Consider the following 72089-nt stretch of genomic DNA (forward strand, 5'->3'; position numbering starts at 1 on the left):
TATGCTACTGTTCAATATGCAGAGGTTTATACATTTGCTGGTCACAAGTACATTTACAAGAAAACAAGAAAAAATATGTGTTGAAGAACGGTGCACTCATCTGAAAAAATGATGTATATATTTTGTACTGTGCAAAAGATAGACACTTTGATTGTAAGTTCAATGACTCCGGATAGATTAAAATAATTCCTTTTTTGATCATTCAAAACCTTAAAATCAGTTTTCCAGCAAAATATTGTTAAAAAGTGTAGGTTTGGTGTGACAGTTTCTTCCCTTTTGTTATTTAATAAATCACAAATCCATGGATCAGAAAATAACATACAAAGGGACATTTAAAAGCCAGAAAAAATGTAGATGAATTTTAACCGCTATTTGAGCTCTCTTACTGTTTTTGGGAAGTACCTCCATACAGATGCTTTGCAGACATTGTATGGACTAAGATGGCAATGTGCATGCTGGCAAAACTTCACTTTAATACTAACTCTTGTGAACCACCGTTTTAATTAATTATATTTTTAATTTTCAGCTCTTTCAAACCTTTATCTTTATATTAAACAAGTCATGAGAGTCATTAACGCACTTGGGGAGCTTTACTGTTGCCCAGAAATACCCCTCTGTGCTTGAATCATGAACGGTGGGGATTTAATCACTGGTGAATTACGAACCAGAAAGTCTGCAGTCATAGACATATGCTGGAGTTCCGATTCTTGATTGGTCAGTGGACATAGCAGAAGTGGATTGGTCTGACAATGGTGGAGGCATACTGTGTATACTTATGTTGAGATTATCAAGCACCACCTACCGTATTGTGTAGTGTGCGGTGAAGTTACTCCTGAAATAACTCCACTCACCCCCTATATCCCACTGTCACTTTGCATGCCTCGTTAAGTCACTTTTTTGAGTAACAGCAGGAAGGAAGGGCGGGGAGAAGTCCTGGCCAAACTCCTACCCCCTGTGATATCAGCAAGATGACCTGAAATGTAAAGAGTGCAACTTAGCAAGACATGGAGACTGCCCACTGGCAGTCTTTAGGAGGATATATTTTACAGATGTAAGATTGTAATAAACAATATGTTTTTAATGATGAGTATAAATGGTTTTTTTTCCAGTATAGATATATCTGGATATTACCCCTTGCTTAAATATTTTTAACATACCATATAATAATGTATTCATTTCTAAAACATTAATATGGGAAATATATGCTTATTTATAATTAAATTATTCAAATATTATAAATATTATGTCAATTCTTATTTTGGCAGAAGAGGGAAGGCGGCACAGAAAACAACGGACTATGGTGGGGGAAAAAAGAATGGCCCTGGTCTGTTTTTGCTTAGCACTCTCCTTGTCATGATTATATAATGTTCTTTAGTTCCACCATCAGTGGGTACCTTTTTCCACCCATCATGTAACGTATTCCACTGGAGTAGGATACCTGGTGGGATTCACAATTATGTATGGGCTTGGACAGTTCATTTGTTTTTTTTATCACCATGATCCTCTGTGACTTGCAGCCTTAATGAGCCAGTTTTTTTGCATTCCAAAATTAAGCATTTGGAAGCCCTTAACAATTCTGTGTTCACCCCTGAGACTAGGCATGGGAACACTTTATAATATTACATTTGTACTTTTTAATTACTTATTGGTATTTTTGTAGCAATGAAGAGAAGGGATATGTCATATTGTAGATTGTACTATATTAACAAAAGCTTCACTAAAACTTTATTAGACCAAAACGACAATGGATCAAAGACATGAAAGTACATTTTTTGTCTGTTACTACATACGCATGTTCACATCATTTATTTATTAGATCTTTATTTTTTATTACAATTAAAAACATTGATACAATTCACATTATATAGAGGTGTTTTTAATCCAAACATAATAGCAAATGAAATTTTCTCTATAAAAATGTTGAAAAAACTTTTCTTGCGCTTATGGATTGGTTGGGTGTAAGTGTATCTGAGTACAAGTATGCCTGACATAAACCTGGTACGCATGCGAATGATGCAGAGCCAGGAGCATTTTGAGATGCCTCAGTATCATCCATGAGCATGACCTTGTATGTATATATCCATGCATAATGGTCTAAACTGCGGGTTTGAATAAGGGGAGAAGTTGCCTATAGCAACCAATCAGATTCTAGTTGTCAATTATTTATTTTGTTTGAAAATTTGTTTATTGAGTTTTTGTAGGGATACAAAAATAAAAGGGAAGGAAAGAAGGGGTGTACAGAGTCCAATTGGGACCAATGGCAATCTGATAATAAATATTTTTGTATGTAAACATTGTGTATGCATTATTCACAAATATACATATGTATAAATCATAAACAATATAGCAAAGGGGAAGAATGAGATCATTTGAGTGAGGGTCCTAAGAGGTGAGGAGAAGAAGTAGGTAATCGAAGGAAATGAGAGAGGAGAGAGGAGGACAGGGGGTTGTTAGTAGAGAATAGTAGGGGGATGGAAGCAGGAAAGTATATGAATGAGTTAGAAGTCTGGCTTATTCTATAGGTCTGTTGTGAAACAGGAGGTCCAGGCCTTCCAGATGGAGGAGAACTGGAGGAGCGGTTATGAACAATACTGATGATATGTTCCATTTTATGTGTATGCTAGTGTCATGTGCAAGGTAATTTTAAGGCATAAATCTGCAAATATGTGTTTGTAAATTAATTCCTAGAAATAGTGTTACATGGCTCTAAGAGAAGCTGTTTAGATCAATGGGTTTTGTTTATGTTAAACTACCCAGAGGGGGCTGGTAGATAATGGTAGCACCTTGTACCATTTATGGCAGGTCGCAAATGTGAAAGCCTTTGAAAATCTCTCTTTCAAGACAATGAAATCTAACACATGTTTGGGAGGCCTCAGACATGCTGACTGCAGAGACAGTGTTGTATGTTAATGACAGATTCAAGCTGAATAGGGTAACAGGAAAAGATCACATTATTTTCTCCAATATTATACTTACCAGTGGCATGTGTGGTATGCAGATGAAGGGAAACTTATGACATGTGGTGTGGAGGTAAAATCATGTTTGTAAGTCATACTGGTGAAAAGTTAGGACAGGGCAACAAAACCTGATTTAACAGTGTTTCTCCAGCAGAGTCATAAAACCCTAATTTGCATTCTTGAGACCTGTTGGTTCTGACCTCACAGGAAGGGAGACTGTGGGCCCTGCAGCTTGGTTTTAAAACTGTAGTGTAAATGTAAGTTTTGGTTCACTCTTGGGGAGTCAATTTGAGATTGAAGAGGGTCCCATTTTTTCTGCTTCTCCCTGCACCAGAAACTAGATTAAAAGTGGGGTATCAATTCTGTGTTTTATCCTTTTTATTTTATAAGAAACAATTGCGTTATATTTGTATTGCTTTTTATTATCTGTTTTATCTTAAGCATTGTGGATGTATTTTCCATATTAATTACACTTAATAAGTTCAAGTCTCTGTGTTCTTACGAATTCACGCGACAGTTTGGTCAAGACGCTACATAATTGAAATGGGTAAAACATTGTGGTTGATGTGAACTCTGATTAAAGTAAATTGTGATAGATTAATGCTAGGGAGAAGCAAAGGCTTCCTAAATAAGAGTGTCAGCTCTTGTCAGAAAAAACCTTGGTGGTGGCATTGTTAGTACCGCAAAGCTAGTGTGTGGCATAGATAGGGAAGGATTTAATCATTTTAGATAGACCAAGTGGTTGTTATTTTGGTTAACCCTGTGTCACACACGCATCACGCATGCTCAGGTGAGTGCTGTTCATGACAGCTAGATTTTCTGAATGAGTCCTTGAATAGTGTTTGGGTTGGCTTCTTCCAATTAAAGGCGATAAGGCATCCTGCTAGTAGGAGAATGTGTCCAATCAACTTTTGTGTGTGTTTTGGAGTATCAGGGAATGTGCATGGGAGAAGGTAATAGGAAATATTATCAGGGATTCGGACATGAGTCATTTTTTCAATCATATGATGTACCTCTTTCTAAAAATGTACTATTTTGGGGCTAAGTTCACCATATGTGGGCCAGGGTGCCCTTTTCTCCACATCTTCTCCAGCATGAGGTAGAAGCATTATGATAGATGGTCTTGTGGGTACCAGGTACCATCTAAATAGGAGTTTGTACGAGTTGTATTTTAGTTGTATACAAATGCAGCTTTTAGCAACAGTTTCATGGATTCGAGTAAAATCCTCCGGTCCAAGAACCTCCCCCTTGTCTTCTTCCCATTTAAGCATATGTCTCTCTTTGGTATTTTGATTATGCTTAATAAAGAAAGAATAGAATGTTGAAATTAAGCCTCTGGATGGGGGTCTATCAAGACAAAAGGATTCGAGCACGGAAGGGGGATGAGGGATTTTGCTTTTTATTTTGACATGATAAAAGTAGAAAATCTGTAGATTTTGTTAAAAAGCTGATATTGGTATCCCAAAGCAATCCCGAATAGCAGAGAACTCTGGGGAAAAAGGTGAAAGGGACGTTGTAAAAAAATTTATGTTGTGAGATGTACATCCCTTAAACTTATTGGGGTCTAGTCATGTAGCAAATTCTGGGTTATTCCACAGAGGGATTCCACAGAGTGATTATGCGAGATAGGTCGGGAAGATGGAGTAGGTATATAGTGTCGATCCAGAACAAAGGTTAGGGGGAGTGCATGTGGAGTAGATGACCCTCAATGTCTATCCATAACTTGCTATGTGAGTAGAGTTATCATTTATTTAGTACAATCTACAAAATTACAGCTAGAATCTGATTGGTTGCTATAGGCAACATCTCTACTTTTTCGAATGCACAGTGTAATAAATATACCCCTTAAAGCCTGGTCTTGGAGATATGAAAAAGTGGGAAAGAGATTGATCACTGCTTGATTATTATTGGGAGAACTAGATCATAATAGGCAGTATCTGCCTGAAAATGTAGTTTTAAGTGGCTGTCTGCTGCCTTAAAATTATAGTGGACTAAAGTGAATATATCATACTCGCATAAAACTACATTGATGCCTATAAAATCTTAGAATGTAGTAGCTGTAGTTTACTATGTATAATTTTTTTTAAACTTTTTAAAAGTTGGAATCACATAAAGTCACCACAGAGTTTTCATATATCTCATTTCCTTCAATATACTATAATAATACCTGCACAATCTATCTTCCTGTCAGAAATATTTTAAAATATATTGTGATGTCATATTGCATGTAATGTAGGCATTTTATATTCTAAGATCTCTATAATATAAAGGGGCAATATATCTGGATATACTATTGACACTCATATACCCAAAATTACTAAATTAGCTGTAAATGGTCTATTTTCCTCCATCCAAAGCTGCATTGTGGCCCTCTGAGCCTTCACCGCAGTCCCAGTTCATTCCTACTTTATTGTCAGATTTGCTTGTTATAGCTTGAAACATTTGTTTATTTTACATTAAAAGGCCTGTTCCGGAACCTCAGAAGCTGATAACAAAAATCATATCATGGACTTAAAAAGTCATATAAATATGAAATACATTTTCTGTAGGTAAATATTGTTTGTCCGCAGACACTTGTCATTCTTTAATAAGCAAAACAGAACAAAAATCAATGGGTAAAACGATGACTGTAAAGATTTGCAAGGTAATTGGCATTACCCAGAAACCTATTGTCAAGTATGCTTGTAGCTTAAAGACATAGATTAAAAATAAGACATTTCCATTTTCCCTGTATCTGGCATGTTAGTGGAACCCACTTAAAAGACCACTTAAATATTAGGATAATATTATACTGTGTAGAGTTCTTCTGATATGTGCAAACGGGTGGAGTACAATTTTCCAATACTTATAATAACAACAGATTGTATCCCGACTAAACAATTACGATTAAAACAATGCCGATAACATAGAAATGCAGATTTACCATCAAAAAGACACAGTACATTAGTGACTCGCCTCTTATATATTCCGAATTGCACTAAATGCTGGCAGTTGTAAATTACATCACTTAGCATGGCGAGTGTCGACAGTGTGATTTCCGGATTTGAAGTGGCAATGACAGGACCCGCCTCCTGTATAACATAGAGGGCTTTATCCTAATTGTAGTTGTAACCATAAACCTAACCCTTAAAGTGGATTATACTTTCATTGCCACTTTAAATCCTGAAATCATAGTGTCGTTATGGTAAGTGACGTAAATTACAACTGCTGGCATTTAGTGCAATCGGAATACAAAGGAAGCATGTCGGTAATATATTGTGTCTTTTTGATGGTAAGGGGCATATTTAATAAAGCACGATAGTGCTTTTAACGGGTAATTAAGGTCCCACAGTGCCCTCCGCAAATTTATTAAGGGGGCATCGCAGCAGATATCATGGATATCTGCTGCTTTGCATTCCTCTTCGTTTTTGGGAGCAGTCACCATTCAACAGAATGGTGACTGCTCCTGGCCGCAATCTAGCAAGTCCCGAAAAAAAAAAATTCCGGGAACTTGTCATGTTAATGTACGCCAGCTGCAGCTGGCGTACATTATCCGAATTGAGGAAATCTAATGCTGTCAGCTCTGCTCCGGAGAGCAGAGCTGGACAGCGCATGTGTGGAGGGATCACATGATCCCTCCCTGTCACTCACAGCTCTCTCTCTGCAACTATCGTTGCAGAGACAGAGAGGGGATTTGTGTGCGCATGTCCAGTTCTTGGAACTGGACATGCGCAATTGAAGAGTAAGGAGAAGACCCGAAGACAGCGCTTCCGAAGAGGCAGGTAAGTATGATTTTTTTTTTCACAGAAACAGCAGATTATCGGGACTGCTGTTTCTGTACTCCGGTTTTGATAAATTTGAGAAATGAATCAATACTTATCCGTCCGATAAGGATTGATAACCATTTCTCTATTTCAACGATAAATGATAAATGTGCACCTAAGTCTGCAATTCCATGTTATCGGCATTGTTTTAATTGGAATTGTTTTGTCGGAATACAATGTGTTGTGATTATAAGTATTGCTAACATGACTAGCACTGGTGCGAGCATGGGTGTTTGTGTTTATTAAAAGTGGCTACAGATTCCAAACTTTGAAGCAATATGTTTAGCTACACAGAAAATGTTTGGAAATGTAACACTGCATGATCTAAAATATCATTCAATTATTTTTCATCCCAATGATTTGTTGATTAGTCAAATTTTTATTCCAAACATTATTTTATTTCATATCTATTAATTTACTATTCCACACTGTACTGCAAACAGATTTACACATCTTAATTTAAAGGAACATATAGTTTTGTAATGGTTATAAACTTTACATAAACATAAGTGTCAGTCATTTCATGAATCTCCTGTTTATGAAGAGGGAAATAATTCTACTTTTAGAACATTCTCTTTTGAGTGTGGATTAATTGAAATAACATATTTTGGTATCTCTTCATCGCCCCATCTGTCACAATGTATAAGCCTTTGCCAATTACACAGAAATATCTGAGGTCTCCAGCTGGCTAATGGACTTTAAAAGCTCTCTCCAGCACCTCATTTGAGACACCTGAGGTCACTCAAGCTGTGTGTTTTTTTGACCACCTTCCCAGGGACTGACAAGATTACCTGGGTCCAAAATGCATGCATTTTTTTAAATTGCATTGCTCAGATATCTATCAAAATGTGGTTATATAACTATAACTATTGGGGTATTTTGCAGAAATAGTGTTTTTTTTTTTATTTAATGATCTAATCCTGTTATTCTGCTCGCTCTGCTGGGCACAGGTTCAGCTTGTATAGCTCACTCCCCTTCCTTTTCCTAGCTTCTAAGTGTTCTAGACTACTCTTATACCTCTTTGCCCTATGCTCCACTTCTAAGCTGAGATGGTTTTAATTGCACTTTGATTTGTTTTTGTACTGCCCTGTATGCCATTTCTGTTTTGTTCATCCTCTATATACGGCACTGTAGACCTTGTGTGGCAACATATAAATAAAAGATGTAAATCTTAGTATAGCATGCACTTAATACACAGCACAGAGTCAGTACTTAAAAAGGCAGCATCAATCAAATAGTTTTCTTGTTTTGTTTAATAATTCAGCACATATAGGATTCAGTTATGTTAGATCCCATAAATTTATCACTTGAGTCTTCTTTTCATAAGATTAGTTTCCTCCTCCTTTAAGAGTTTCCAGAGGTTAAGTAGAAACAAGAATGGAATGGAGCTCACAGGTGTAAGGGATCGTCAGTCTGTAGTGAAGAACAGGTCCGAGTGCAATAATGTCAGGAAGTTTTTAGTAACTAGGCATAGTGATCTTATTCACCAACTCACTTGTTGTGGTGCATTCCCAGTGTTAGGATAAAGGTCTCTGTTATGTCTTTCATACAGTGCAAGAAGAAAGAGTCTTTGTATTACTTAGCTTGATGCGTTTCATCACATATAGCGATTTCATCAGAAGAGGAAATTCCACATAATGGGCACGTTTATCCTTACATTGGGAATGCACTTTCAGCCTTACATTACCTCCTTCTCCTCTACATCCAAACCCACATGTAATCTAAATCTAATACTCTAAAACCCAGCAATTTCTAATTTTCACAGTATTTGTAGTTACTGAAGCATTGCATTAATGGACCTCTTTCATAATACTGCAATGCTTAACTCTCTTGCTACCCCTCGTGATTAACTATTGGGGCCTCTTGTCCTAAATGCCTTAATCCAGCTCTGCCTCTAAAGACACCCAACACCCTGCTGAAAGCACTTGGGCTCTTCCCACAATCCTTGGCAATGGCTATGGGTTAATAAAGTTAAAAAAAAAAAAAGCTTCAAACACTATTTTACTTTGTGAAAATATACGTCCCAGTCAGTCTGGGCTGCCATTAACAGCTGCCATGAACTACAAACATCAGCATACCCATGTCAGCCTGGGCATGCTAACATTTGGAGAACCACAAATGCCAACATGCCCTGACACCCAGGACCCACTGAGCCTTGTAGTCCCACAAAGTGAAATTTAAATAAAACACACTCCTCTTTAAAACCACATTAGTTTAATAAAAACAATAAACTAAAATGTAAATAAATCACATAATTTTCTTAATAATAATAATAAAACCTCAAATATACTTATCATCTGCTGTCTTCACCTATAATGGATCCAGTCTTTTAAGCTTTTAATACATAGTGCTTGCGTCCATAATTAAAACCAAATCATTCCAAGGTCCTGAAGGTGTCCACAAAAATAACATCCTAGGTCCTGAAGTTGTCCATAAAACCCCCCCAAAAAATATTCCACAGGTAGTCAAACAAAATCTTCTTTTCTTCTTTTTTGATCCCAAATAATCCTCAGAATACTGCTTAACAAAATAAAAAAAAGCATTAACAGAACACCAAGAACTACAATTCTCTAAGGAGGATCAGCCGTGCGGAATGAAATATTGATAGATGCGAGGTCTCTTTATAAGTTAAGGGAATTTCCCATGCTGTTAGGGGACAGACTAGCCCCACAGCTGGTGCAAGAGATATGGCAGAAATCTTAGTTACTCCTGCGGCTTTACAGCTGGAAACGGCTATGGTTCTTGAGTTTAGCTAGCCCTTACTGTAAATTGCCTACAGCAAAACGTCCCTTCTCCGCTCAAGTCACTCCCCGAACATGGACATTATAGTAAGTTTACAGTAAGACATTATAGTACAGGCCTGCATGGCCTGCATTTACAACCGTATCTGCCAGTTTTTGACATGTGCAGAGTGATTTTGTATTGATACACTCAAAATCAGCAGATACATGTCTTGATGGATCAGGCCCTAAAAGTATTTTTTCTTATAATAGCAGAATGTATGTGTTCCTGGTTACGTGTTCACTATCTTGTAGTAATGCATGCATTGTTCAGGATAGAACTTGCCTCTGTTTATTATTAAATTTGGATAATTGCCAGCCCATGGGCTATATCAACTGTATTTATGCTCATATTGGGATGTCTATTCTTGTATGAACTAGACATCTGTGCTGCACTTTATAAAGAAGGTTTACCTTTCATTTGAATCTACATCCAGAAATAATATTTTTTCTTATCAGTTTGGTGTTTCCCGTCTTGTTGGATAAAGCTCTGGAGAGACCAGGATACAGAATCCTATGGGAACTTCCTTTGCAGAAACTGTGTGGCCACAGAGATAAGCAATTATTACCTTTCATTTTCTGTATAGTGGAATAGTATTACAGTCATTTCTGGTCCTTCAGCACTAGTTCCAGCAAAGAACTCCTTTTGAAGGGTAAGAGTGATATGATGCAAATATATTTTTCATTTCTTATGTGACAAACTTTTGATGTTATGTCATTACATGATTAAGATAGCATTGATTATATTGCTTTTAATTGTATTTTGAGGGTGTTTTATCCTGCGTTGTCTCATTCTGGGTTGCTTAATATGAACATGGTGAGCATGCGAGATGTGAAAGGAATGATTGTATAAGACTTCTGTACAGGATGCCAAAGTTGCTAGAAAGGAACTTGAATGACACTTGGAGAGGTCTTGCGTCGTTATTTCAGTTATTGAATCGAGAACATATTTCTTGCGGTTTCTTGTCTTGTGCGACCAATCACCATCCATTATTGTGCTTTTAAAAAGCCATATTAAGCAGAAGTGTATCTGTTGTGATATTTTTGTGAGGCATTGCAATAAGATGTGGTTGTAGGGGTCTGTCTGAAATACAGGGAAATACTGACTCTATTCTTACACTGCAGGGTAAGCACCCCACTATCTGATAGCCAAGTGATTGTGTGGACAGACAGTTGGACAGGATTCACACCCTGATGGCATTAAGTATATCAGAGGGTGGAACCGGGTAAGGTATGGCAAGAAGAATGCATTAATTGAATGTGCTAAGGCTGTTTTGTTTACCTCCAAATGAATAGAGATCATGACATACCTTATTATTTTGTAATTTGATTCTGTCACTGTGCTACAAAGGTGCCAAGTGTGGTAAGAGATAAGAGTGAGAAATAGGATAAAGTAAATCCTTGATGGACATTCCTCTTGAAAACTCCATCAAGTATTATGTGTATCACAAACATGGTTTGATTGCTGTAAGATATTTAAAAAAACTGAAAGGGAGAACACAGGAAAAACTAGCCTTACTCCTTACCTTCAATAAAAAATGTTTTAGATGAACTAAGGAATGTTACAGGTAAAGATGTTAGAGAATGGATATCCTATTATTTATGAGTTTCAGAATCAGTAAACATGTCCACTAAAACTGTATGTCCTCCACCTTATGTGGCACAAACAATGGTCATTAAAACAGACCTAGAGGAAGAAGAGCCTAGGGATAATTGTTTATATCCTTTTTTTTTAACACAACTAGCTACAGCATCAGCTATTTCCCAAACACCACTACTGTCTATGGTGTCAAAAGTGTTTTAGTCATTAATGACTATGGGCCTGATTCATTAAGGAAAGTAAAGCAAAAGTAAGCAGTAAGCCAAAACCATGTTGCATTGGAGGCAGAGGTAAATTTAAAATTTGATGGCAGATTTATAGTTGGGGTAGGGCATGTCATAGATCAACTTTAACTTTTAGTGTTCAAATAAGCTATCAAGTATTTGTGTGCTACATGAAAAAACAGCCAGTATTTTCCTTATTTGCAAAATAGTAATCTCATTTGCACCCCTTGCATTGCAAAATGGTTTTGTCCAGAAAACTTGAGAAATAAATGTACTCAATTTTTTGCTTAACGAATGATTAATGAATCAGGCACTATATTATTAATAGGTGCCATCAACTGAAAAGTTTTACATTTTTTTCTGTGTGACTTGATATTCCACATATGTTTTGGGTGCATCCTGCAGTGACATGCGTGTACCCGATGCACGTGCACTTTAAAACGCACATTAGGTTGTAAACTTTTCGTTCTCTCTCTCTCCCCTGGCCCCTCTCTTCTCTCCCCCTGCTTCACTTGCTCCCTTTCGTGCCTGTTTTTGTTTCACCCTCCCTTAGGATGTAAGCTCTTATGAGCAGGGCCCCCCTCCCCTCCTGTCTCCATACCGGTTCTTCTGCTCTGTCTTTACTCCATATGTCTTCCTGGAGTTCCTGAAGCATTGGTACTTTGTGTTTATTGTTCTGTACTTTGTCACCCTGTTTTGTACTACTGTTTGTACTGTGTACGGCAACCTTATGGCGCCCAACAAATAAAGGATAATAATAATAATAATAATAGGTTCATTTTGCCTTTGTTAATGAATCAGGCCCTATATATTCTTTTGTGTGACACGATTGAATAGATTCAGAGATACGTACTGGAGGAAGCAGAGAATTTTTCACAAAGGCATTTATTACCAGACCACATCTCAGCTGTGATCATTGAGATTAATTCCATTCAAAGAAGATTAAATATTAATATATATCCAGAATAGTAGTTTTAGTAGAAAGTACAGAGCTATGTGCCTCTTATTGTTATGTTTCAACTTACAGGGCACCTTGTCCAAACCAATTAGCTGGCAGGGGTCCCTGCAAAATTGGCATTGCAAGGTGGCACCAACATCTTTTTTATTTTTTGCACTGAATATGTTTATCTGGGAATAACTTCTTTTTATTTCTTTACACAAACAAATTTAGTGTTGTATTTTGGACAGATATGAATTTTGTTTTGGTACCCCACTCAAGTATATAGCTTTTTAATTTATGGCACTTATTCAAGGAAAGAAAGGGAAACATTTTAAAAATGCTTTATTTATCATTATTTATATAGATATGTGCTAAAAGTTAAAATTCAAAAATTGTAGCTCCTATCTTATTCCGCAATCTAAAGAAATTATAAGGATACTGACTAGGTGGACTTTAGTAGATATTTGCTGCATAATTTGGGCTTTAAAAATAAGTAAATGCAAAGGCGATTGTGAGCCTGATGTCACCTTTTACTTTTTCATCTTGATTTGTTTTTGTATTCCTATTTGTAACTTTTTGGTATACCTTGTGTTAGCATGCGTTACCATAGACTAGAGACTCTGTGGTAAGAATTATATGGGTCCTATTTCTATTTTATGCAGGAATCACCAGTAATTATATAACCAATGTTTCCTGTCTGCCACTAGAAATCCCTTTTCCATCCCTTCTCCATGTGTATAATTAGGAATGATCGTTCCAGGAGGACATCATATCACTATTTACATGATAGACTGGTGTGACTGGATCAATTATAAATAACTTATTGTAATAATATATTTAAATTATTAGCACAGTGTGCCAATTTATATAGTTGCAAATGTACTGATTCTTGATACTGTGTATTGGAAATGTACTTATTTTATTATATTGTGTGGCACTGTATAGGAAATGCCTTCATTTCTGAGGTATTGATTTGTAACTTCTGAGACAGGATGTCATGATTGGATTTGTATAACTTTTCTAAAGAAAGTCCCTCATGTTAATTAGGCCTTTTCATCTCAGTAGCTAACACGTTTCTTTATCCTATATACACAGCAGGGGGGCTGCCTCTCTGTCTGTGTGACTTGTATCAGGCATCTGCCCGAATAATGCACACAGAAGGTTTCGAGATATAGTATATTAAATTTAGTTAACTTTGCATTGCATTTAAATCCATGTTTTAGGGAAACATATTGCATCCTGATACTAAAAATAATAGATTACCCTATTACCACCCTCTACACAGCTAACACAAGACAACAACCCTCTGACCAACATGTGTGACTGAGCATACGGCCCACTAAATATTTTGTAACCTTTGCATTCTACCTGTAGAAATATTCAATATGATGTAGCATGTACCCTTGTGTATCAAACCATTGTCCCATAGATTGTAAGCTTGCGTGCAGGGATTTCTTACCTCTATGTCACACGCCAGCTCCAGAGATTGGCACCTGCAGTGTTACCTCTCACTTGTAAGTGGTGAGCCTGGTTTTGTGGTCACATCCTTGGATGGCGACCGCCATCTTGCCTCGGGATCTGTGCATGTGCAAGTCGCTTCCCCTCTTTTCAGACCTCCTACTCTCTCCTCATTGGTCACAGCATGCTGGAGCGGTATTTAAGCCTCCTACTTCCTCGTATCAGACGCCTGTTCTTCGAGTTCATTCACTCGCTGTGAGGAACTGGCTCCCTTTGGTCTACCTTTGTATCCTGCTGCTCCAGTGTGGCCTCTGCTTCTCATGAGTACTCCTCTCCATGCCGGCTGCAGCTCTACATCTCAGCAGCATCCGCAGCTGCTACTGTTGTGCCTGAGGTTCCATCTCCTCTCCTGTAGTCATCCACACCTCCATTTCTCATACTGAACTACTGTTGTTCCAGTGACTCCCCTGCTGTGGCTTTGAGTTACCATCATCGGGTCAGCTACAGTTCTACATCTCCATTGCTCATACTGAACTACCGCTGTTCCATTGACTCTCCTGCGGTGGCTTTGAGTTACCATCATCGGGTCAGCTACACTTCTACATCTCCATTGTTCATACTGAACTACTGCTGTTCCAGTGACTCTCCTGCCATTGCTCTGAGTTACCATCATCTAGTCAGCTATAGTTCTACATCTCCATTGCTCATATTAAACTACCGCTGTGCCAGCGACTCTCCTGCCATTGCTCTGAGTTACCATCAACGGATCAGCTATAGTTCTACATCTCTGTTGCTCATATTGAACTATCGCTGTTTCAGTGACTCTCCTGCCCTTGCTCTGACTGCTATCATCAAGTCAGATATAGATCAGCATCTCCGTTGCTCATATTGATCTACTGCTGCTTCAGTAACTCCTTGCCTCTGCTGGTTGCCGCCCAGCATCAGCCATCTTCGTCTCTCTCCGCTTGCTCCTGGCTCCTCCTACCAATATGCCCAGCACTCACCCAGGGGGCCGCAACCTGTGGGATAGGGGCAGCTATGGCCATACCTCCTTCCCTGGTGAATACCACCTACTCGTTAGACTCAGCACCCCTGAGTGAGCAATACCAAACCTGGCAGATACAAGGGATCCATTGAAGACTCTCGGATTTTGTGACACTCTACATATGTATGTATTACTCAGTATTATTTTATTACTGTTTGTTCTCAATTGTAAATTTCTACAAAATCTGCTGGTGCTATATAAATGATAATGATGTCTTCAGTAAGAAGCATTGCTAGGGAAAACATTGCCACCCAATAGCAACAAGGGCCCATATTCAGCTTTGTTTGAATTCTCCATCAGTCTACTGTTTGTATTTATGCCACACAGGACAATTACAATTTAGAAAGGCACTAGTTAATGTAAAGGAGGATTCCTTATAAAAATAACAAGAACCTAATCTACTCAGAGTAGACTGTGATTGCTTATGCTACATATAATGGTAACTGCATCTATTATATTTTGTTAGTTTTATTTTCTGTCATTTTTGAGCTTTTTATGCTTATAACAATAATACCTATTTTCCATACTATATCATATTTATTTATTTATTTTGTCTTGTGTATTCATAATTGATAGCATAGATTTGCAGTGTGATGCCACTTGAACCATTTTATAATGCATACCAGAGGCAAAGTCCTGTAGTGCCTAATTGCAACTGCACAATAACTTCTGATTGCATAGCACGTGACTGTCATTATAAGCTGCTGCACTTCATCAGAGAATCCCTGGAGTGAAACATTTGCATTCCATGCTGCCCCTATTCTTGTAAAAAGAAAATAGATAAGGGACAAGAATTTCAACCTGATCAGCTGCAGAGATGTCATCACACCAGTTCTATACCAGTTCTATACAATAATAATAAAAGCACAAAAAATTTTTTTTTTTATAATTCCAAAAAGTAAGGATATCCTCATAAGGATTAATGATGAAATATGGTAATAATTATGGTAAAAAAACAAAGCAATATGGACAAATGTGCTGTAACCCATAACAACCGATCAGACATCTGCTGTCTTTGTAGTATGCATGTAATGTCAAGGAAGTTAGTTGTAGGTTTTATTATTTAAGAAAATGTGCTAATAAGGCTAAGGAAATCCTAACATAATAGTGTGTAAATACTTGAAAAATAGTTCCCACAGTGGAGCAATCGTGCACACAACACAGGGGAGCTCTATAAAAGTGGAGGAATCTGAATTCTACAAAAAGTTTAGAATATGTTTATAATTTATGTTTTTTAATATTAGATGTGACCTTATCCTCGATAGCACTATTCACACTAATGCACCCTCAGAACTGTCCCAATCTCCACTCTGAACCACATTTGCTCCTCTTGTTTCAGCTGTGCCTTCTTCCACTTAAAATGTCAGCTCTCTAATGAGCAGAGTTCTTCATACCCTTTGTTTTCATGTCTGAATTTATTTTGTCTACCTGGTATGTCCCTGTTTTATGTATCTACTGTTTTCCCTACTGTACAGTGCTACGGAGCACTGTGGCACCTTATACATCTATGATGATAATAATAATAATAATAGAATAGCTCATTATTCTACTCAGGTCAATTAACAATTTATCCAGTGTTGAAGAAGTTTAAAAATATGTAGCAAAATAATACATAAAGCAACATTAACTAAACAAGCTGTTGGCATATGCAGTGCAAGTGGCAGGAACCTGGAAAACTGATAAACTGGTAATACTTTATCATTATAGAACATAGAGTACAAATGACAATCCTAAAAATAAGTAAATGCTAATATTTCATTCCTTATGTTTTATAGAATGTCCCCAATAGTGTTTTGCCTCACTTTGAATTTTCAAAATCTGGTGAATTTTTAATATCACAGCAAACAGGGATAAGATACTTTTTTGAATCTCTTGTGAATAATCATCCACCCTTTGGCTGCAAGGCTTGTCCTTAACTGTTCCCAGTCCTACCCAATCCACATCTCACAGCAGAATTATTAGACATCACCATCCCATCTCTACTTAAAGACTATAAAACCTGTGAAATTCATATTCACAATCATAAAATGGCTAAGCAAAAACTAAACTCAGTGGGCCTGATTCATCAAGGATGTATGTACTAATTTTGAGCACACCAAATGCAAAATTACTCATAATAGAGGCTGCGATTTAGAGGGGGAGTCGTGAGTGGAGAAGGGGCATTCTACTCTAGTCAATGTACAGTGGGGGCATGCCAAAATTTGTGTGGGCACCTTCTCTAGGAATACCCAGCCCTGTGCTGAAAGCCCTAGGGCTCTTTCTACACTCCTGTGATGCGTGTAGGAAAATAAAGTGTAAACAAAAATGAAAAAAAAACAGGTAAAACACAATTTTACTTTGAAGAACTACAAGTCCCAGCCACCCTGGGCTGCCATTAACAGTGTGGGCATGCTGGTGCTTGTAGAACTACATGTGCCAGTATGACCTGACACCCAGGGCCCGCTGAGCCATGTAGTCCCACAAAACAAAAATTAAATAAAACACACAACCCTCTTTTAAATGACATAAGTTTAATTAAATAATAAAAACCCTAAAATAAACCAAACACCTTGTTAAAACTACATATATTTATTAAAAATAATAAATCCCATTATATTTTTAATCTGATGTCTTAATCTGTAAACAATCTAATCATTTACAGTTTTATCCTCTAAAATCAAAAGTCACAATAGAGTATTCGTGTACGTGCTTTTTTGATTTGTAAATGAGAATACTGTATTACTATAACTTCATAAGATACAACTTTTTTGTGAAATAAACTGCAACTATCAAACACTATGGCAGATGTTTTTCTATAATCAAGAAGAACAGAATTAAGAAATATTTTAATTGCAGGTTAAACATGTAACTGACAACTTCAGTGTTTGCAGTAGTAAATTTAAAATGCATCACTGTATGTCCGCTAATATTGTCATATGCTTTCAATTAACTTATTAATCAATGTCAATGTAATTAAATGATACAGAGAATAAAAGTAGCAAAATTCATGTTCTAGAATTGAAAAAATAGTAATTTACAATAAATAAAATATACGAGCAGAGCATAGAGGCAAATAAGGGTATGGCTTGCATCCACTTATTGATAGTTATGTGAATGTTTTTTTATTTTATGTTGACTTAAGATTTCAAAACAGTGCAGACATGTTTTATAAAAAAAATCATTAGATTATGTAAACCCACAGGTTTAAAAAGGGGATTGCATATTAGAGATAAGTGGTGAAATCCACCAAGATCCGAAGTGGGGCATTTAAGTGAAACCGAGTCTTGGCTTGGTTTCTCCCTCCAAATTCAGATCTCAAAACAAGGCAAAACATGATTTCTGGAATGTTTTTTTAAAAAAACTCTCGTGAGTTTTGGACCGCCATCTTCCGTATATATAGAACTCATTTTATCAAGTGCAATTTTAGAAGAGACAGTGTGTATAGATAAGGTTAGCTGCAATGATCTGCTCAGATAATAGCATTCTGGTTGAACAGGGGACATAGGAAAGCAAAAGAATTTCATTATTATAAAGGACTATATAATGGTTAAATATGTTTAACATGTTCAAGGTTTAGTGCCATAGTGTTTAATGTGTAGAGTGTCAGTGTTTTAGATGGTAAAGTGTTTAACAATCGGAGTTGTACAGTGTTTGTTTAAGGTTAACACTGTAAATACATTGTAGTAAATTTTAGTGTGCTACTGTTAGTAAATGTTACTGTGCTTAACAGATATTGTTATTTAGAAAAAGGAATAGACTGTTATAAGTTAAATAAGAGTGTTGATTGGAAATTATTACTTAGATGGGACAGATAGTTAATTTGTCAGTTATTTGAGTGAGATTCTTAAAAAAACTGTTGTTTTGTAGGTAGACAGTCCCATCCCACTGTGGGACAAAAGGAAGATTAGAGGGCAATGTGTAATGGTTTACAGATAAAGAAATGTTTGTGGTAGACTTGTATAAAATGCGTTATTATTTTATACGGACTGCATAATTTCATTAGATTCCGCACCTCCCTGCAAGGTTGTATCAAACCAGGCAGGCCACAAGGATTCAGCAAAATCACATATTTGTGACACCAGGTATGTGCTTGTACATATTGATCCAGGTGATGCGAAAAACTGTGTTGAATTGTAATCTGCTGCTCTCAAATTTATTAGATACATCATGGAATACCGTAGGTCATTGGGCCAGTTATGTAATATAACTGCAATGTGCGCCTAGGCTCTCTGGGGTGCCTCGGTAATCTCACAGGGGTGCCTCAGCCAGGTCTAGTTGTAAGCAAGGCGGGGGACTACTTGGTAATTATTTTGGCTTAGGGGTGCCTTGAAAAATTTATGGAAACTCTAAGGGTGCCTTGAGCTGAAAAACTTTGGAATCCACTGCCATAGGCCCAAGGAATAAAGCCTTTACTTCTATAAATTTCCCTTTCTTCAAGGAATTGAATATCTCACAAACATGGTAGATCATAGTGAAGGCATGGAATTTATAATAAGGTAATCCTTTATGTATAATATTAAAAACAGATTTGTATCTCAAGATTCTAATTCATGCACACAAATAGCAATCAGGTGTCTGGCCCACAATCCTATAATTCAAAAAATATTTTAGTCTCTGTGGGTTTTTCATCAACACTAGTAACAAAATCACATTTATTATGTGGTGGCGCCTCTGGATCTACAGTGTTGTGGATCTACAGTGTTCTGGATCTATAGTATACACTATAAAGATAAATTCAATAGGGAAAGTTGCATTGAATTAATCCACCCCACAGAATGTAAACTATCTAACCTCAAGGAAATTGTCCTCCACATTCTCAGCAATTGCATAGTGTGAAAATTGATGATTTTCTAAACTCTCAGCTCTACCGTCCACCTCACAGCTTGTTGTTAAAGTCCATATAGCCAATTTTACAGAGGGGAAAGTTTATTTTGTACTAAGCTCATTCCTTCCCCTACCTCAGTTGTGTGCCCTCCCTATAGTGCAGCATATCATGTCGTATCAATGATATGTCTTATAGCAGCTCATTAATGTGTGTGTCTATCACTTGCTTCTGCCTACAAAATGCCATGTCACACTTCCCATTTAAAACTTTATGTCAGAAAAACAAAAATAATTCATACTCATTCATTTTCCTCTGTGTATATGTTTAGGGAACATTTATTGCACTTGTATTTACTGCACTTGTAATATTGCATTTATTGGCTTTACTGTACAGCTTGGCTCATCCCGGAAAAGGATTAAATGCTATGGTTGACACGGAACAAGTTGAATACAATCAATAAATATATTTTTTCTACTCATAACAGTGATACTCAAGGTCTACAGTGTTAATGCTATACTGGGAAAATATATTGTGTTAATTAATGTATTTTCCCCTAATCCAAAGACATTCAAATTGAATATAAATTTGCTTTGCTGTATGGAAATTACTAGCTAATCATGTTCCACAGTTATGTTTCTTATCTTCATTTGTATAATGTTGATGTGATAAAAAGTTGCATAAAAAGTAAATATGTTCCATTGCCCATTATAAAATTCTATCTAAATGAAGTAAATGAAACAAAAAATCTAATTAAGATAACAGTGCCACTCATCAATCACATAATAAAATCAATTCTCTTTGTCTGGGACCCGCTAAAACATAAATAGCATAAAACTTCAGCTATGTTACATGTCGCCTTGTTAGTAGGTATAATTTAAAATCAAGAATTATAATCAAGTCATGGACGGCTGCCTAGAATTATACACAGAATAAACTGTAAAAAGATTTTCCAGCAATGAAAATAAGCAGTCAAAGAATTTGCGACTGCTTGGCAATCAAGGGATGTATTCACAAAGTGATCAGAAGCAATGGTGTAATTTTATTAATACAATGAAAATAAAAATAAATATAATACTACAAATGAGATAACGGTATAGACAACGAGAAAAGGAGAACTCTTATCAGCAACCTTGTCATTGTTTGCTTAAACATTTGGGGACTCATTTAGGGCCTGATTCATTAACTTTGCACCTTTGAAAACCCATTTTGCATTGGAGGGGGAGGCAATTTTAAAAAGTGATGTCAGCTTTATAGTTGGGGTAAGACATGTTCTAGATCAGCTTTAAATTTCAATGTAAAAATAAAGCTATCAATTATTTGTGGGCTACATGCAAAAACAGCCAGTAGTTAAATTATGTGCAAAATAATAAACCAATTTGCACCCCATGCATTGTTACATGGTTTTGTCCAGCAGAAAACTTGCCCACTTTTTTGTCTTACTTTCCTTAATGAATCAGGCCATTAGAGTTCTATGTATTTGTGGATTAAACGTGTATATGAAAAGATGTGTGCAAAAAAGTGGGTTGGGTTAGAAACATCTCCAAAACAGAAGTATTTGTGCCCCATGGATGTCAGCTGTACAATTACCCCCAATAGTAGCATAAAGATACAGCTTTGATAGTGTTAGTAATAAATGCAAAAGTCACATTACCATATTTGTATACAATATAATAATATAAGGAAGTGTTATATGCACAAGAGGAAAATTGCCTTGACAGTTATTAATATATGTGAACATCACATTTTCCATATAAGTTTTATTTAAATAGAAATACCTAACAATTTGTTGATACCCCTTGAAATGGGATCCATCTTTACTACAGTAGTCCAAATTGAAATGGCAATCCAGTAATGTGAATAGACGAGTGCCACTTGATGTAATATAACTGCAATGATGATGATATAGGTATTAACAGATGGAGGGCTTAATACGCAGTCAACCAATAAGAAGCAGCTAGATCATCATTGTGTACTATTGCATCAGCCCTCCAGCGCCCACAAGAGATAGGCCTCTCTAGAGATATATCTGTGGGTGTGTCCATGCCTATTTATATTGCAATTATATCTTTACTGTAATCAGCCTCTATATTTAGAAATATTGTTGCATTGATTACATAAAAAAAGTATTACATTTATAACAAGCTCCATTGTCTTTTGTCACATAACAATTTTGTTTCTGGGGTTAGAAAGCGAGAAGGAAAATGGGGCCCTGTGTACCAAAAGAAAACTGACAACTTATGGCTTAATGTGCCAAAGAAATAAGGTGTCTATAAAACATAGGTGTCAGCAAGGTTTAGCTATACTACTAAAATACAGCAAGTGTAATGATGTTTCTGATGAGAACATGACGTTGAGTCACAGGTGCATCATGACCATTAGGTAGTTGTTCAGCAAAATCTGTATGTCTGTGTACTTTATAGGTTTGGAAAAAGGACAGAACCTATATAGCACTCCAGGTGTGAAGTAAGTAATCAATTAATACTAATATTTTATTGGTATGCATTAAAAAGGGTATGTATAAGTATACAACCTATATTTAAAAAAGCTAAGTATTTAAAAATAATAGTGTTGAAAAGAGTAGAATTAAAATTAGTTATAACCCTGTGGTGGAGCCAATCATTGGAATACTAATGGTAGGGAAATAACTGCCAAGTATAGGTCCCTTTCACATGTATATACAGGATAGATAAGATGAAAAATGGCCAAAGAATGTAAACCAGGTTATAAAATCCTATAGGGGCACATTTATCATTTAACATTAAAATAGAGAAATGGTTATCAATCCTTATCGGACGGATAAGTATTGATTCATTTCTCAAATTTATCAAAACCGGAGTACAGAAACAGCAGTCCCGATAATCTGCTGTTTCTGTGAAAAAAAAAATCATACTTACCTGCCTCAACGCTGCGATTGGCCCCGCCCACTTCCGGGTTTGACGTCACCTAATGTGACGTCGGCCCAATGGGGTGACATTAGGTGACGTCAAACCCGGAAGTGGGCGGGGCCAATCGCGGCGTTGTGCCGCTGCATCTAATCATCCACTGTTAGGGGGAATCTCTTTGTTTATAAGTACACAATAATATTAAGTACGGCGTTTTGCCGCTGAACAAATGTGGCGTCTTGTCTCTGCACTAAACAATCTATTACTAGGGAGAATCCCTTTGCCTACAAGTATATAATAATATCAACCACAGCGCTTTGCCGTTGTACTGTCAGGGTGAATTCTCTGTTTATAAGTATACACGAGTGTTACAAGAGTAATAACCATTTCAAGACTGACAAGGCAATAATATGGGTAATTTTGGTGTTCTCCGAGTTAAAAGGATAAGGGAATCTTTGAGTATATGCTAATAAAGCAAACTATATGGAGACATCAATGCAGACAGCTAAATAAGATAAAACAAACTGAATATGTGTATGAGTGGTCTTTTTACAATCAATACTGTAATAAACTTGGACCATACCTTGCGCAGCCCTAAGCTATATTATTAGGACTGTACGAATGAGTGATCTCCTTGAAACTATTACCATATGTTACAAGGGAATACATATATCTGATTGAGAACAGGAGATATAACACGGCTTCCAAACAAACAAGTCCACTCCACATATGACTTGTCTGTCTGGGAACACCTAGTAATTCAGGCACTGAATATGTTTACGATTTAGATACATTTTAAAGATACTCTCCAGTGGAGTAATATTGTAGGGAAGAATCCCACATTTTGCTGCCACCTAGAGTCCACATAGATACAACAGGAATAGTATCTGGTGAAAGCAATACTGTTACCATACTATAGGATTTTATAACCTGGTTTACATTCTTTGGCCATTTTTCATCTTATCTATCCTGTATATACATGTGAAAGGGACCTATACTTGGCAGTTCTTTCCCTACCATTAGTATTCCAATGATTGGCTCCACCACAGGGTTATAACTAATTTTAATTCTACTCTTTTCAACACTATTATTTTTAAATACTTCGCTTTTTTAAATATAGGTTGTATACTTATACATACCCTTTTTAATGCATACGAATAAAATATTAGTATTAATTGATTACTTACTTCACACCTGGAGTGCTATATAGGTCAAGATTCTGTCCTTTTTCCAAACCTATATGTTATATATATGACCTTAGCACCCCCTCACATAATAAAGTTAATGTAAGAGTGAGGATGGTTGTTATCTAGTGCGGAGCGGTTTTTCCTTTTCCCCCCATTTTCCCTGCTCTTCCCTTTGAGATTACATGTCTGTGTACTTTGCAAACCATGTCATACAGTTATTCAGATCTTAAAGGGGTCATCCAGTTTTGGAAGAGTCTCTCTCTTTCTGACCATCCATGTAGCAAATAAGGGGGGTTTCTGTCACAGGACCCTTCCTCTTACGTGACGCCTTGTGCTATATCACACTGCAACTCACAAAGGAGGACTCAATCTGTAAAACTAAAGTACACTGTATTGATGTGGGCTTACCACATGGCTGATATGCTACAGGTCTGACCAGCAAAAATAGGACTTGAAGAATAGTGCCAATGTTAACGAAAAGCAAGAAATATAACATAAGAAGGCAGCTTACACAGTAGATGGCCAAACCAACAAACTAATAAACTAAGGAGTTTATGAATTTGGGTTTTATTCATATAAATAAACAAATCCCCCCCACATACATATACACACATACTATCAGTCACATTGTAGACTTTCCCAATTGATAGCCAAGTTGCAAAGACTTCCCCCACAATATTATTCAAAGACCGCCATTACCAACCATAGCTCACAGATATTCCTCCTTGCCATACATATTGCTTGCAGATCCAGTCATGTTGCACTGAGATCCACATTGTCTGCTATATAACACAAATCATCTCCCTCTGCTGCCGCCATGTACCAACTCTTGCATTGCACTTCCTTTTAAGTGTGATCTTTAGAGAGTGGAACTATTATTCATATTACTACTTCCTGATTCAGAGAAACTCCTTAGCCATTGCGCACACCATAAATTATGCTGCTTCATACGAGCACCAGCAATAGTAAAGGATAGCTGCTGCTCTCCAGCCACAATCAGGGTCTGTGATGCTTTACTGAGGTTTGCACAGGGCCATGTTGCGAATTAAAATAATAACAAAAAAATACAGGCTGCATAGGCTTTATATCCACAGTATGTCCGTCCTACACTTCAGTGTTCATGAATACTTGTTTTTTATGATACGCCTTTTTGTGTCATTTGAAATCTATGTGATGTTAAATACATTCGTGTCATTAAAGATAAAAGTATTATAGGAGTGATACCTTTATTGGCTAACCAATTTTTTTTTATTATATTTGCTAGCTCTCAGAGCACAGAGGCCCCTTCATCAGGCAACTTTACAAATGAATGACTGAGAAAAAAGGCACAACATTTAAAAGCTGTTACATCAAGAAATTTGTACGGGGGGGGTATATATCATTAAGATAAGCTAAAGTAATAAAAAGGAGGTTTTCGTTATGGATGGAAAAGTAAAAGTCCTACGAATTCAGAGGTCTGCACTATGCTGTGGGGTGTAAAGTGTGTCCATGTAGCAGGTCATAAATCCAGGTGTTAGATTGAGTCCTATAGTCAATGACTGGAATGTTGTTATCAGCTTAAATTCCCATATTTTTCTCTCCCTGTCATTTTTAAAAAGACCTTTCAGGATTAGGCCTTTTAAATCTGTCATACTGTGTCCTGGTCCAGAGAAGTGTTTACCCATTGGTGTGTCCAGAGTCTTCTTTATTGTGTGTCTGTGTAAATTCATCATGGATTGCAGTTTCTGCTTGGTCTCCCTAATGTAAATTCCCCTAGGGCACCTTGTACAATGTATCATGTACACCACATTGGAGGATGTACATGAGAATGTGTCAGTGATTTTATAGTTCCGTTGTGTGTTGGATATGTGGACTATGTTTGTTGGTAGGACATGGGTGCAAGTTTTGCACTTTTTGTTTTTGCAAGGGAAGGTGCCAGTCTCATTTGAAATAAAAGATTTACAGATGCAATTGCTGTGGCGCCAAAGCACAAGAGTTTTATTCGCAAAATATATTATAGAGCAAAGTATTGCATGCATACGCCTGTGTGGTCATCACCTACAACAAGTTTCAATAAGAACGCTCTAGTTTCCAAAGCCAGAGACACTTTATACACTGTACAGTCATAAAAGCAGTGACATCACACAGATACACAGATACAGTATTAAAGTTCACATCCATAGATCGATTGGGTCATAACCTCCCAAGAACTTGACACCCCTTTGGCTGATTCCTCTGGTCATTGATCCTTGAGGTAAGGGTCATCTTTCCATGTGTGGCCAGGCTCACCACACCTGAACTGGTGTGGCCAGCCTCACCACTTTAGGCTTCTGCCCCTGGACCTGTATAAACTAGTTCTTTTATTTTGCATCTATGCAGTTGCTATTTGGCATATGAAAACTAATATTAGTTATACATAATGTTCGCAATGTGCGAGCACTTCATAAATAATACCGGAAATGCTTTTATGCAATTGCGAATGAAATGAGAGCAAACTTGAGTGTGATTAACATGTTGGAAACGTTAATTACCGTATATACTCGAGTATAAGTCGACCCGAATATAAGCCGAGGCACCTAATTTTACCACAAAAAAAATGGGAAAACGTATTGACTCAAGTATAAGCCTAGGGTGGGAAATGCAGCAGTTACTGGCTCTGACATACCGTGCTTTAATGACTTGTTACAGGTCCATTCGTTTATATAAAAATCCAGACACCAAACTTATTCTATAGGTGGAATAAATTCTAATCAGATTATATCCCAATTACTGATTCCAATCGTGACATGAATAACAATTTATGTTCTTAGATGTTCTGCCTCCATGGGGGAGACATTTGGCATTAAATCCTCTTTGTGCAGTTATTTTATGTTCTATTCAAAGCTGTCATTTCACACTGCAAAGTACAGTATAGCACACAGGACGAATCAATTGTAATGTGGCAATAGACACAAATTTGAGTTAAGTACCATAAAAGCCATGCAGTCGTAATTCACATGAATACCACTTTTTCCGGATTACTGTGATACAGGAACATTTTAAAGCTTTCTACACAAGTGAAATAATTATTTCAGAGTCCAGTTACAATGTATAAGTTTGCCGCTGGCTGCAGCATATTATAACGGCCATTGTACACAAATCACACAGCCCGATTAAGGGAACCGTGGGTTAGGGAGAGAAAATTTCTACACCCAGAGGAAGTAAAACCAAAAGACAACCGTTAAATTACATATCTGAGCACAATACTCACATGCAATGAAATGCGGGCGCCGCTCACCCGGAAGCATACAGAGCAGAGCAGGTCACCAGCGCAGTGGATCAGACAGTGCAGACAAGATATCTCACACTGCTGCCGCCGGCCACCTCAAGCAGGTACTTTTCATTGTGGTCCTGGAGCATCATTCAAGTATAAGCCGAGGGGGGGCTTTTCCAGCACAAAAAATGTGCTGAAAAACTCGGCTTATACTCGAGTATATACGGTACTTTCTTTACCACATTATATTTTATATTAACTGAAATAAATAGATTAAATTTCATGTTGCTAAGATAATTTTTCAATTGCTTACTAATCACATTGTAACCGATACTAGTGAACAGAAATTGCTGATTTACGCTTTCATCCAATTATTAAAATTCAACAATTATAAAGCATAATGTATGTTTACTGTGAATTATTACAGATATTAGAAATCACCTCAGACTGTCTTCCTGTTTAAAAGCAATTGTGGCTTTCTATGGTCAGATGACTTCTAACATTTTTTTAGATGAGATTCCCATATATAAATGTATTTTAATTTTTAACACTATATAGTGCAGTATATTTTCACTTGTTGGGCAGTGTTTACATCCAGATATAATATTCTGTGTCCACGCTGTCAGAAAGAAAATGTATTTTCTTTGCTCATCCTTAGGAAAGAGTGAACAGCTGCTCATTTGTGTGGAACTTAATGACTCACAAATAATACATTAATGCCTTACCATATTGCATAGCAGTTTACTTTCAGGCAAGACATTAGGTTTCTGACTTGGCCTGAATAATTAATGTGAGATTAATCTACCGTGAGATTTTCAATGGTTTGATAAGCATCATATCCAAAACTTTTTTGAATTTTTCATAGGTTAAAAGCATATGATTATTATAATACAGATAGGGGTATACTCTTGATATTACACCTTACAGATGCCAAGATCTAATGCACTTTAAGTAATATGAATTAAGGCCTAATAAAGGACGCAGACAGGGGATTCAGATCATCAGAGCTATGTATCTGTAAATATATTAAGCAAAGATAACGCGTCTGATATAGCTAATTGCTACAATTATCATCAGTCTCACCACTAATTATGCAAATGAGGAGATTATACATTCATCTGTGTCTTTAACCTTATCATGTGTGGTGTCATTGTGCATGCAAATGAGAACCTATTATCCATTCCACTGCATATTAACTTGTGGAGGGGGTTTACATTTATCAAGGTAGATAAAATATGTTCAAAACTGTACTTAAAATGTTATATGTTTGCTAGATTCACATGTATCGTTTGCAATAAAGATTCTCTGATGCAATCCCTGTGGTTGCAAAGCACATAGGTTTTATTTCCAAAGTATTATAAGGCAAAGTTTGGCAGAAATATGCTTGCGCCGTTGGCACCAACACAAGCTTCTATCAGAACGCTCTGGTTTCCAAAGCCAGAGGTGAAAAATGTATATAATGTACAGTTGTAAAAATCAGTGACATCACAAAGATACACAGTTACAGTACATTGTTCCTTGAAGTGGCCAGGTGTCCTTCTTCAGGCTCCCGTCTCTAGATCTATATAAACTGGTTCTTTTATGACATCTCTGGAGTTGGTGTATGAAAGTGATATTATTAAAGTACTACTTCTCATGCAATTGTGAACATAATGGTACCAAACTCAATGTAATTTATATGTTGGAAAAATTAATTTACCTCTTCACCACGTTATATTTTGCATTAAATGATAGAAATACGTTAAACTTAATGAAATGTTGCTGCAATAATAATTATGTTTCGTATTAATTGCATTGCAACTAATGGTAGTGTACAGAAATTATTAATTACCACCTTCATCCAATTATGAAACTTCAACATGTCATAGATATTTAAAAAAAAAAAATGCAAAGATGAATATAGTGTTTAGCACATAATACAATGCTTAATAGTTCTCTGGGTATGTCTTGGACAAGCATGTTCTAGGGGTATGAAAGCATGGATCGAAAAGTCTCTCACCAGTTGCTTTGCTGTGATTCCACTTGTGTCTTCTCAAGTAAAACCCAACCCCTACCTGACCAGCCAAACATTAGTAATACAAATATATATATATATATATATATATATATATATATATATATATAGCAGCAGGGGGCGCATGTGCAGAACAGTCGACCAGCTGGCTGACATAGGTTTTTTTTTAGGGTCTAAATATACACATTTCCATACTGCACATATGAATGCATCTGTAAATAGATTTCAGCATATGTTAGACTTGCGGCCCCTTGAATCTGGAGGGGTGGAATAGGGGTGAACAAGTGATAGTTGAGTGAAGTAGGGGGATAGTCACATAAATATAACATGTTTCTTAGAGATGCAACCTAAATAAATGTGGACAAATCACCACATACGGTTCTCAGAGAAGTATCTTTTGCATTGTCAAAGGCCTGGTGTAAAGAGTTGTCCTGCTGCTGCTGATGACTGTTTGTGTATTGATCCCTTCGGCTGAAGTATTTACATAACTAGCATATATTATGTCAAGTGATAGTCATCTCTATGGATTTCTTATTTTTCACTTTCATTTGGACTATTGCAGGAAAGAAGAATCATAAAGTAGTATGCAATAGGTATGGGAGAGTTTTTTATTACATTATATATGAAAAATGTGACTTTCCTATTTAATAATAACTTTGCCAAGATACTATTCTCTCTTGTGTATATGACACTTCATTATATTAAATTATGTCAGGGTAAGGTAATATGACCTGTGCCTTTATAACTAACACTGTCAAGCCATACCTCTAGGCTATCGGTGGGTGTAAGTATTTGGTTTAATAAACCTGACATAGAAATACTACTGTATTTTGAGTTGGAAATGTCATGAGATATGTGCAACTCAATATACACAGGTCTGTAATTTTTCTGGCAGAATTTGTACGTGTATGTTTGGGGGCGTAAAGTGATCCTAATCCAATAGCTAGAATTGTCTTTATCTGATTGATACACATGACAAATAGTGATTTGACTAGTCTCTGGTGCAGCTAAACCTTCTTTTATAAATTACAAGCAGCAACATACCTGACATGCAACTCAGCAGTATTCAATATTTACAGCTCCTGGTCTGTAGCTGGAGGCCTTCAGTTTCACTGGTACTGGCACTTATGTCCTCGTGGAAGGAGAAGGGTCAGAATCAGGACCAGATTTGTAAAAGTTCCATATAAATGATCCTGGTGGTAACATTTAAGTGGTGGCAGACTGCATCATTTTAGCACAATCATGTTTTACAAGTATATTAGAAGTGACACAGGGAGCTGTGAGTAAATAAAAGCAAAATGTAACAGGCTTTTTTACAGGTCAGGAGGTACATTATTTATGATAGAAAGCTATATTTACATATATGTACAAAACCTATACAGATATATACTTGCACTATACACAGTTATATTATTCTGTACACAGACATATACATCGGTGGAAATCGTTTTTCCGATTACCACCATTCCGACATCGCCAATGCCTCCAAAATAAAAATTAATCATTGAAAAAGCGACTTGAAAATAATCAGACTTACCTTCAAGACGATGCTGGAGATCACCGAAGAGAGCAGCATAATGACAGCAAGGCATTCCGATTGGAGAACTGACCGTCTATGCAGCCTGACGTCATCGCAACGTCTGTCACTAAAATTTAAAGTGGCAATGTGGGGACCCTTAAGGTTAAGTGTTTAAACACTTAACCTCACATTGCCACTTTAAATTTTTAGTGACAGACGTTGCGATGACATCAGGCTGCATTGACAGTCAATTCTCCAATCGGAATGCCTTGCTGTCATTATGCTGCTCTCTTTGGTGATCTCCAGCGTCAACTTGAAGGTAAATCTGATAATTTTCAAGTCGCTTTTTCACTGTTTTTTTTTTTTTTTTGGAGGCATTAGCGATGCCGGATTTATCATCATGATCATCACCATTTATTTATATAGCGCCACTGATTTCACAGCGCTGTACAGAGAACTCACTCACATCAGTCCCTGCCCCATTGGAGTTTACAGTCTAAATTCCATAACACACACACACACACTAGGGTCAATTTTGATAACAGCCAATTAACCTACTAGTATGTTTTTGGAGTGTGGGAGGAAACCGGAGCGCCCGGAGGAAACCCACGCAAACACAGGGAGAACATACAAACTCCACACAGATAAGGCCATGGTGGGGAATTGAACTCATGACCCCAGCGCTGTGAGGCAGAAGTGCTAATCACTTAGCCACCGTTCACACGTACCCAACCCATATACATACCAGTATTTACCCTGATAAACAAGCACACATAATTAGTTTCCATCTGGGAGGAGGTGAGATCGTTACCTGCCTTGTGGAGTCCCTACTGTACTAAGATGAAAAAAAACAGTTATTTTCTTCCTATTTAAGTGTTCCCTGTTAAACCAAAACACAGGAGGCCAGATAGCCAACCAACTTGGAATACAGAAAGCTACTGTTGCATTGTGAAATGGTTAATGTTCTGGACTCTGATGTAGCTTTAAAGTTTTCTTTTTATATGGTTGGGACCAGACAATGTAGGTAGCAGCATGGGGTTTTAAATGATTGTATATGGTCACACTCTTACTTCAAAGCACAATTGTGCTTTATGTCTCATGCAAATAATTGTAAAATTGTCATTTAAAAAAACAACAAAACTGTTATTACATTGTCTCGTAACCATACAACTAAAATGAAAAGGAAAAAAAAGAACCAACGCTAAGTTTATTAGTATTATTCAACATTTATGTACAGTACAGTGCCTCTGTGAGGATTTGCACTAAATGGTTTATATTTTTCATTTTGGACAAATTCGAAAGTATCCCCTCAGTGATTAAATTGAAACTCTCTGCTTGCCATCATCACATTGAGACAAAGCTGGATTACCTAATTAGGCAAAATTACTACTTTAATTTTCTTCCTATCCACAGAAATTGTTCTTTTTTTAGGTTCCAATTATTCCTACAAGTACATTCACCATGTGTTGTAATTACAACGATTTGTATTTATTCATTAAAGTGATGGTCCATTTTTTTACTGTTGTATACAAAACATATAGCCTGTTGAGGTATTGTTTCAATAAAAGGTGTCACACAGAAAGACTTTTATTTTGGTAATAACTTCTTAGGTACAAAAAATATCTCTGATTACTCATACATTTTTCAAATGTATAAAGAAAAATCAGCATGTGAGGATTATAGCATTTTCAATAACTTGAAATATGAATTTTAGACTAGTCAGCAAAATATCTAAGGGCAGACGCGGAATAACAATCATATGAGCCATCATCAGTAACCAAGAATATCCTACAGCAATTTCTGCACTGCACAGCACTTTGGATATTATTTTGATATATCTACTAAAGAATAAAATAACTGGAAGACCAGAGGTCCTCACCTCTTTGCTGCCAAGATCCAGATTAAGTTTGAAAGCAGCATTGTGAACTCATCATCTGTTCACAGTTAATACATTTTATTTAAATTATTTTATACATTTTAAATGCCACTATTAGTAATATAATAATGAGGAAATTAGGCAATTGTTAAAATAATTATTTTGAAATACAAAATAAATTGCCAAAAACACAAATTTAGAAGAAACACAATAAAAAAGAACAATAGCTAGGATTTTTAGTTTATTAAGAACGATTAGCATAACCCACCTGAAAGTGCATTTTAGTGTTGCAATATATGGATTTACATTTTATTATGCTTTTAAATTATTTATATATTGTGTTGTGATGGGGGTGTCAGGACATTGAAACTAGGGGCTTTGCCTGCTGACACCCTTTTTGTCTAAAAATGTGTTTACCTTTGTTTGTATGTATTGGATTACAGTATGGCAAAACAAGTTTGCCTGTACTTTATGTCATACTTGCCTACTTTGTTAAGTTCTTTCTGGGAGAGGGGTGTGACGGGAGGGCGGGAGGGGGTGGGCGTGGCAAAATGTGTCATTTTGGCCCCAGCCCCGTGACGTAAATGCCGTTTTGTCACAGGGGCTGGGGCCTAAATGACGTGATTCACTGCGCATCTTGTCATTTTGGGAAGCAGTAGCACGATGCGGGAGATTTTCCAGCTCTCTCGGTAGTCTGTGAGACTGATCCGAATTTCAGGAGTCTCCCGGACATTCTGGGAGAGTTGGAAAGTATGCTTTATGTCTATCAGATATTCTTAAATAATGCCAAGTGGCTTCATAATTATAAGATTTTCATAATTATTAGTGTCTTGTAATGCAGTAATTGTATTGAGATATTGGCATGGTCTTTGTAGGCAGCAGGGAAAGAGTTATCTTGATCAAGCACGTTCCAAAGCTGAAGGTATTTGCAAGTGAGGTTAACTGGCAGCCCTGGTAAGAGAAACAATTAAAGGACAAAGAAAGACATAGGATGCATGGAAAGAGTTCTGTAGGACAAGCTGACAAAAAAGGAAGCACTTCTCCAAGATCATGCCTGTGTGAATATATTGTGACACTTCCATGGACTGTGCTTTCTTTATAGACCTGCAGAAAGGAGGAAGACATCAAACTCAGTCTCTACCACATGAGTAAAGGAGTAAAGAGTGGGGTTCAGCAGCCAGGATTGCACATCAAGTTGACTGATACAAAGTCAAGTATAGGGGTATATAGTTTGCAGTGTGGTGAACCCCCTGTTATTGTCACATTGTTGCCATATTGTATTCTGTCTGTGTTTATGTATATTTCAAGGGTGTGTCTTTCACTCGCTATTTGCCTAGGTGATCTTTTTAACCCACATTTAGGTACCATATTAACTTGATGTCTTATAGTTCAATTTCAATATTCTTAATCATAAAAATGTATTTCTTATAAATTGTAAAATATGAACCCAGTTTAATTAAATGGTTTGCTCAACTGATGCTTTGCAACTTTTCATGATATATTTTTACTTGACAGGGTGCCTCTTTTTCTGAAAATTACAGTCAAGCATGTGCAGTTATTTGTAGTGGTTATTAGAGTAAATTCAGTTGACAATGTCTGAGTGTATTTTGCAAATACTCCAAGGAATGCCAGCCATTGCATAAGTCAAGGAGAAAGTTAGAAACGTGAAAATGTCAACATTGAACTATCCACAGTGATCACATGATGAGGGACAAAGCAGCTCCAGAGCTGGAGTACCATGGTAGTCAATAGCATTCTGTGTTATAGATGGAAGGTATATACCATGTAATACAACAATTCTCCTGCTCTTACACTTTGGTGAATTTCTCATTGGTTATTTAATTATTAATTATGCTGTGCATTTGTTTTACTATATATTATTTTTTTTAAATTTAGTTATTTTTTAGAAAGCTTTCATGCCAGTTCTTTGTAACAAGTAAATCTTGTCTTCAACTAATATCAGATTATATGCTATTTGATCCTAAAAATGTAAATACTCTTTAGCCCCTTTCTTCCTTGCCAAAAAGAGATTCTGTAATCTCTTATAAGGGACACTCAAAGACTGTATATTGTTCCTTATATTAGTATCATATTTTAATAACCCAAACATGATATATAATAATGGGTTAACATGTCAAAATTGAATGTTAAACTGCAAGGGGCAAAGACTGCTCAAGTTGGGAGGTGCTCTCACTTTGGTGGAGCCTGCAGGGAAGAAATCTCATTTTAATGTATTTAAAACATTAAAATGTACAAATATAACAAATGAAAGAAATATAGCCCCATTGCTTATTTGCTTTCATGACTTAATTAAGAAATAAATAAGACTCTTGTTACCTTAAGGTTGAATAAAGGAAAATTTGCAGTTAAGGAGGGGATCAAAAAATCATGACAGTAGTCAGTACTTTTAGGTGATGCATTTACTTTGCTGACATATATGTTTCTAAGATGGATGATAAGTTCACAATACACTGAGTAAATCACACAGAGCGTCAAAGAGAGCATTACGAGCTGCTGCATTACTTGCAACACTCTTAGCCGAGACCTTGCTTGCTGTAACGCATGAGTGGTCTTCATTTCTTTAAATAGCAGAGGGTGATTAGCTTCCCTGCTGGGTATAGAATTTGTTCCTGCTATACCTCTTCACTTCCTGACACCTAAGATAAATTCTTAATATGCTGAGTTCAAGTCCTGGGGTCATGCAAGTTCCTGTGAGAATATCTCTCTCTACAGAAGAGGTAGCTTGCTATAGGTGAAGACCTCTTATACACGTTGTTCTAAAGTTATCAGGTGTTCAGTGGGAACCTTTACACAGTGTAGTTTGGGCATGACATGTTTTCCCTGTGCTCATGTTGGTCCTCTGTTTTACTGTCCCTGTCCAAAGGCATACTGTTAGATTAATTAGCTTCTCACTAAAATTGGACCTAGTATGTGTTCCTTTGTGTGCATGTGGGAGAGAATTAGATTGTAAGATCCATAGGGGCTTGATGTGAATAAAAACACTAAAACTTTCTATGATTTTCAACCTCTGTATAATTTCTTGCAGAGGAAAAGGGAGAGGATGGGACTTTGGAAGAAACTGATTCATTAAGGAAAGCAAAGCAAAAAAAGGTGTAAATTTAACCATGTTGCAATGCAAGGGGTGTAAGTTAGAAAATTACTTTGCACACAAATACTTGCCAGCTTTATTTTTACACTGACATTTAAAATTGATCTAGGACCTGCCCTACCCCAACTATAAATCTGTCCCCACGTTTTAAGTTTACCTCCCCCTCCAATGCAAATTGGTTTTACCTTTTTAATATCCATCCTGTAGAATCTTATATTACATGAACAGAGCAGAAACACAGGTCTCCTGGTTTATTCTAGCAACACTATTATTCCAGCAACACTAAACTACTATGGACTGCCTCATTGATTAGGAACATGAGTTGTTATAGTCAATCTTATTAAATCATGGCATATCATAGCATTGATTTTACTATTATACATTAAAGCAAACATTGCCTGTTGACTAGTGTATAATACATAGTTCAAATCCTGGTAGCCAATGTGCAATGCAGATATGCCTTCACTCAGTCACTGAACTGCTATCAGCCTATTGATTGTTATAGATATTAGTGCAAGATAGGAAACTGAAACAGGAATTGATTTCTATCATCCAATAATAAAACAGGCTGAAAGAGCTCAGTTTGCTGTCCTGCACTGCCCTACCGTATAGTCTTATAAAATATTAAGTCCTTTTAGGATTTAAATTATTTTCTGTACATGGTATGCCAATTTGTATTAAATGTATGCATAATGATTTTAGGAATGTATTGAGTACTACAAGAATCTTCCATAGAAAGTTGTCTTTTTGATATCAGAAATGGAACATTAATTACAATAATGTCTTTTATAACCATCTGCTACTTAATTTGATACATTTAATTCTATATTGAATCTATTTTCTACTATTGTTACTATGGTTTTATTGCTACAGCAATAACTGTCCGTATTGACAATATATGTGTGTATATGTATATGATAAACAGGTCTGTGTGGTTATATATTGTGGCTGAATGGGTTTGTCACACAATGCTGAGGAATATAAGTAGTCAGTTTGTATTGATGGAAAAAGATCACTCAGAAGCAGACAACATGATGAATGCATTTCACTACCGCCTTTCTGTACGATAAACATGGAGACAGCGTGATGCTGTGATTTCAGTCAGCTATGTGAAAGCAAAATGTGATGGATTCTTAAAGTAATGCCACAAAGAGAAAAGGAAAACCTTCCACAATGAGTAGAAGGAAATACATTGTCTGAGTGTTTTTGAAAATCAGTGATCTTTACAGTAAGTAAGAATTCAATGTCTTATAATGAGTCTTAGCAGAAATAAAGTACAAAAATAGCATTGCTATGAGAGAAATGTTTATGTTTAGTTGGGCATATGAATATGCACTGTGATCACTGTTGTTCAACCCAGGAGCTCATAATCAGCAGCTTCATCTATTGCTTACATTATTGCATTAAAAAGTACCCCTTGTAAGAACATTACCCCCATCTTTAATCATGTTTACTAAAACAGATGCATATGTATCTATAACTTATATTATGTTATAAATCAAAAATTTGCTGCAAAAATTAATTGAATACACAAACAATGCATATTTTTACCCTATACACAAAACTTATAAAAACTGAGCAACAAATATAGAGTCAAAGTCTTAATCAGTTCATTAAATGTTAAACTCCTCTAAGGGTATATTTATCAAGCTGCGGTTCTGAAAAAGTGGAGATGTTGCCTATAGCAACCAATCAGATTCTAACTGTCATTTATTTAGTACATTCTACGAAATGACAGGTAGAATCTGAGTGGTTGCTATAGGCAACATCAACACTTTTTTAAACCTGCAGTTTAGTAAATATACCCCCAAGAGTGTTCACTGCTAAGACCTCACAGTAAATATCTGTCCATTATCTAATTTATTTGAGTATGTTATAATATATCAGGTCTAAAGAAAATTAATCCTACTTCACCTATTGTCTCAATAATATTTTACCACCTTACTTTCTTGTACTTTATGTCTGGGATCTTTAGTATTGGATAACAAGGTTTCTTTGACATAGAGAGACTATTTATTGGTGGTCTGATAGTATCACAGGATTCAATATATTTAACTTTAACTGTACAATTAAGGTAACAAAATATAAAAAATAAAATTAATGTGAACTTTTAAACATTTTATACCTAGGTTTGGTTACACAAATACATTTATAGAAAAATGTATAAAATAGAAATAAAATATAATTTGTAGGCAGGTGAATGTTATTATTCATTTAATAATCAGAAATGTATATTAATTGAAAAATTGAAGTTTGCACAAGGCATGTCAGACAAAGGGCAAAAACTGGATGTCAATATACTCACTTGGGGCCCCATTTAGAGTCAGATGCAATTTACACTAAAATCGTAAGTGTAGATTGCATTTTGTAATTTAATTATTTTTACTTTGTCAATGTCTCTTGCAGCAGCTGAAAGCAGCCACAAAAGATATGTCTCCTAGAGACCTATCTGTGGTTGCTTTCAACTCAAAATAGTATGTAAAGTGCGTGAGCACGCCTTTATATTGCTAGGATCACCCACTACTTCCCCTGTTCCACCTGTCTTAGCGCAGAGAGGTGTAACGGGGAGATCCATCTCAGTTGGAGTGCAAACTGAGTCAGATCTTTGACCAAAAGGGATTTTTGCGTCCAACTCTAAATGGGGCCCTTGGTAGGCATAAGGAAGAGGCCACTATCAAGAACAGAGCAGGAAAAACTCATAATGTAGCTAAAAGAGTTTAATCATAACTGTGACAACCACATAAAGGTATACAAAGTTATAGGGCCTGAGTCATTAAAGAGAGCAAAGCAAAAAAATTTGTAACTTTGCACCTTGGCAAAACCATGTTGCATTGGAGAGGGAGTTAAATTTAGACAGATTTATAGTTAGGATAAGGCATGCCCTTCAGATCCAGGCATTACCTGTCAGAAGCAGGTTTACTGTATTTCACTATTGCAGTAAGTTATTTTGGAACATGCTCCCTACTCTACGAATATATTTAGTGGCACATGTATATACTCTATTTTCTAGCTATATAAATTATATGCAATAATATCATTTTTATTTAGAATGCCAATGTCAAATCCCAATTGTTTTTCACTTTATGTTCCTGTTGTTGTTGAAAATAAACAGATTTTTTTAAAAAAAAAAGGATAAGGCATGTCCTAGATCAGTGTTTCCCAACCCCAGTCCTCAGGGACCCCTAACGGTGCATGTTTTCCATATCTCTTTGCAGGAGCACAGGTGTATTTAGTACTGACTGATGCATTGTAACAGGTCCACAGGTGGTGCTAACTATTTCACTTGTCACCCGGGAAATCTGCACTGTTAGGCGTCTGTGAGGACTGGGTTTGGGAAAAATTGTCCTAGTTGAACTTTTAGGGGGGTATTCAATTGTTTCTTTTAACGCGCTAAAACAAAAAAAAATGAGTGCTCGAAAAAAACTTCATATTATACGGTAATTTTGCGCGCGTAAACAGTTAATACGGTACTTACTCGCTGCCAGCGGGCTGAATTTCAGCTCGCTGCTCAGGGAGCTGCGAGATGAAATTTAGCGAGTAATTACCGTATTAACGGTAATATTTTTAGAGCGCTCGTTTTTTTTTTAGCGCGTTAAAAGAAACAATTGAATACCCCCCAATGTGTTAAAAAAAGTTAGCAAGTATTTGTGTACTACATGAAAAAGCAGCCAGTATTTTCCTTATATGGAAAAAAATAAATTAATTTACACCCCTTGCATTGTAACATGGTTTGTCAAGGAGCAAACTTACTTCTTTTTTGCCTTGCTCTTCTTAATGACTCAGGCCCATAGAACCCATGCACAGCAGCCTTTACATATGCCCACATCACACTTTCTTAAGTTACAAGCCATATTATGTGTCAATATACCCCATTCACTCCTTTCCATATATTCTATATTTAAGAATCTGCTCTTTTCTCTTATTCATCTTCCTCCTCGGGATAATTCTCGTAATCTTGGCATCTTTCTTCCTGCAGCTAATTGAAATTTGTGCTTATCTAATATTCCCTGAAATGCCTTTTGTTGCCTCACATTTCACAGCTTATATTTCTTTCACCTTTAAATTGAAGTATATATAGACATGAACCTCCCTATATTTGTTTCAGAGTATGCTTATTATTTAATTTTGTTTGTATTACAAGTTTTTCATCTCATGCACTGCTACAGAATATTTTACTACTTTATAAAGTATGATTGTATGAAAAGCAACATGTAAATCACATTTTGAGACTAATTAATAATTAAGCTTCCATATTTTTCTTTTTTAGTTGCATGTTATAGAAGCTACTTCAATCTTTCTACCATTGACTTCATACTGTGATGAACGTTTAAAATAAAATTGAGCTTAAAAAGACATATGTAAATGCATATATTACCGTTTACTTATGTGGACTTTTGAATAACGTGTGCAGTGAATTTTCCTTTACTGCATATTTGCATCTATCTATTTATATATTTGTGGTACATCTGGGCAAATGTCAAAAGCTTCCTGTACAAAGCAAGGATGTTGATGTTTATTGAATTTACATAGGAAAATAATCTACTTGACCAAAAGATGTCAAATTCAAACAAAGGGCATCCACATCAATAGATTTTTTTGACTTTTGCATATATTTTGTTGTTTATTTTAAAATTCAATACAAATATGTACCATTGTAGCAAATAGACAGATACTGTTGTCGAATAACAGAAAAGTCAATCAAACGAGCACGATGGTGTTAGTAGGAACAATTGTCGTGTCAAATGCACAACTATAAGAAACAAAGTTCATATTACAGCTTGTTAAATGCAACAGTATGGAAGTAACTCTAAATGGCAAATCCTGTGATTTAAAAGATTAAAGGCAGAAATAGAATTCTCCCGTAGGCAATGAAATATAAATAGCAAAGTAAAGAACTTCCATAATTACCTACTAATATCTATTATCTGTGGGTGAATATTGTGTGTTTGCAGGTCAAGATAAGTGATGCTGTGCCCAATTTCCTGTGAATTGAGGGGAACAGGCTGTGTCGCACAGATAGACAATACATTCATCCAGAACTGCTTTTGCTTTATCCATTCACCACTGTGTTTGTAAATTTGCATTTGGTGGAATTTTCAGTTTATGAATAGAAAATGGATGATGAAGGTCAATTCATCTTACTGCTGTGCTATATTTGGAGTAAGGCTGAGAACACATAAGTCCGCATTTTGCTGATGAAACGGGTTGAATTTTACATCCCAATGGGAAACAATGTTAATATTTTGTTGAACAGCGCTGAAAATGTTGTTCATATCTAGATGGAATATGTAAAAGCAGTCTTTATACCAATGCAGCAATTATCGTGCATTAGCTTTAATCAACAGACTAATATTTTGCTATTATTGGTACCTTAACCTTTCTTTGAAGGCAATTTCATTAAATAATTAAACATGAAAAGTTAATGGGAGCCTGCCTTGTTTTAATAAATGACTCATCAAAATGTGTTTTAAGTCATCAGCATTAAATATCTATGTAAGTAACATGTTCAATGCATTGCAGTAGGGCTAAACATGAGTGGAAACTGTGCATATATATTTTAACATTTAATAAAAAATATAGAATTTCAATAAGCGCTTCACTATCCACTGCAGCTAGATACAGGCAAAACAACTATGCACCAGTTGTGAAAAGTTATTTGTGAAGAAAATAAATATGGTACTATCCAGTGATGTTCTATTTTTGTGAAAAAGTGATTTGTAAAACAGTATGTTTGCATGTCACTTTGGTAAAAAGCGACCAATAAAAGAACGTTTTTGTCACTTATATATTCAAGGCAGTGACGTAAGTCATTTCCATATTCCAAAATGAGGCTTGAATTCAGTGTCTATACAATAGAACAAATTTAATAGTAATCTATAGATAAATGATAATCGTATCACATACAGTTTTTATTGTTGGTTGCCGTAATAATCATATACTATATTATCATGATGGTTTAAGCGACCAACATTAGTTTTATAGCCCGATATGTGGGACTATGTTGCAAGTTATTTCCGCATTTCAAAATGAGACTTGACTTCAGTTTCCCCATTAAGTTGTCCCCATACATCAAAATGAGGCTTGGTTTGAGTTTTCGCATAATGGGACAAACTCAATATATTCAATGTATTCATATATATATATATATATATATATATATATATATAACAACTCGTATAATACATAGGTTTTATTGTTGGTCGCTGGAACATGGTGAATTAAGGAATATTGTAAGTATGTTTTGAAGATTATTCGATAGTCTGTTATTTAATTAGGTGTAAATTGATTATGCTCAGAAGGAGTGTTGGTGTTATAAATATTTACTATTTTCAGTCATTTAATGGATAATATATAGTAGTTCTGTTGGTTGTGTATGTAAAATATGCTTCTATTTATTTTTTCTTATGATTGGTCTACAAATGTAAAAAATATATTTTATGTAGAATTTTATTTATTAGATATACATTGGTTAGTTTTTATCATGTGATCGATATCAGGACACTATAAACAACCCAGCAATCCACTTGGTTGCACTCACCTTGAAAATGGCCATCGGGTCAAAACGCGTTGGTCAGAGCTGTATTAAGTTGGCAGACAGACGTTCATCCTCTTCTACTGTTAACATCTGACTTGGATGATTGATTTCAGTTTGTACGGACAATCAAAGATATTTTTACCTGTGATCATTTTTGCACAAGTCTGGTTAGAGTGTTTTGGACTCTCTGTTATATTTTAAATGGAACTGGAGTTTAGTTGTAATTCAAATAAATGTTTTTCTACTATACTTGAAAGGAATTTTCTTTTCCTTATATGCATATTATGACATTCATATAAGAAAAATATCGATCTTCTTGGAGCTATTCATGATTAGGAGAAGAATCATTAACATATCTATAAATATACCTTTAAGAAGCTTACATTCAAGAATTTATCCTGTAGGTGGGAGACCAAAAGGAGTTATTTCATCAGAAAGGGATCCATGTATATTTTTGATGATGCTATAATATACATTTACACTATAAGTGCATCCACATAGGGGGGATTTTATCCTCTGAATATCAGAAAAATACAACTTTTTGAGGATAGTGTCAATCAACATAATAGACTGCTATGTTTATTTTGTTTTGTTTTTTTATGATTGAATAATGTGTCCAACATGGGAACAAGGAGAAAAGACAGGTATATCTGAATATAAGTATTTTTTATAATCTTGTTTACCATGTGCACATTGTTTTTTTCACTTAGTACCATATTTATTTATTTTTTCACAAATCATTTTAACATTTGTCATCAACTAAAAGTAGCAGTAACTAAAGATACAGTGATATCTGCAGGCTTTTTGATAAGCATTAATAATGTTAAAAGAAAGGGGTGGCGAAAATAAACAATGCAACTTATGAAACATATAAATGTGCTTCTTATACTAAATTTCACACAACATTAAAATTATTCTGCTTGAAGTTATTTCAACATGGGGACCCACTGTGAGCAGAGGGCATGTACTAAAACACATAGATGCTAAATCTCAGAGGCTACTATTGGGAGGAATGGGAATCAAGGGAGACTTGATTTGGATCTCTGCTGTACCACTGGGACCTTTCTACTCTTATGGGGTTCCAAGAACATTCACTATATAGGACTAGTCCTTAGCATTTTTAAAGTATATGCCGGTGACGAGTCCCACTCATTCTTAGTACTGAAGTAGTTAGAGGATACTTGTGGTTCAAGTGTTCTTATTGTGAACATTAATGGATGTTGAACAAATACATCTGTACCCTAGTATATTGGGTCATATCTTCATGTATTTATAAATTTCGAGAAAACTTACCAGAAAGGTAATTTTCCAAAAAGCAGGCACTATAAAGACTAGCACTCCATGTCAGCTACTGCTCCCATACAGGCCTCACAAACAATATTATACACATATAAGAATGGGAGGAGGTAATGACGCACTTTATCACACCCCCATATGGTGCCTACTCCAGATCCTGTAATGGAGATGTCATTAAACAGTGAATTGTTCAAATGAGTGGTGGAGACAGACATTTTGTTAGAAGTGTGGTTGCTCCATTTGCCTGATCTGCTTGTATGTGGTAATTGCTAACAGGGACAGTGGACATGACTGGAGGAGGCCCACTGGGCACATCCTTCCTTTTGTATCCTCTCTCAGGTGCTGTTCCTTTCCTATGGCTTCTTTCTTGTGTGGAGTGAGGTGGGGCAGCTTCTTCTGTTCCTCTGTCAGACTGGAAGGGGTGGTGACCTCATAGCCCAGTGCTACACTGATATGGAGGAGTAGCATCTTGCAGCACAAGTTAGAAGCTACTAGCTGTTTCTCCTTCATGTCAGTGGCTGGCCCTCAGTGTGCGTATGATGCAAGAAAAAAATATTGAATGATGAATGATGTCACTTACTCAGTGTTTTAGACATTCTCTAAACCTTGGAGATAAAAGAAGATAACAATTAGTGGTAACAAATAGCAGCTCAGAATCACAGGAACATACAGTTATAGTGTAGGCCACTCATAGCCAAGGGTGCAGGCTGGAGGCAGACAGAGAGAGTGGTCCTTATCTAGACATAGGTTCAGGGCAGGTGACAGACAGAAAAAAAGATTCCTATCCAGGCAAAGGGACTGAGCAGGCAGCAGATTGAGAGTCACCCATATCCCCACACAGGGCAAGGCAAGTGGCAGACAGAGCAGACAGGATCTGGGGATCTGGGCAGGAGGCAAACTGAAAAAGTGGTCAGAATCAATAGCAGTTATGTTAGGCAAAGCATTGTGGGTCAGGAACATCTACTACAGCACCTATACCATTACCATGCTGAAGGAATCCTTGGTTAAAATACAACAGACAGTCAATCAGAAAGAAACTGCGGGGTTGATCCTCCTGTACACGATATGTGAAATGCAATTGTGTGATTACTTGGACGTCACTCTTGCTGCATAATGATTACACTGCTAACTGGGCGCCTGTGAGAGCAATAACAGGACTATGGTAGAGTGCATCTGGTCCCACCGTCCATACCAGTTTGTTACCATTTACTTTTATAATATAAAAAACATTCGCTAATAGGCTCATATATTAGTTATTATCATTAAATGATATAGTGCCAATCATGTTAGGCAGCAATGAATAGAGACTATGTACTATTTACATAAATCCCTGCACAATTGGAGCTTACAATTGAAATTCCCTAACACACACACATAAGTCAATCTTGTTAGAAGCCAATTAACCTACCAGTATGATACTGGACTGTGGAAGGAAACTGGAACCCCAGGAGGAAACCAAGGGGGAACATACAAACTTCAGACAGATAGTGCCCTGGTCGGAAACAAATTCACTTACTGACCTCTAGTCTGACAACTCTCTTAAAATGCAATTTCAAAACACTGAAAATATTTCTGAGTTTTGGATCAAAGTTAGAAAGAAATATCCATTACTGTTTTCCCCATTCTCCTCATTATATCTGTGTGAAAAGGGTTTCTTAGCTATGGCAGTAATAAAGTTCAAAAGACGGAATTGACTGAACATTGAGACAGAGTTAAAGGTGGCTGTTACTGACAATGACTGCTGTAAAATTGCTCCTATATTAGATATTTTTGTCCAACAAAACAAGCATAAAAATCTCATTAAAAGCTAGTGCAAATAGTGTTTATTGAAAGAGTGCTGTCTATCTATATATTGAATTGTATATTATGTCCCTGGAAGGAAATTAACATGCTCTTATATGACAATGGTGTATTTGCAATGTATTTTTCCTCCATATTTATGTAAAGGGGGAGAGTCAAAAATTTTATTTATTTCCAGGAGGGTCTAGAAGAGGAAAGATTGGGAAATACTGTACTAGGAAAAATATCTGCCGATGCTCTCTGTGACAATTAGTAGCACGGTCTAATGTATATTTTTGTATGCATTTAATTTGCTACGTAGTTATGTAAAGAGTACTAAAGTACTTTTACTTCCTGAATAATATTTTCCCTTTTTCTTACACATTCTACATCTTCACACTGCTGTTAATCACAATTATTTTTGGTAGTGTGAGCTATCTAAGTATAGAGATACACAGGCACATCATTTTTATTGTCATTGAGTTATAAGGTGCCATAGTGTTCTGCAGTGCCAGACATTGGTAAAACAGAGCATTTATGAAACAGGAGCATACAAGGTAGACACATTAAATGCAGACATGAAAATAAAAGCTAGGGAGGGCCCTGGTCATGAGAGAGCTTATAACCTAGTGTAAAATCATTGTGTTCTTAACCAGTGTTATATGTTAAAGTTCACTGACTAGCACAAAACATTTTTTCTTTATTTGTTTTAAGTACCTTTACATTAATTTTAATGCATTTAATGTATTTTTATGTAAAGCATTTCATTAAAGACACATACATGTGGTTGCCTAATGAGTAAACACGCCATTACTTGGGCTAGGTACACACTACAGTGTTTTCAGCCAAGTATTGGGTCAATCAAATGATAAACAATCATTAAGGCCGATATTGCATTAGTTTGTCCACCACAGCGATGAGCAAAGATGGTTCCAAAGCACAGATCATCCTTTGATTTGATTGTTCAGCAGTATAAAATACCAAATGCCTGGCGCTAATGATATATAGAAAAGACCCTGCTGAGATGTCTCAGAAACGCCGCTAGTCCGGGGAAAGTATTACTCCCCTCAATAATACCAATCACAACAAAACAATGACAGTGCGAATGTAAGGCATCTAGTGGGTGATATAAACCAATACTTTCCAATAATACTTGGTTAGATATAAAGTTCTACAACGATTGCAAAAACATAAATAAAATCAGCATTTATTATAAAAATACATAAAATCACCAGAAATAATCTGGAAGGTTAGTGATAAACCGATGACAAATAGCATTTAGTGTATAGTCAATATCAGTATATCTTCTTAAATGACCACATGTATAATGGAATCCCTGTTACAATGCCTCTCAGACCGTAAATGATTTAATCTCCGATAAAGATAATATTGTCCCGACTGCTGCGATAAATACCCGATTAATCTCCTAAAGATGTGAATCCTTCAGTAATATAGTGTAGACCTCACACCGTGAGTGTATAGCAAATACTTGCAGTTCTCGATGTCCACATGGAGGAGTAATCAGTTTCGGTCTCAGCGTCTCTGCAGGAGTGAGGTGCGCACCTCTCCTATGTCCGGATGAGCGCCATGTAGCTCAAACTGTGTTCCACTTAGAATCCACAGGGCTGTTGGTAAATGTAATAACGAGAGTCCGGTCAAAGTGCGAGATGAATGAAAAGGGATATACTTAGAGTGGTCTAGATGATCCAGTGATATTGTAGCTGTAGCGACGCGTTTTGTCCTTTGAGTAAGGACTTTTTCATACCCATCATTATTCCTTTCCTCGCCTTCTTTAAATAGACCCCTAACTGGGAATTTTTTTTCCTTCTTAAAGAGACAAAACACATATTTCCGTAAAGGTCATTAGACTTTGCTTTAACTTTGCAAATCATTACGATAAATCCATTCATATATTTCTAAAAGATTTTGCAATCGTTGTAAATATCACTATTATTATAAGATGCATGGGAAAGGCTGCTACTTTTTCCTGCTCTCTCCTGCACATATAGGATAGCTCAAGGCTTGAGCCCCTGAGATAGACTGGGGAAAAATTTACAGTTGCACCTAGACTAATGCAAGGCAGCCTATTTTCTGGACTGCAAAGACACCAGGGAAGACAGGTTACCAACATGAAATTCTGTGCTATTTTGTGAGCCTCAATATTTATTTATTTATGTATTTATTTATATATGTTTACTCTTTCTCCTCTATAATAGGACACCTAATCCTTTATTTATCAGTACAGCTACAACTGCATGGGTATAAGTGCATGAGGGTCCCCATCTGCTGGATTGTGATACCCTTGCAGCTGCTTGGAATGGCCCTGTACTTCTGCAAATATTAGAATTATAAAAAATGTAGAGCTGCCTCAATACCACACCTGTGAGGATGACTTTGCTACTAATATGCCTTAGATGAGGAATGTCAATATATTCAAAGTGATTTCTGAACTGCTCCATTCCCTCTCCTACTACAAAAGAGGAACAGGTCAGGCCACTGTGGTCTGTATTATGACTTTCTTTTAAAAAATGTGTTCAAGTATAGTTTAATAAGTGGACGAATTTGACAAAAAATAATTTCTGTACACTACAATCAGTTGTGATGCGATTTATACGCAACATAATTATTATCATAACAACATTTCAATATGTTTAATGTATTTTCCATCCTTTAATATAAAATATAAAGTGATGAAGAAGCTAATTAACGTTTTCAACATATAAATTACATCGAGTTTGGTATAATTTTGCTCGTAATTGCTAGAGAACATTTCCGGTGTTTATGTAGCGTTCATCCCTTGCAAATACTAGTTATAAATAATGTCGATTTTCATACACCAAATAGCCAGTTCACAGGGATCATAAAGGAACCAGTCTGTACAGGTCTAGAGGCAGGAATCTGGAGAATCTGGAGATGGACACCTGGCAATCTCAAGAGACAATGACCAGTGGACTCATCCAATGACACATTGAGTTCTTGGGAGGTCAAGAGCCTTCGACCTATGAATGTGGACCTTAATACTCTAACTGTGCATCTTTATGGTATCACTGTAATTTACAACTGTACAGTGTATGAATTGTTCACCTCTGGCTTTGGAAACCAGAATGTTCTGATCACAGGAAGCTGGTGTTGGTGCCAACAGGCACAAATGTATGTATGCCAAACTCTAACTTTTAATATTTTACGAATGAAACCTTTGTGCTTTGGAACCACAGCGATTTATTTTTGTACAGCCTCTTCCACTATTCTTATTCATGAATATTTACAAAATGATTTGAAACAATTGAATACCTATTTAATGTATCTAAATTTTAATAAGCAATTTCTTTTTTTGGAATTTAAATGGCTAATGTTGAAATTATCTCCGGTCTTTATTGAGAGGTTTGTCACAGTACAGATACAATTTCAATCTAAGTCCGTCTGTGTGTGTGCAAATTACAATAAAAATCAAACCTATCTTTTGCAACTTGACAACTTGTACAGAGATTGCATTTTCAAGGATACAGGTTTATAAAAATGTGATATAAACATTGTTACAAATGTAATCAGTTTGTATTACTATAGTTATTTACTACTTTGTGTCACTTATATTGCATTTCTGATGATGGATGTCCTTGAACAGTTGTCTATTAAGGGGTGAAAGATTATTTGTGAAAAGAGCATTCAAAATGTATCATTTATCATACAGTTACACATGCTACTGCTATATTCATAGTGTTGCCACCAATATATTATATCTTATATAAATGTCATAAAAGTCATTGTTAAGATTCTCTAAATGATTTAAGTAAAATTAAACCTTAAAGTTGAAAAAACAAATAATGTTCAAATGCAAGGCAAGTACATGTTGATGATAATAACTTGACATTGCATGCTACCGAAGTGTAGCCGGGCGCATCTCGAAATGTGTATGACTCTTCATATGAGCAGAAAAATATTTTTATATGCACTCTTTTAAGAGTAATGTACGCCCGTTTTGCAAGCAGCTCTGCATCTGTTTCATAAAGCCTAATTATAAATAGTTATGACAATGAATAATAATTAACCGTACATCACATAATATACAAAGGATGTAAATGAGTACATAGATGAAAATGTTCAATAAAAAAACTTAAAACACCATCACACTTAATAAATAATATTGTTTTAAAAAAATCTAGTAGAACTGGTGGGTATTTAAAAATATTGAAATCACTAAGTTAAAACTTGAAATAAAAAAAATATGCCAGAACAAGGAAAAACACCATTTAGTTATTCGGCTTTTGCTTAGTATTAAAACAGTAAGCATAGAAAGTGCTTGGTTGTTGAGTTGTTCATATTACTGATTTCAGCTTGCTTCAGCGAATTATTAGATAGTAACATATTCTGTAGGAAATCTAATATCAAGACTGCATAATATAATTATCCAGTGTCCAAAACAAAAGTAAGGATAAAAAAGCAATGGCTGATATTTTCTTGCTCTTTGTTTAAGCTTCAAGTTTATACATTTTGTGAGATTCCTTATACTTTGTTTACAATATATGTTTGCAATTAATTTGGATATTTATTAACCAAACATAGAATGGTAATTTCTTTGACATACTGTATTGTTTCAATTCTAAGACGCACCTTTTTCCCTATGTAAGGATGCTTCTTAGAATAGCGGGTGCGTCTTAGAATAGCAGGCAGAAGTTTGACAGTTGTCGCTCCACCCTGTCCTTGGTATACCATTGCTGGATGCAGTGGCGCTCTTTGCAAGTGTGGAGCCAACATTATTTCAATAAAGTGGAGCTGTATTTTGTTCATTTTGATCCCTTACTGCAATCTGGCATCTACTAAGCAAGATCTCTCTTTGTTTCAAACTAAAAGTCCTGTTTCAGTATGGAACCAATATAGGAAAAACCTTTGTGATTTTCTTCTTGTTTCCTCTTAGACTCATTATGGTGCACACCTGTAACATGCAATTCAAAGGGGAACTGTGAGTCTACACGAATCATCATATCGGGGAGATCATGTGTATGAGTTACTTGCTAACTCCCAGGTGGTTTTTGAAAATCTATTCAGGCTCTGATTATTTTCACTCAATTATGGCTATTGGCCTATTTGAACCTGGCAATCTATTAGCGATATAATAAAAATATTTGTTACCCGTAGAAATCTTATTTTAGAGGTTTTTTTTATTCATATGATTCATTCTTAGTGTGTGTCTTACAATCAATGGCATCTGAGAATCGAAGAAATATGGTATTATTTGCTATAATATTATCAATACCATGACCATAATATTTTTTATTGAAATGTTGGTATTGCTTAGCATCCATCAACAGCATGACATTACAAAACTAACTAAGAAAAATACATAAAAAGGCTTATGCATATTTAGTAAAACATTAAAATTGAAAAAAAACAAAACATGCAAAATTTGAATGGGAACTTTTTAAACATAGTTCTAAATGCTAATTACATGTAATCCTCATGTGTTCTGGTATCTGAAGTTACCATTTTTTGCAGAGGTCCATGCAAAATTGCACCAGCAGAGATCAACCATTTTTTTGTTCTCTTAGTAAATATATTTTTCGTTTCTTAGTTTCATATGTGGAGAAGTAAACAAAAAACTTTTCATGATTGTTCCCTTGGCTACATTAATTTGGTTAATTCAACCCATTAAATATATCAATGATGCATTCTTTAGCACTAAAATTTAAAGGGATACCAACTAGATGTAGTATAATGAATGTTTTCTGCAGCTCGTGGAACACAGAAAAATGTATAATATAAATGTCAAATGCATTTGTGTGTCTTTTTTTCTTTTACTTACTAAAAAGGACGCAGTAGCATCTATGATTTGGGTCTTGCCTTTTTCAAAAAGGAAACATCATGTCCTGTCCTCATGCTTCCTGCATGTCGAGAAGTGCCATTGTGATGCATAAGGATAGCGATCACTAAGTGATTGTAGTCCCCATGTGTCTAAGTAGGGATTAAGGGGCTCACATTTAATAGAACACAATTTACGTTACTTCTGGGCGAGAGCAGAAAACACTAATTCAGAAATGTGTGGTTTGTGTATATGTTTCAATGTGAAAAAGGGTATTATGCACCATGAACGCAATTTGCATTCAACTTAACATGAGCCCCTAAGTGTCAAGAGGGCACCTAATATAAATTAATATATGTAAGAAGGCAACAGCTTTCAACACTATTGTAGTAAATGCCATCCACACACAAGACCTATGGTGATGGCACTGAAAAGTTTTGAGCACGTTATATATTCTATTAAACTTCACATCTTGTTACCATCTGATGTGAAAAAAGCTGTGAAAATATCCTTCCTAGATCTGAGAGAGTTGCATAGTGGCTCTCATCCCCTCTGTTATGTATGTGTCCTATGCATGCATAGTAGGGAATCCTCTGCATAACGCATAATGCTGAGATAGCATGATACAGCATTATTATACATTATATTATTATTATTATTATTATTATTATTATTATTATTATTATTATTATTTTTATTATATAACATTTTGAGTTATAATAAGATGCTCCAGAACCACTGCTACCAGTACAATTTAGTCAGGACAGTAGCTCATTGGAGCAGCATGGACATTGCCAAGAAACAATTACTTTACTATGACTACAATCATGTGTTATTGTGTGCGTGAGCTGAACTGTAGCTCATTGTGCTAAGAGGCATATATCTAGTTTCAGGAGAGTGGTAATTACAGGTAATTATTGTGTCATTTAACAATTAAATTCCCTAAAACTTGTCGGTCCAAGGTGGTCCCTTGAACCCCTGTTAAATTTTCCACACCGCAAATTCTAAATTTCCACTTCCACTAAAACATATTGTAACATGTGGTAACTTTGATTTAGATGTTATTGATATGTATTCCTATGCTAGAACATATAAATAAATTATATTGTACAGTAGAAACACTCTGGAAGAAACAATCTAAAGGATTCAAGATCCTTAGAGCCACACTCCTGCAGTACAATTGTTGAACACATATGATACAAAAACACAGCATTCTCCAGAAAAACATCTGAATGCTTTTTGAATTGGGCCTCTGTTCTCCCTGGTTCACTGACATTTTTAAAAGTTTAGATAATCACGATCATGGGTTCCCATCACAAAGGAAGTATTGATAGTTAAGTGGTTATAGTGTTATATGTTACATTATCAAACATATGATATATATTAAAACTATTATAATAAAATGAACAGCGGCAAAAATGTCCATTAATCAAATAGTGGATAAATTATCATTTCTAATCACTTACAAAACCAGAAAAATCACTATGGTATAAAATATCACCTTTAATAGTAAGTAATCATACAAATAACAAACATTGCAAAGAAATATTTCAAAATGAACTGACTTATAGAATATTAATCAAATTCTATACTCAAAAAATAAGATGTTATTGCGCATTATCTCATTAGTCTAAATCTTAGAAATAGAATATCATATAGGTTGTAAAAGGTATACTATAAATTTATATGAATAAAACCTAATTCATTTTAACCAGCCATATATTATACAACTAAGTATAGTGTATCAAACAAAAATCTCTAAAAATGGAAAATGCAAATGAAGGTGGAATCCAGATCCCTATCTGAATCTAATCAAATTAATCTTCCAGTTGTAGTAGGTCATAGAACAAAATCATTCCATTTAGAACATATTCCGCTGTAACTTGCAACTAATAAGTGTTAATTAGTCAGTCAAGATCCTCGGATTAGTGAGCCTGGAAATCAACATCCAATATGGAAAATAGCAGGAAATTGCAAATTTGGTACACTCTCGGTTTCCACAATTCTTCTATCCCTGCTTTCTTCCCGATCACGGTGGTTTCTAATTTGAGCAGTGCCCACAATATAAAACTACCCACGTAGGGTAGCTATATATAGTGCACACAGCTTACATTATGCACTGCTCATTCTAATGGTAAACCAAAAAAAATTTGGATACATGTATTAAAGTACAGATTTTTGTTATCCCTGTAAATGTTAGTCACACAATGAAATGGTTGAATTAAATTAGCTATGGGAAAAATAATTTTCATTTACTATTCCACATTTTTCATATACTAACCTTATAAATGAAAAAGATATTTACTAGTGTAGCACAAAAAATCTGTTGGCCTTCAGTGGTGCAATATTTCAGGGACCCCTGGTAAGGATGGTAACTTCAGATTCTAGAACATTTAGGCAACTTTGAACAATATTTAAATTATATTAATGAGTACTATTCAGGTTTCAATTATTTTTTTTTAAATTTATTATTAGATATGTATTAGTCTCTTTATATTTTCCCGCATTTATTTCTGTAGCATGATACTATTGATTGATGTATAAGCTACATTATACCTAAATTTCAATAGCAAACAACATGTTCATATTGTTATTCTTGTTTTTGTTATGTGCTTAAATTATATTTTTTATAACTACAGTTTTGTTTTGTGCTGTTTGCTTAATTTTCAATGCCAATTTAAATATAACCTTACAAAAACATAATCAATGCCTCTAACTGAAGAGCTCAGTATTAAAAAAAACCAACAAGAGGTGACATAGAATAGCATTAAGAGGGCATTGTCTGCCTTCAAATGAAAATGATGAAAGTGGCTGGGGGGGCCACAAACTAGGGAAGAGAGGACCACATACAGCGCACAAAAACACCAGTTTCATATTCATGTACCAGGTGGCTGTTGCTATTTCTCAATACTACTGTTCTTATATACAATAAACAATTTGCTATGGTCAGTGTACCAAATTCTCAGGTATAATGAAGAGGCAAGCAAATAAAAACAATTTATAATCATTGCAACTAAATGAAAGGACACTACTGATTTTGAATCGCTTTTCATTAATGATTGATGTTCTCACATAATAGTCAGTCGCCCTCTTTAAATTACTTCTTAGCAATATACTAAAAGTGCACAAAACAGAACTTGTCAAATAAAGGAGTTTATTCAAATGCCAACATTTTATTGTGGAGGAGTTAGGCTACAACCAATGCTACAAATATAGCCTCTCAAAATCAATATAAGGGGAACCATTTCACCTGAGCAAACACTTATTCTTAAACTTCAGTTTCGCTTCTCTTTATCCCATGCAATCCTGTATCAAAATCAATGCAGTGATCACTTCCGATTCGTTTGGTTTAGACACGCCATTTCCGTTTGAACTTATCGGAATTGTCTATAAAATATCTATATGGGCTCATTTACATCCCATTTTTATATGGTAGAGTTTTATTTGAGTTGTGACTAATCTCCGATGCTGTAATCTGTTTTTTGAAACATATGTTAGAGTTTTTTACATGATTGGTACGGATTATTTACATCCGGTATAAATAGCTGGGGATTCTAAACCAGTCTTATCTCCTTGACAAAGGCCTTTTTGGTCGAAACGCGTTGGCGGGATAAGACTGGCATTCAGGGGAGTGGAGAGCGGGATACCTGTTATTGATCTAAAGGCATATGTACTGAAAGATTTGCCCGGGTATTTAACATCTGATTTCTGCACATACCGCTTTAAAGATTGGATTTCCGGTATGAGCATTCACACTCTATTTCTATTATGTAAAACTACTTTTTAATAAAATAAAATTTAGAAGCTTTTAAAACGATATCACGCCATAGTCTGTCTTCCCTTTGTATTAATATCGCTGGACGTGAGTATTATTGCCTAAGGAGAAAACATCAAGGGGATAACAACATGGAGAGCCTTTATATCAAGAGGATTCCGTTTGACATCTGATGTGCCTATATTAATAGGATTTCTGGTAGGAATCCATCTTTTTACACTATTTGCCACAGAAGGTGACGGGAAGGTGTTTACCATTTGGAAAGCTGATACTCATGTCATGTGAAACAGTTAATCTGTATTTGATAAGAATGAGACTTGGACTGTGAATTGCACACATATTTTTTATCTGTTTGTCTCCTATGGGATCCTGTATGCGCTGAATGTCCTATGTTTTGTATTCTTAACATTAATCAATTGAGAGGCATCAAGGTTTCAGACGAAACAGCCCAGCAAAGGAGGCAGCATAAAAACAAATAAAGGACAGCAACCAACCTGAGCGACCTGGGCAGAGCAGCAGTATTTAGCATAGAGCAGCAAAGGACACAGACCCAGAAACAAACACTGCAAGAAATAGTCGGAAGAAGGGAAAACAGGAGGAGAAAGTATCCAGAGACATACAACAGGATACAAGTGATGTTAAACCATAAAACAATAATAACTGGGCAAACCTAGCAAATCATCCTGGGGGACAATATAACTCACTGTCCCCAGCCCTGTTAATCACTCTTGGACTTCTCAGATCCCAGAGGAAGCAGCAATAATAACATGGTTGGCTAACATGCTAACAGAGAAGAGGCTATTAATTCACTCAGCCGGAAGGCAGAAAAAAATAAAAATAACAAACACTGTGCCAAACAGCAAACATTCAAAGTGTCATGCGCAACCCCTTCAACATCCCCCAATATGTCCCTCGTGGCTTTGCTTATGAACAAACTCGCAGACACACCCACTTGTCTGAGGAGTCCAAGTAATGGGAGATATCAGAATGACCCAACCATGCTCATACATGCTAATGCAGGAGGGAACTGAATCAATGGAAAAACAAGCAAGAAATTCCACCTCCCATGGGGAGGCGCCTACGTACTTAGAAAAACTCTGCCAACTTACTTAAAACCCATGAATGGGAACGACTCAGGGTGTAGTAGATGGAGAAAAAAAGGCATTCAATACATGCCTTCTCCAGCAAAGTCCTCCTACCAAAATTCTTTAAAATCTCTAAGGCAAACTTGGATTATTGGTGGAAATTACATGTGCTGGATCATCCAGAACCTCCCCACCATTTGCTTATGAAACTCTCCTATGGGTAAAATGATAAAAACCTGAATAGGCAGATGCAAGAATGTCACAATGAGACCTACTGGCTAACCAGCTCTGCCAGCACCTCGGGAAACATAAATGGCGGTTTAAAATTTATAATCATCGAGGTCAAAATGGACACCGCAGTCAACAAGTGAAAACCAGAGAGACAACCAGAACACAAAAATTCAGCATCCACATAGTTCAGGTAGCGGTCAAGCCAATTACCAGGGCTGGACAATTGAAACAAGGAATCCGATTTATTGAGCTACATTCATAGAAGAGCTCTGGACGCAAACATCTCTTAATCACAGGACATGGCGGCATGACCTTCGCCACATTGCAGACATGTGTGAAAGAATTTGCATGCCATCCATCTTAATCAGCAGGCATCATTGTAATCACAGCTTTTACCGCTTTGAGAAATTGCCGTATCAGGCCACACTCGCATAGCTAATAGCTAATCTGTCCAGTTTCAAACAGGCTCTAAAAACCCACCTCTTTCTCAAAGCCTTCCAGTCTCCCACTTAACTTCCTACCTTTTTCTGTCTCTTCCCCCTCCCCTGACTCTGCCCCCGTTCCCCCTTCTCTCCCTCTCATCCCTGTGTCTCTCTGTCTGTCTACCCCTCCCCTTAGATTGTACGCTCCCTTGAGCAGGGCCATCTCTCCTCCTGTTTCCTTCACTTCTAACTCTGCTCTCCAGCTACCTTTCCCCCCACCCCTCTGGGGGTCTCCCCGTCATCCGTGCCCTTCCTATTGGGCTCCAGCGCTTGCTGGTCTTCCCTCCCCCTCTCTCTAGCTGTGCTTTGAGCTTACTGAGTTACTGTGCTTATTGTTTACTGTACCGTGCTGTCCCACCTTGTATTGTACTTGTTTGTCCCTGTACGGCGCTACGGACACTTTGTGGCGCCCTATAAATAAAAATTAATAATAATAATAATAATAGCTAGCTGACGAGCAGGTGTACCCGAGGCCACGCCCTTGCCTCCAAGAAACCATCAAGTAGACCTCAACATCTTTGAAAGCGAGAAGAAGACTCGGTCACCCATCATTTTGGGGCCGGAATTCTCCATCATAAACCATCCACATCCCAGGCTTGGATGTCATGGACATGACCTGGAATCATAGGGATAATTTTAAAGACATCCATGTACTCCTGAGTCATGGTCTCCAAATAGTAGGCCAAAAATATGTTCGCCTCACTCAACCAGGTATGATAGGTCTTCTAACCAACTTCCTCTGCAGCACCTCAAGCATGTGACACGAACACAATTTACTTAGCCATTTCCGTAATGGCGAACATTTCTTTGTAACTATCCTTGAAAATCTCATAATGCACTGACAGACGCATCCCACTAAAAAAGGCACCAATTCACGACCAGTAAACCCGTGGCTCCCACCAAGCCCTGATGCTGTGTCCCTGGGCCATGTTCCACAACAAAATGTTTGCACAAACTCTTAACTAGCTTATTGGGGTATGTGCCGGACCCCTGACAAATTCTTGCTAGTGCAAAGAGTTAGAAGCATTAGCCTTGGTATTACTGCTGCAACCATGTGTAGGATAACTTCTGCAGTTAAATGATTCAACTGGTTCCTATGTTTATAGCAACCAGCATTGCTTCTTCTTTCTAAAAGCTTCAGCTGTACAAATGCTGCTGCAACCATGCAGTTAATCATCCAGAAAACTTCTGATTGGCATTGCTTGCTTTATAAAACTCTTCCTATTACCATCCCAATTCTGGTGATAGTTCCTGCTTGACCTAGTGTGCCTGACATGTTCTGCTATATGTACCTGACCTGGATTGTTTAAAGGAACTGTTTTCTTTTCCTGCATTCTGACCTTGTTAAACAGATCTGCTCTTATATCTCTGCTTGCCCTGACCTCTGTCTGTTACTCTGCTTTGGCCCTTGCTTGTCTGGACCTGAGTTCAGCTCTTTATATTTTTGATGCTCACTACCTGCTACCATGTACTGTTACAGGGCAGGTACCAGATCATTTCCTGTCTGGCTCTGAGTTTTGTCAGTAACATCTTGGTTGCAAACTTCCCTCTATTAAGTTCTGTCCACTCCACCTTGAAGTGCTAAATCAACAACTGCTACTACTCAAGCATAAGTCCTGGAGGCAACTTAGTACTGTGGAACATAATATGTTCCTCAGAAAGGGGGCTGCGCAAGGTGGATATCTCGTGAAGTTGAGGATTTCACGCTACACTGCCCTTAACAACTAGAACTACGACAATCTGAGAAGTCAGGGACCACAGCATCAACAGAAATCAAATCATCCTCACCCATCCAGATGGAGTTAGCTTCAGAGCGAGAAGCAGTCACCAAACCCTGGTCACCAGGCAACGGACAAGCCCTGTCCCATCGGCCAATGGAAACTTCAGCACCCTGATCAGGCACCGTGGGGACAGCTGCTGGGAAAGCATTATCACAAACATCAGAGCACACTAGAGCATCATTCACCAATAGGGAAGGTGATAGAGCTGGAGACAGAAGTGGGACGTTCAAATGAGAATGGCCATGGGGACATACAGACTGTAATTGAGAAAAGCAGGTCCTGATATGTCGAGTGCAGAGAGGGGCAGGGGCCAACAGGAGGAGGGGGATTATAAACAAACAAGAAGCAACAGAGGGGAAAAAAGGAAAGAGGCTAGAAATATAAGGATCACACAGAAGGAAAAAAAGGCATTGGAGAAAAGAGGAGAGACAAGGAAAATGGAAAAACAGGTAGATTAAATTAGAGAGGCACCACATTTATCCTCACAACTTTTCTTGCAGATTAGAGTCAGAACACCAGCAGCCAGGGAAATTTATAATGTGGCATTAATGACCTCTCACATTGAAAAAACAATTGGTGTAACCCCATAGAGAAGGACAAATAAAGTTTTAAACACATACCTCAGCTTTTAATTTCCCTCGGGCTTAAGTCATCCCTCATTTATAAAACTATTTGAATGCATTGATGTGATATGCATTACAGGATATTGCGTTAATTATATTTTATATCTTCTTAGCTAATTTCAAATAAAGGTTTAGCAGCAAATAATATTTCAAACAAGGTATATCTTAAACAGTGTATTCCAATTCTGTTGTAGTTGTCAAATATGTCTTGCTGTAATACTGGAAAAGATGAATACTTCAATATTCAGTAACAACTTTTATTGGTTCAAGATATCTAGAGCACAGTAGGTTAAGCATTACTGAATCTTAAAGGTTTCTGGAAATAATCCAAATGTGAAAACTAGAAAAATAGTTACAGAAGTAACATAGGAGAATGAATATAGGAAATGTAAATGAATATGGAGTATAGAGAGGAAGTGTGTAAAATGTAACATGCAAGACAATGTAAACTAGTTTTATTTTTTTCAGTTTTACTGTGCATGTCAAATCACATGTGGAAACAAATAACACAATAATCTTTATCTGTCCAAGGAGACAAAAAATGGATTCAAACTATTTGAGCAAATCTCAGTTTCATTTGAGTACATTTAATGTACAATCCTACAATCTACTATATCTCACATTCAAACATACTGTAATATCTTTAAATTATAAAACTTACTACTTTTTATGGGTGATCTTGACATTTTTAGTGTCCAATAATGTTCTATAAAATGAAATATATATTTGTGTCAGTCTAAGAACATATTATGTGTGTCATCCATTCCAATGCTCATTTTGAACCAACTTCTGTGAGTTCCTGCAAAGACTAGTCTTTTATTAAAGACAGCACCCATCAATACAGGTTTAATTGGGTCATATTTTGCTGATACTGTGTCTCCTCACTTTTAGCGGCTATGGCTTCACAAGTTATTTGTCCAGCATGATCACGAATCGTGTTGGTTCAGTTTAAGTGACCTTGGATAACATGGCCACACTATGGTCACTATCGTGTGCCCATTCTGTCTGTGTTTGCCCTGTTGGCAAATTCACACTGAGAAGTCGGACTGGTAACAGTAGGAGCAAGATTTTCAGATTGGATGATGTTTATCGAAAATACATTTTTATTAGTGACCAATGACTTCAGCATATGTTCTATATTTGTGCATGTTTTACTATAACAAAAAGGGTCAGTGACTAAGGACAAAGTTGTGTGGTACATTGAAACTGTGGGACAAAAACATTGGCTGAAAGTTCAGGTATTACAATCATTTTTAACAGTCTCACCCAAGCAGTAAGTTAGTCCTAAAGCCAAATTAATTGTTACAAGTACAAATAATTACATTTCTAGCAATAGATACTAAAGCAGGATATTTTCATGTCAATTACATGTTAACAAAGGCCCTTTTGATCTTGCTGGAATTAGATTTTCCAGGTATTAAGATATTCTGCAAAGTAATTTATAATGATAAATGCATCATATTCAACAAAGAGATGATAATTTTGACCTAGACACTAACAGGCCCCATTCTGATTTAAATAACATAAAAACTTCATAAATGGAAGTAGATGAATGATAAGAATGGAATGTCTTAGGTAGTAGTGGTAGTAGTGGTAGAAATTAATGTTTTAAGTATATAATATTTTTAAAATTTCCCAATCCCACATACACTATTTTTAACAAGCAGCATGTTTTTGTACCTCTTTAACCTGAAACAGAAACTCATTTTTCCAGGAAATCCTCCTGTAACACAGTGTTCCCATTGCAAATCAATCTCTGTGGGCATGTGTAATGGCTATCACTGCAAAGACACTGGGCCTGGTTTATGTTCATATGTATGTCCATTTACATAGCCTATATTGTGTAAAGTAGCTCTGCACATTCTCTACAAATGAACACTGAACGCAATTGCATGTCTGTACAAGAATGACACTTACGACTGCCTATGACGAAATAGAAGAGGGGAGAGGTAGGCTTACTTAGCCCATGTACATTAAGGGCTTTCTGACACATGTGGCAGATTCAAGTCCTATGTTTCTCATAATTATGCTTGGATTCAACCGAATCATATGCACCCACAACAGGTCAGGTGTACATGCTGACTGATAGTGACATCACTGACATGAATTAAAAAGTATACGTATGCATGTCAGTTGCTAGCACAGAACACCTGTACAATTATGGCCAAAAGTTTTGAGAATGACACAAATATTATTTTTCACAAATTCTGCTGCCTCAGTTTTTATGGCAATTTGCATGTACTCAAGAATGTCATGAAGAGTGATCCGATGAATTGCAATTAATTTCAAGGTCCCTCTTTGCCATGATGTGGGGAAATTAGTTATTAATATCACCTCAACCTGTCAGCACTTCGTTTCTCATTAACTGCGGACTATAAAAACGTATAATTTTGCTAGCCCTCTGGTTCCCCATATTTGTCAGTCATATTTAAGCTTGTATATATGCTATTTTGAAAGTAGTAAAAATGTCTGCCGGCATGGTTTGTTATCTTGCAGACTAGTCCATTGTGTCAGCCTAAGGATTATTGTCCACCAGTCTTGTATGAATGTACATCACATCAGGGGGTCTCTTGTTTTTGTTTAGCTGTGGGTCTGTGTGTGCTAGTATAGGGAAAAGGCCCACAGACAGAGCTCTATGTTTAATTACAGAGGACTGCATTGTGTATTTAAATGTAAATGTGTCTGGATTGTGATCTCTCCTGTTTAAACAAACTCTGCTATACCTTTGTCTGTATGTTTAACCGTGAAAAGGTAAACACAGAAAAGGACCAATCAGGCAGGTCCTGAAATTGCCGATGAGGTCATTTTTAGGCTTAAAAGAGAGCTATAGAGGACAGCAAATTGGCACTCACTACCAAGTGATAGCTGAAGTCAGGCTGGCATTGAGGTATAGAACTCTGCCACTGACAGGAAAAGGACAATTGGTCCCTGGAGTCCTGCCGTTGCCCTAATCTTCCTCTCCAAGTCTTGGGGAGCTGTGTGTCCGCCTAAAGTGGAGTGACAGTGACTCAAGGCCGCTACCTTTGCTGGTAGCCTTAATCCAGAGACGGGGATAAGCTTGGATGTATAGACAGCAGTCCCTGAAAGTGACAAGGATACTGGTGAGGTGTTTTCATTATACCAAGTATGTTGTCTGCGCCAGATTTGTAGTATTGTTTGTTGCAAGTTATTATTTAAATATGTTTATTGCTGTTTTGTGCTACCATTTTGTTAAATACAATTATTTGTATTATTTTGGATATTTGTCTGGGTGATTTTGAACCTTGGGTAGGTACTTAGTAGACCAGCTGTGCGGCGCAGAAGGTTACCTTAAACCCAGTATCCTCACACATGACAATGAACTTGATCCCAAAAACAAAATTTTTACTGCATTTCAACCCTGCCACAAAAGAACCAGATGACATCAGGTCAGTGATTCTCTCGTTAACAAAAACAAAACTGGAGATGCTAATCGAGTTAGAATAACAGACTGGTAACTTTAAAAGAGGTTGGAGTTTCAAATCTTTGTTCTTCCTCTGTTACTCATGGTTAACTGCAAGGAAACACATGCAATCATCACTGCATTGCACAAAAAGGGCTTCACAGGAAAGGATATTGCTGCTAGTAAGATTGCACCTAACTCAACCATTTATCGGATCAAGAACTTCAAGGACAGAGGTTCAATAGTTGCAAAGAAGGCTTCAGGGCAGTCAAGAATGTCCACCAAGCGCCAAGACCGTCTCCTATAGTTGATTCAGATGCGGGATTGGGGCACCACCAGTACAGAGCTTGCTCAAGAATGGCAGCAGGCAGGTGTGACTGCATCTGCACACACAGTGAAGCAAAGACTTTTGGAATATGGCATGGTGTCAAGAAGGCCACCAAAGAAGCCACTTTTCTCCAGGAAAAACATCAGGTACAGACTGATATTCTGCAAAAGGTACAGGGATTGTATTGCTGGGGACTGGGGTAAAGTCGTTTTCTCTGATGAATCCCCTTTCAGATCTGAAAAAATGCTTGTCCGGAGAAGGAAAGGTTAGCGCTACCATCAGTCCTGTGTCATGCCAACAGTAAAGCATGCTCAGCCCTTCATGTGTGGCTTCTCAGCCAAGGAAGTAGGCTCACTCACAATTTTGCCTAAGAACACAGCCATGAATAAAAAATGTTTCCAAAATATCCTTCCAGAACAACTTCTCCTAACCATCCAAAAACAGTTTGGTGATGAGCAATGACTTTTCCAGCATGAAGGAGCACCCTGCCATAAGGCAAAAGTGATATCTAAGTGACTTGGGGAACAAAACATCAAAATTTTGGGTCCATGGAGAGGAAACTCCCCAGACCTTAATCCCATAGAGAACATGTGGTCAATCCTCTGAATGGACAAACAAAAACCCAGAAATTCTGACAAGCTCCAAGCATTTATTAGGCAAGAATGGGTGGCCATCAATCAGTATGTGGCCCAGAAGTTGATTGACAGCATGCCAAGGCGAATTGCAGAGGTCTTCAAAAAGAAGGCTCAACACTGCAAATATTGACTCTTTGCATAAACTTAATGTAATTGTCAATAAAAGCTTTTGACACTTTATTTCTATATTTCATGTAAAAAGAAAAAATATTTATATAAATTTATTATACTGTTAAGAGTTGTTCTTAAATTTATATTTTATTTTACACGTATTTTTAATGTATTTTTGTAAGGATACCAGGTTGTTATAACTGAAGTTCAAAAGGTTACCCGCCACTCTTAGGTTCAGGAATCACACAGGGAAGGAAGAGAATGAGAGATGCAAAAATACCCTTCACAATTTACACAGTAATACAACAGAATATATAACTATACACTTTAAAAAAACAGGTCAGTGGATCACTAGCATCAATTTGAGTCCCAGCAAGGTTTCACACCGACCTTAGCCACTCAAAAGTTCCACAGCCAAAATAGTCTGGTAGCAGTGGGGGATCCAGTAAGTCTTGATATCTTGATGTTCCCGGCTGCTTGGCCAACTCCCCACCAGCATGGTTGGGGCTCTGAGTATCAGTTTCTTCAATCTGGTGGGTGCACTAATTTACCCAGAACCTGATGAGTATCTCCAAATTGAGTGAGGTGATGACAAGTCCCAAGGTGTAGCAGCAGCCTGCTTTTCAGGATACAGGGCAGCTATGGTCACTGTATCTGCTGGTAGAGAACAGAAACTCAACACCAGTCAGCCTTGCACCTTCCAGGAAAGAATCCACAGCACAAATACTTTTCTACTTTTCTCCCTGAAGTGGACCTTTATATCCAGGGTCAGATTTCCACTGTGTTTTTCTCTCCTCAGGCAATCCCTTCGGTTTCTCCTTCTGGAACATTGGTGGGTGCTGGACCAGGGGGTTAGAGTGGGAGTGGAGATGAGCTGTCTTTCCACAGTGGCTCCCCTGCTGTGTCCCTGCCAAAATGTTTGGGCTAGTCCTGTGAAAGACTATGGATGCTAATTGGCCTTTCCCACCTCCAGATCTAGGATAGCACTCAGTTCCTCCTGGAATTAACCCCTTCCACACATTGTGATGTGTCATTGCTTCCAGCTATCTTGTTCTGTTTGTTGCCTCTTCATTAGTTACCCATGTGTCTGCAAAAGTCATTCTGCGGGCATCCAGGTGAAATTTAAGAATTGAGCAAAAGAAAACACTTCCTGGTGGTTAACAGGCTATGGTTAAAAATATCACCAGTTGCAAGGGGTCTGCACTCCCCTAAAAAAACAAGTATCAATGTAAAAACTAAAGTGCAACAGTGATTTAAGGACTATCAAACAGAAAAGTGAACTGCGGATAAAATAAGCTGTTTATTAGCTCAAGTAGATATAAAACATCACATTTATATCTAATAAAAACAGATTCTGTTCTACATAAAATATATAAGCATGGATGCTTTGTTTTTTTTATTGAATTTCAATGACATCTGTTAAAAGTTATATTTTATTTGTGTTTGTTTTTATGCTCACAATCCTTAGGGTAATATAAAGTTTATAGTGAGGCTCTCCTTAGATTATTTTGGACTTACCGAGAATATCAATATATCTATGTAAAATATCTATACCCTGATTAATAGGAGTGCCTCTCATGTGTATTAATCCTTTCTCTTTAAGTTATTCAAGGTCTGCATTTGATCGCAATAGTGTCAACACACCCTTACTGTACATTGGAAAATGTCGAAACAACCATTATGCCCTTTTCAGCCCATTAAGTTGTAGAGGTCGATACTTCTGAAACTCCTACAGTGTGTGTTACAGTCCGTTATGGTCTGTAGTCAACAGTATTGTTTATACAGTATAATAAGTCCAAATTGATTATTTGTCAGTATTAAAGATGAGTGTTCGGATTTGGAGAATTTGCAGCAAAACATCATTTCCAAAGCAAAATGTCTTGAGAAATTTGGATCGATATCATATATATATATGTATATATATATATCTATCAACCTCCCCCTTCTTCTCATCTGCCATTTTATAATAGACAATGTGTAGGGAGGATGGTGGCTTGCACGCTGTGCTCCTTAAATAGCATGTAGAGAGTGACTAGAGCATTAGGCAGGATGAAATAGGGAACTTTACATGGAAAACGTGTGTGTGTGTTAGGGAATTTAGACTGTAAGCTGCATTGGGGCAGGGACTGATGTGAATGGCAAATATTATCTGTACAGCACTGCTGAATAAATGGCGCTATATAATTAAAGGGTGACAATATTATATAGACATCATTCTGAACTAGTATTTCTATTTAGTGGGACTTCATTTTGAACTAGTATTTCTTTCTAATTATATTTAGAAATACAGGGTGCTGTTGCTGTATGACTCTGAGCAGCACACCTCAAAAACAATTAAATTTATTTAATTTCAAATCCAGAGTATTTTTAGTGAAAGAAACAACCTTGTGAGGATCAGTTTTTGCGACATCTTTATGAAGCAGACAAAAAACAGTCAAAGTAATTTTAATTTGGTGAAGGGCAGTCTCAGTGAACTCTTTTAAGCATGCAAAAAATTGTGTGTTGTGTTTGAGTATGAGCAGCAGTGTAGCCGGATTTCCCCCCAAAAAATATATTTCTTTCTTCTAAAATATAAAGTTTTTTCTCTTTTGTCAGAGGCAGAGAGTGAATACTTTATTAAGCGGGCAAAAAACAGGGCATTGTGCTTGAGTGAGAGCAGCATGGTGTTATTTTCTATGACTTTAAACAGTACAACCCCCCAAAAAGTACTTATTTGTTAAGAAAATAATAAATAATTATTAAACTGCAATGCATTTTTGCCACTACTCTGGCACTAATTTTAGCCAGGCAGAACAGACCTTTTTACAATTCTGCAAAGTACTGGCGATATAATATTTGAGTTCCACATTATTTGCTATTTCTCAGAATTGCCATTTTGCATGGTATATGTACATTTTCAGAATTAATAGTCCAAAAATAGAGCTGGAACAACACATGTTTAATTCATTCTGCTCTGTTATGTTATTGGAGAATTAGTAGGGTTAGGACTAGCACATTAATTAATTGCAAGAGAATTAAGTAGTGTACCTTAAATTCATACCAATAATTTGTAGTACCAGAGGAACAACTGGTAGGTTAAAACACCTTTGAAAATACTTGAAAACAGCTCTTTCCACTTGGATGCAGTTATTGTCTTTTGTGAGCCTATAAAGATCACTCAGATAATTTTTTCAGCGTAGTGCCAATATAGGACAGCATAGTGATAGAATATCAAGTTTATACAAATCATCTTGGGTTTTTGTAAATGTAGAATTAATATTGGTTATTGATACTGCCCAATGGCAATTGGCTACTACACCTATTGATCACTGTGAGAATTGCTATGTCTCTGTTCTGTAGCATTTTATAATTATAAAAGTTTTGGCATTATTAATTAAACGATACAGGGCACTTTATTGTTTCAGTGCCCTCTTACAATATGTATTTTGTTTTTTCATATTAATATTTTTATTAATTAAATAGGCTGAAATGTAAAATGAGTGTATGGTTAAAAACAGACCTAAAAATTGTTCTAAAAATATACCATAGACTTAAGTTATAAGCATATAAGCAATTAAAGGTATGCAGCCCATATACTGGTACATTGACCAGTCACAGCAGAGATGTATCCAAGTGATGAATTAAGTGAGTAGGAAAATAGTCATGCTGAAATGACCCAAACAAATTCTGTGGAACAAGCTGATTTAAACACCTATAGCAATAAAATATTAAAGAGCAGCAACCTCTTCCATTAGCAGCAGAAATACCTGAAAGTGTCAGAAGCATAAAATGTTTTCATGTAGTATTCTTCTTGGCACAAACTCAGAAGCACTAATAAGAGCAGTGTTTGGTTGTTAAGCAAGACATTTATTTATTGGTGTAAAGAAACAACACTTGTCTGTGACTACTAAAAAAATTAACAGCATTGGCAGTCAAAAGTGTACAATTCTGAAGCTCCAATGCAAGGTTCTAATAATGAACATAATAATGATGATGTTGACTAATGATGACTCTGAGTAATAAGGGGCAAATAGAATTATTTGCATTTGAATAAAAATAAAAATACTGATTTTTAATGTGTGGGTGGTGATGATGGTAATGGATACATATTTTTGCAATTTATTTTCCAGTCACTATGATTAATAATGACATCCTCCTCTCTCCTTTAGAATATAGTGCAGCATAGTCTAACCTACTTTCACTCTTTTTTTTTATCTAATTATCGGTCTCCAATTTTCTGCTTTCATTTTCTCTCTCTCTGTAGCACTTTACTATTGGGAATAAACACAGTAGTAAAACAAGAGTATTAATAACAGACAAGGAGTTAAGATGACCCTGATCATAAACTTTCAACATACAGAAAATAAAAATGCCCAAATTCTGAATATTGGTCTTGACAGATTGCCCAGGAAAAAGGACTTAGTGATGCTATATTGTCCAGTAAAATAGCAATATTTGTTTTATAAGTTATTTGAGTATAGAAGAGAATAAATGTAAGTTTTATGTAAAGGGTAGAGGAGTGGTAATTGTGTAGAATTGTATTGGGAAGTTTACAAGATAGCTTGGGAATTTAATAAGCTTGCCTAAAGAGATGTGTTTTCATTGAATGCATGAATGTTGGAGGCTATGATAATGTCTTGTGTGCAAGTAATGAGTGAGATTGAGAGGTGCAGATTTTGGGCATTATGGAGGAAACAAGTTGGAAGATATTTTAAGATAAGTTAAGAGATGTATGGTGGTGCTAATGATTGTATGTATGCATTAATTACATTTCTTGCAGTATCATGTTTAAGATATGTGCATATTCTAGAGATATTTGTTAGACAAATGTAATATGATTTGGAGACAGATAGGATGTGGAGAATAAAGGTGGATTTTGATTTGAGGATGACACCTAGGCAATGAGCTTGTGGAGAGAAGGACTACAACTACGATACATCAAGTGCAAATATAAACAATAGGATAAATAAAAGTATACAATGCACTTACAATTTTTGAGGTGATTTAAGGTATGGTATAACAGTTTGCCATATGGAAAGATGAAATGCAAGTTGTATTTTATTTGGTATGCTCTTATAATTTATTGGATAGACTGTGTTCTGGCAATCCCTGATGTCCACATTGGTAAAAATAGATCAGTCATGCAGTTTTGTTCCCTATTATGTGTTTTGGCAGAATAATTCTACCTCCTTTTTTCAGATACAGTAACACTCTAACTGCTATAAACCAAGAACTGGTTGCTATATAATAATGCTGACTTCATATCACTACTATTAAATAATGGACCAGATGATTTAATTGTCTTTAAGAAAACCCAATTACTGTGATCTCTTGTTTCTGATTCTTATGAATATATTAATCTACTCATAAAAACTGGGTAACACTCCCAGCCCACAGTTGGATGCAATCATGTTTCAACAGAATTGACAGTCTATCAAATAAAAATAAAAACAAAGTGGAAGAAAATGCAAATTTAGACAACACAGCAACTAACCTTCATCCTTCTCTACTCATTTCATCTTCAGGTATGTCCAGCCATACTACTGCTTTTCTGATCATTAATCTGTGAAATTCATCCCTGCAATATGTGCAATTCATCCCTGCAATCTGTGTTTAAAGTATGTCCAGCCATACTACTGCTTTTCTGATCATTAATCTGTGAAATTCATCCTTGCAATCTGTGTTTAAAGTATGTCATAGAAAATTGTTATCTGTTTAAACTTAGATTGGCCCAGTCTTTTATTGATGCCTAATTTATGATGGGTATCTGGCCTCCTCTTACCTTTTAAACAAATTTTTCTTTCCTTTGATTAGCTGACCAATTAACACATCTGTAGAGTATTTCTAAATTACCCTGACTGCATCTTAGCTTCAGTCTATGGGGTGACGTAAGTGGGGTAGACGTGTGTGATTTCTACACAAAGTGGGATTTTCTCACAAAGTGGACGAAAATGCACAGTTAGACAACACAGTTAGACAAACATTGGACTACATTTGACTTGATTTTACTTCCAGCAATAAGCCACATCTGCCACAGCCTATTTATGCATTACTTGTCTATCTATATGGAACACTGCAAAGAGGTAATTCTTTAAAATCCCCTTACTTTTTGCTTTAACTCCTTTTATCACAATGTTTAGCAAATTGCTTTTCTTAGTCTCATTTCATGGCATGATCTTTAGGACTGTGTCATCTTTCACCCCTCCACCAACACACAAACTTGTTCATATTGCACCTGCATTACTCCACTCACCTCTAGTTAACACCCATGAACTGTTGTCCTATTTATTATCTCTAACAAGTACAGCCTAAACCTGTCGCCAGAAAATAAAAAGTCACACATCTTACAATCCCCTTGCCTATCTTTCTCTCACTCTGCTTCTATTAGCTGGTGATATATCACCTAATCCAGGTCCCCCACACTCCTCACACACACATACATCAGAGCACTACCGCTCTATAGCAAACCTCAAACACATCACCTGTCTCCCCTCTCTTCCAAAGTCCTTTAAATGTGCCCTTTGGAATGCAGGCTCTGTTTGTAACAAACTTACCTCCATTCAAGATCTCTTCCTCTCAAAAAACCTCAACCTTCTGGCAATAACAGAAACATGGCTCATGCAATCAGACACTGCCTCACCTGCAGCACTTTCACATGGTGGCCTCCATCTCACCCACACCTCCAGACCTGAAGGCAGACAAGGAGGTGGGGTTGGACTACTTCTCTCCCCACAGTGCACATTCACAGTTCTACCAAATGTCCCATCACTCACGTTCATGTCTTTTGTAGTACATGCTATTCACATTTTTAATCCATTCTCTCTACGTGTTGCGGTGATCTATCGTCCCCCTGGAGCACACCAACAATTTATTGAGGATTTTTCTGCATGGCTCCCTCACTTCTTATCTTCAGACATCCCCACCACCATCATGGGTGACTTCAACATCCCCATTGATAACCAACCTTCCAAAGCTGCTTCCAAACTACTCTCTCTAACCTCCTCACTCTCCCAGTGGATTGAATCATCTACTCATAAGGATGGCCACTGCCTTGATCTTGTTTTCTCTAGACTATGTTCAGTTTCTAATTTTATTAACACACCCTTCCACCTCTCGGATCATCACCTTATCAGCTACACTCTCACCCCCACTGCTCTAACCTCTCTACTGTCTAACTCTGCCAAGCCTCCTCATACTCAATTTTCTACCTCTCTCCAACACCTTCTCTCCCCTATCTCTACATTCTCATCCCCTGAAATGGCAGTACCCCATTTTCACCTAACCTTAGCAACGGCCCTTGATCAAGTGGCTCCAGCGACACTACATACTACACATTGACTTCAATGTCAACCGTGGCACACCAAAGCAACACGAAATCTTCAAAAACTGTCCCATAAAGCAGAACGTCACTGGCGTAAATCTCGAAGCTCTAATGACTTTGTCACATATACTTCTGTCTACAGCGCCTATCGAAATGCTCTGGACACTGCAAAACAAACATGCTTTCAATCTCTTATCTATGCTCAGGCTTCTAACCCCAAATGCCTTTTCAATACATTTCAACATCTTCTCAATCCTCCCACCCCGAACCCTCCATCTACTATCAGCGCTCAGGATCTTGCTTCCTACTTCAAGGACAAGATTGATAAGATCAGACTAGAAATGGTATCCTCTTCCTCGACAAGCAATCGACTCAATTCCTTCCCACTACCCTCTGACACCCTCTCTTCATTTGACCCCACAAATGAAGAGGAGATTTCTACTCTCGTCTTATCTTCCTACTCTACCTCATGTCCTCTTGATCCTATTCCCTCGCAAATTGGTAGATCCCTGTCTCCTGTACTCATTTCACCTCTAACTCAAATCTGTAATCTCTCACTCTCTACTGGCATCTTTCCATCACTATATAAGCATGCAGTGATTACTCCTATTCTAAAAAAACAAAACTCTGACCCAAACTCTCTCTCAAATTACCGTTCCATCTCTCAGCTCCCTTGCCCCTCCAAGCTTCTAGAGAGACTTGCCTACACTCGCCTCACACGCTTTCTCTCCGCAAACAACCTGTTGGATCCTCTTCAGTCTGGCTTTCGTTCTCAACACTCCACAGAGACTGCGCTGACCAAGCTTGTCAATGATCTGATCACTGCTAAAACTGAACGCCATTACCCTCTCCTAATTCTCCTGGATCTCTCGGCTGCATTTGACACCGTTGACCACTCTCTTCTCATACAAACGCTGCAATCCCTAGGTCTTCAAGACACTGTTCTACCCTGGTTCTCATCCTACCTCTCTAATCGCTCTTTTACTGTTAATTTCTTGGAAGCCACCTCTGCTCCGCTTCCCCTATCAGTTGGAGTACCACAAGGCTCAGTGTTAGGTCCTCTGCTGTTTTCTATATATACTGCTTCTCTTGGAAATCTAATAAGTTCCTTTGGCTTTCAGTATCATCTCTATGCGGATGATACCCAAATCTATCTATCCTCTCCTGATCTCTCGCCATCTGTGTTGTCCCGTGTAACTGACTGTCTTTCTGCCATTTCATCTTGGATGTCCTCTCGCAAACTCAAACTTAATCTTTCTAAAACAGAGTTAATAATATTCCCACCCACCAAGAAGAGCATACCTGACATTTCTATCTCTGTTGATAACATGACCATAAATCCCACCCCACAAGCTCGCTGCCTAGGTGTAATCCTTAATTCCCACCTATCCTTTGTTCCCCACATTGACTCTATATCTAAATCATGTTACATACATCTAAAGAACATTTCCAGAATCTGCACATATCTCACGCAAGACACTGC

The sequence above is a fragment of the Mixophyes fleayi genome, chromosome 9, assembly GCF_038048845.1.
Source record: "Mixophyes fleayi isolate aMixFle1 chromosome 9, aMixFle1.hap1, whole genome shotgun sequence".
Lineage (NCBI taxonomy): Eukaryota > Metazoa > Chordata > Amphibia > Anura > Limnodynastidae > Mixophyes > Mixophyes fleayi.